This window comes from Helianthus annuus, chromosome 11 (assembly GCF_002127325.2).
Source record: "Helianthus annuus cultivar XRQ/B chromosome 11, HanXRQr2.0-SUNRISE, whole genome shotgun sequence".
Classification (NCBI taxonomy): Eukaryota; Viridiplantae; Streptophyta; class Magnoliopsida; order Asterales; family Asteraceae; genus Helianthus; species Helianthus annuus.
The window spans coordinates 4,116,700-4,188,788 of NC_035443.2; the positions used below are offsets into that span (position 1 = coordinate 4,116,700).

At 36.4% G+C, this 72,089-nt stretch overlaps 8 protein-coding genes and 1 long non-coding RNA gene across 10 annotated transcripts; 7 read left to right on the top strand and 2 right to left on the bottom strand.

Annotated features, from left to right (window-relative positions):
• Positions 1–307: 307 nt before the first annotated feature.
• Positions 308–4,878, top strand: LOC110887572 (vegetative cell wall protein gp1-like). The gene is made up of 2 exons (XM_022135151.1): positions 308–635; positions 4,067–4,878. The coding sequence occupies exons 1-2, from the start codon at positions 308–310 to the stop codon at positions 4,876–4,878; spliced, it is 1,140 nt and encodes a 379-aa protein (XP_021990843.1).
• A 672-nt stretch (positions 4,879–5,550) lies between these two features.
• LOC110887571 lies at positions 5,551–6,716 on the top strand. The gene is made up of 3 exons (XM_022135150.1): positions 5,551–5,961; positions 6,045–6,375; positions 6,487–6,716. The coding sequence occupies exons 1-3, from the start codon at positions 5,551–5,553 to the stop codon at positions 6,714–6,716; spliced, it is 972 nt and encodes a 323-aa protein (XP_021990842.1).
• A 12,523-nt stretch (positions 6,717–19,239) lies between these two features.
• Positions 19,240–20,472, top strand: LOC110889235. Its single transcript, XM_022136739.2, has 2 exons — positions 19,240–19,973; positions 20,299–20,472. The coding sequence occupies exons 1-2, from the start codon at positions 19,336–19,338 to the stop codon at positions 20,369–20,371; spliced, it is 711 nt and encodes a 236-aa protein (XP_021992431.1). The 5' UTR covers positions 19,240–19,335; the 3' UTR covers positions 20,372–20,472.
• Positions 20,473–27,376: 6,904 nt separating this feature from the next.
• On the bottom strand, positions 27,377–28,614 carry LOC110889234 (cytosolic sulfotransferase 17-like). The gene has a single exon (XM_022136738.2). It carries the CDS (start codon positions 28,566–28,568, stop codon positions 27,582–27,584), a length of 987 nt encoding a protein of 328 aa, XP_021992430.1. The 5' UTR covers positions 28,569–28,614; the 3' UTR covers positions 27,377–27,581.
• Positions 28,615–30,571: 1,957 nt separating this feature from the next.
• LOC110889236 lies at positions 30,572–32,517 on the bottom strand. Of its 2 annotated transcripts, none has more exons than XR_002563476.1 (2): positions 31,730–32,517; positions 30,572–30,860 (listed from the first exon to the last, which is right to left on the bottom strand). It is a non-coding gene; the product is annotated as an uncharacterized LOC110889236 (long non-coding RNA). The 2 variants fall into 2 exon arrangements; XR_002563475.1 differs by having other exon boundaries at positions 30,572–30,898.
• A 1,686-nt stretch (positions 32,518–34,203) lies between these two features.
• On the top strand, positions 34,204–34,783 carry LOC118479280. The gene is made up of 2 exons (XM_035979770.1): positions 34,204–34,535; positions 34,711–34,783. Exons 1-2 carry the CDS (start codon positions 34,204–34,206, stop codon positions 34,781–34,783), a joined length of 405 nt encoding a protein of 134 aa, XP_035835663.1.
• Positions 34,784–53,332: 18,549 nt separating this feature from the next.
• LOC110887570 (probably inactive leucine-rich repeat receptor-like protein kinase At5g48380) lies at positions 53,333–54,298 on the top strand. Its single transcript, XM_022135149.2, has one exon. It carries the CDS (start codon positions 53,339–53,341, stop codon positions 53,993–53,995), a length of 657 nt encoding a protein of 218 aa, XP_021990841.1. The 5' UTR covers positions 53,333–53,338; the 3' UTR covers positions 53,996–54,298.
• A 505-nt stretch (positions 54,299–54,803) lies between these two features.
• On the top strand, positions 54,804–55,714 carry LOC110887569 (probably inactive leucine-rich repeat receptor-like protein kinase At5g48380). Its single transcript, XM_022135148.2, has one exon. It carries the CDS (start codon positions 54,804–54,806, stop codon positions 55,530–55,532), a length of 729 nt encoding a protein of 242 aa, XP_021990840.1. The 3' UTR covers positions 55,533–55,714.
• Positions 55,715–61,990: 6,276 nt separating this feature from the next.
• Positions 61,991–68,092, top strand: LOC110887568 (inactive LRR receptor-like serine/threonine-protein kinase BIR2; the record flags this gene model as incomplete). Its single annotated transcript, XM_022135147.2, has 3 exons — positions 61,991–62,863; positions 66,660–67,091; positions 67,460–68,092. Coding segments are annotated over 3 exons (1,761 nt in total), but the record flags the coding sequence as incomplete, so codon positions are not given.
• Positions 68,093–72,089: the final 3,997 nt, after the last annotated feature.

Here is a 72,089-nt window from a genome sequence, read left to right on the forward strand (position 1 = left end):
GACTAGGTTATTTGGTATCCTTGTATCATCGTTTCGAATTATCGTTTAATACTATCACATAGTATCCTTGCATTATCGTTTCGAATTTATCGTTTTGTATTAGTGGACTCTTTGTAAAAACACTTGTTGTTAAAGACATCGTTTTGAAATTGTAGACCAGACTCAAAAAGAATCTTAGTTCACTACAATTGATGCTCTGATACCAGGTTCAGCGGGTCACGCCTCAGACGCCGACTACATACCACTTGACGATCCTGTTCCACCCGTCATACTCATTTCTGATGATGAGGTTTCCGACGACGAATGGATGGACGTTGATTTCCAGCCATTCGCCCTCCCAGATCCCGATCCAGTCGATATCCCACCTGTGGATGACGTTCTTGCTATCCCTCACTTCCACGACATGATCATATACGGCCAACCCGTGGGTGAGCACGTTGTAGCGTTTATTCCTATACCGCTCGCTGTTGTAGGTCCGGAGGACGGTGATGTCGTTCCTCCTGTTGTTGATCACATCCTTGATGATGATGATGAGGACATCGTCATTCCAGTCGTTCAGGTCGAGCACATAGATGATGATCTCGGCATTGGTGTTGATTTCGCTATTGCTATACTGGAGGTTGCTCATCCCGAGTGTCACACCCCGATTTCCACGTGTCTCACCGGTGGGCCCGGTGGGGGATTACCGTGACGATGTTGGCAACAATATAGTCAAACCACACAATTATATAATGCACAGCGGAAGCATAAGATAATTATATATAATTTCAACCTCTGCTTGTGATATCAGAATGTATTACAGAAGTTGAATATCCACAGTGGATCGTAAATACAGATAAAGTATTGTTCCATTAGATACTGCAATCAAGCTTGCGAGGCTTATCCCGACGCTAGGGAGCTAATACCAGCCAATTACGTTTAGGTACCTGCACTTAATCTTTTTGGGGAAAATACGTCAGTTTACACTGGTAAATACATTCAACTGACACATTTGAAAATGTTTATTAAAATTGATTTGAATGCACAAGGCACAAACTCTTTTATAACTTGGGAAAATTCATAATGATCTTGTGAACGTTTTACATGTTCTTTTATGCGTTCAGTAGCCCGGGTCGTGCCGGGTTAAAGATTTATAGACACACCACGTTTGCGTAAAACCGTAGTACAGAAACCAACGGTTACGTCTTTTAGTTTTAATGTCGACACTTTATACCGGGTGTACGCCTACACCGGGATGTCGATGGTCGTGGCCATTTCGTAAAATGATGCCGAGGATATCCGGGACAACGGTCATTAAACCCCCCAAAGGCTTATAAGCAACAAAACTGTTTAAATGAGCCAATCATATTTAGTCAATTAACCACCTAAGCGATGGAAGTATATAATGCTCAATCAAGCGGTATTAGTATACCGTAACCCAAGCCCATATAGGGGAAATAAGTCAAAAGTATTTACCTTTGCAAGTATTAATCCTTAATTTAGATCAAGTCACCGATAGCTTTTACTGGGGCTCCTAATCTGGAACGAAGGTTTTAATTAACCTCTTAGAATCCTAACGGTCCTTATATTAGCCGTAGCTTAAACCGGTTGATTCCGATATATAGATATGGTTAATTCGCACGAAAAGGCGAAAACCGAGAATGGAGTATGATTTGGACCCAACAAGTTCAGAGACTCGTTTTATATGGGTTTATAGTTCATACTCTGGATTTTGGGGTTCAAATAATATAATTTGACCCATATCGGCTATTGCACGAAAACTAGTTCCATGAGCCGTACCGTGTGCGCAATTAGGCGAAACGGTTTACCATAAGAGTCGTACGCTTATTTCCTAAGTCAATATGTCTTAAAAGTATTTTGGTATCAGTAGGATACCTTCCGTAATGCCCGTAACGAGTTTAAGTTTATATTATGCCCCGTAGGGGCTTTTCGGTCATTTTAAAGACTTTAAAAGGGATTTTCGAGTTCTACAGGAAATCTGAGTTTCCCGAACAGCTTATAAAGCTTGAAATACTTTATTTATTATTTAAAACCAGTAGTAACTGGAATCGGGTCAAAAGACCTTGTAGAACTCCCGTTTTGGCCAAAAAGGGTATATTCGGTATTTACCGAACCGTAGCCATAACCGCAGGTTATGAGCAAGGTAAAAATTATTAAAAATCTTTAAAATTCCCAAAATATTATTTTACCACAGTGGGTAAAAGTTTTGGTGACGAAAACTTGGGTTAGATGGGCGTTATGCTAATTGCGCCGTTAATTACAAAACTTTCTTAAAAGTGCGCCTTTTAGCATAACTCTCATTCTAGACCTTGGATTGACGTGAAAATTTAAGGACATGCTTATAATTTAATAAGCAAGGTTTTGGTCCGTTCACGTGTCCGAAATACTCGTTTTAATTTTAAAAGGCCGTTACGGTCAACTTTTAGGCGAATGACGGAAATACGTAAAAGACTCGGATAACTCATGAACTGATCACAGAGGTTTATACCAATATGTGACCTGGTCCTAAGAGAGTTCTAAGGTATATTTATACCTCACTAAAACGGGTCAGAACTGAAGTCAAAGCAAAAGTCAAACTTTTGCGACTTTCGGCTCCGAACCGGTTCTATATAGCAAATGATCGATTCAAACGAGCGCAAACATGTTTATATACTTATTATCATGTTTTATGATTATCAAAACAGGTTCCATAACATATATCTTACAGATTATGCATAAATCGCCAAAATAGCTTTCTGTTGACTTTTTAACCGCACGTTTGACTCGATATTTGACATAGTTAGAGTGGTGATCAGGGGGAACCCTTTTAGAGGTTTAATACCCACATAAATACCAACTCAAAACTACTTTTGATTCGTCATAAGACTGAACCATTTGCAAGATATTGCAATGACAACCGTTAGTTACGACGGTTGCGTTTTTGAGCTATAACTATGGAAATGTGAAACCAAAATGGTTATGAATGACTTACAGAAGCTAACTCTTGATGAGAGAACAGAAAAGAATGCTAGGGAGCTCTTGAATGATCAGATATAAGTGTTTTTGAGTTGTGTGAATTGTTATGCTTAAGGCATGCTATTTATAGCCAATGCCAAGCCTTATTGATCATTGCAAGCACTACTATCAGACCAGGGGTGATGGTAGGTGTCCCCTAAGTGTTATGGGTTGAGCATAGGGTGCCCATGCCCCATAATTATGTGCATGATCGTTCACAAGCTCCAAAAGTCAAGAAAACACAATTTTTCTGCATCTGGGCACTTTACGCGGCCCGCATGGGAGTTCCATGCCATTTTAACGCGGGTCGCCTAAAGTTCAAAAATCAGACGCGAAATAGAGGAGGCTCGCGGCCCGCCTCAACTTATGTTGAAACCTTACGCGGGTCGCCTAAGGTTATATTTTCTGAATTTTTAAATCTTTTTGTAATTATTACAGAATCTGGCCATTAATAACGAAATCTTTCGTAATGATTCGCCTGACCTTTCGGTTTTGAAGGGGTAACTTTGCGGTTTGGCCCTCGGTTATTTACCGATAGGGGCCTCGTGTTAATTACCCGCATTATTAAGTCCCCGGTTTATTTATTAATTATATTGGAAAGCCTTAACTTTCGCTGTTGACGCTTTTAACCCTTCTTCTACGAATTCGATCGTAACTTTCTCGTTTCATATCGAAACTTCGCGAAATTCATATATATTATTTTAGTGAGGGTATAATACCGTTACAAAGTCTTTGGAACGTTAAAGGGTCACTCAGAGGTATTATTAAACATGTTGACACAGTTAACCCCTGTAGTTTGTAATCTCTCACTTTCTTCCGCGTTTTATTTTTGTACGATCTATAATTTATTCGTTTGAAGGTTTAAGCATTATTTAGGGATACTATACAGTATATTTACCCTTGTTGACATTTATAACCCTCGAATTTATATATACTTTCAAGGTTTGTCAAAATTAGTCCTTTATTTATTATAGATGCCACGTGTAATCAAATGACACGTGTTAACACATCATTGGACACAAAATTTCGAGGTGTTACACCGAGGCCACTACTATTGAGATCTCATCCTCAGCTCCTGCTTCACCTCTGACACCATCTCCGGTTCACTCGCCTAATACAGTGTTACCTCCACCTTCGGAGGCGTTGCCTTTCCATGTCGATCCCATTCTACCTACTACACTTCCAGATTTCCATCCGATCATTGCTCCTGTTGTTGGACCATCTCATTACTCACTGGGTGGTACATCTATGCCTGATGAGCATCTACCGCCACATCCATTTGTCGGATCTTTTGCTACCTCTGTTACATCGACTGTCAGTTCTCACTATGACCCGTATGCTGCTGGGCAATCTCACACTGCTCCTAGTTACCCTGTGGCGGGGTATTCTTCGCAGACCTCATTTCCTATGGTTGGAGATCCATATCATGTCACTACATCTATGCATAGTACCATTACTTATCCATCTCCGTACTTTTCAGATTTTCATACACAGCCACCACCGGGCATGCGCCCGTTTGATCCGTACCATCCGAGTCATTTGCCTCCATCCACTACTGAGTTTAGACTCACATCAGTCGAGATCCAGCTCGGCATTGTTTTCAGTCGTCTCCGTGAGCTTAATGCTCAGCTGCCTGTTTCCCGAGCACCTACGAGTGCCGCTCCATCATCATCCACATTGCCACCATTACCTACATCATCCCCTCCTCCTCCTCCACCACCATTACCGATGTCACCACCACCATTAGCGATGTCACCACCACCACCATCTCCACTAGTACCGTCATTTCCACCACACCATGCCACACCTCTGTCTATTGAGAGGCGCGTTAGCGCCATAAAAGAGGAGATGGCTTTCTTTCGAGGGGTCATTGGTGCGTCTTGACCTCCACCCCCACCTCCACTCTAGACATGGTATGTAGTCGCATTATGAGGTAGGTACCCGTTGCAGGTTAGAAGACTTTTGGAAGATGTTTTTGAAGATATATATATATATATATATATATATATATATAAATCAACTTGAAGACGACGAAGAACTATGTGAAGAAGAATCTATTTTGTTTTTGTATTGTCTATGACATGGATTTTGGAGTAATGTAACTCCTAAATATTTTGTATCAAGTTGACAAGTAAATATATATGGATGTGGCATCTCTTCTTTTTATGCTTTGTTATTGTTGGATTTGTTTATATGGTGACGATTTCGGTATGGATGTTTTGCGCGAGATGTGATCGATTTATCCTATTTTTATGTATGTATGTATGTATTGTGATGTATTTCATTCGATTTGAGCCCATGAACGACAATATTTATTTTAAATATTTGTCTAATTTCTTCTACATGATTTTTCATATGAAGATTATGGCGCCAAGGAGGAACATAAGTAACCTTCAAAATCCTTTACCCGCGACCCAAGCTGAGCTTGATGCTTTATTAAACCAACGCATTGTTGATGCGATTGCACAACACGAGGCAACATGTGCAAATCAAAATGATGGTCTAAGACGGTGAAAAGACGGACGTTGGACTGAAAAGACGGACTCTGTGATCCGTATGAGTAACTGTTCACCCAATCAGACAGTTATTTATGTTTCGGGATTGTTCGTTAACGAAGCTCTTTCATGGTGGAATCTTCAAGTACAGACATCAGGAGATGCAGTTGCTTATGCTATTTCATGGGAAAGATTGAAAGAGATGATGCAAGCAAAGTGTTCAAGGGCAGAACTACTGAGATTAGAGACAAAATTTTGGAATTTGACAATGGTTGGTGTTGACATCTATGGCTATACTCAACGCTTCCATGATCTCTCACGGGTTGTCCCATACATGGTGACCCCCGAGTTCAAAAGAGTTGAACGATATATCTGGGGTTTAGCCCTTGCGATCAGGAGTATGGTCACGTCATCGCATCCGGCTACCATGATGCTTGCTGTGACGCTTGCTGTGAGTCTTACCGAAGAGGCGGTAAGGATGAATAAGAGAAAACAAAGGAGACACATGTGGAGTCTTCTTCGAAAGACATCAAGCGAAAATTTTCACATTTCAAGAAAGGATCAGGGTTAAACAACAAGAAGAAAGAAAACCCCGCAGTGAAAAAGGGGAAAGCATTTGTAGCTACTACTGAAACTGGACCGAAGGGATATGCTGGAAACACACCAAAATGCAACAAGTGTGGATACCATCACTATGGTGGATGCCGAACCAAGTTGGGACACCGCTCTGAAGATTGCTGGGGAAACAATAAAAGAAATAAGAATGGAGATAAGAAAGAGGGCGGTAGCGGAAATGGAAACGAAAAGGGAAAGAACAAAGGTTGTTATGGATGTGGAGATTTGGGGCATTTCAAGAAAGATTGCCCAAAAGAAGTTCAAGGCCATGGTCGAGCCTTCGTGATAGGAGTCCGAGAAGCGCGCTAAGATCCTAATGTGATCACGGGTACCTTTCCTATCAACGATCACTTTGCAACTATTTTATTTGATACTGGCGCAGACTATAGTTTTATATCGTTAGAGTTTAAAGATATGCTTAGACTAAATTCAAATAAATTAGAGGCTCCTTTCGCTATCGAACTAGCGAATGGAAAAGTAATCGAATTTGGTGAGATTATTAGAGGATGCTCTTTAGAGCTTGGCGAACGAAAGTTCAACATCGACCTATTACCCGTTCAATTGGGCAGTTTCGATATCGTAGTTGGTATGGATTGGTTATCTAATAACTAAGCTGAAGTCGTGTGCCGTGACAAGTCCATTCGTATTCCACTACCTAATAATGAAATGCTTCTTGTGCACGGCGAGAAGAATGAAACGCCACTACGAGTTATCACTTGTATGAAAGCTCAGAAGTGCCTACGGAAAGGATGTATAGCATTCTTAGCGCACATAGTTGACAAGAAGGCCAAGAAGCCGAAACTTGAGGAGATCCCTGTTGTGAAGGAATTCCCTGAAGTTTTTCCCGAAGACTTGCCTTCGGGCAATCTCTTTGGAATTTGCTAATACTCCCTCTAGGCATAGGGATCTTTTAGGGAAACAACGACTTTTGCCTCTTATCTCTTTTTTTAAGTCGATGGTAGTAGTAATCAAGTTTTTTTTACGTTCTTTTTGAACACACATGGCAATAAGTTCGCGAATCCTCCATTTCTTATTCTGAGTGTTATGATTAATCTTTAATAAGATTATGAGCATGGTTGCGGAAGTCGCTAGGCGCTCCCTAGTCGGTTGACTGTGGATTGCGAGTACTTGGCATAGGCGGAGACTACTCGGATATGTTAAATTATAAAGAAGCTGGTTTTCAGGAAATTACATATATGTAAAATATCATAACTTTACTAATATTTATAACAATACACGTGAGTATCAATATAGAATAAAAAATACATGTTCTTTAACATTCATTACTTGAAAAATTATATTTATTCTTTAATATAATAGACATAAGAATTATCTTTTTTTTTTAAGTCAAACCCGGCTCGGGTTAACCAACTAGATTTGATTATGGCCAAGGTTGACGGCGTTTGATCGATTTCGAGTGATTAGGCGGAGTTGAAGAAAATCGTCTCGGCAACCTACCTTGTAGCGATTACTCAGGAAATACCCGGCCTTCTAAACCTTGTTTTACAACATTAGTTATGAGTGAACTAGAAACCCTTCACTGATTTCTATGTCTAAATTCTTGTAGTTTAGCCATGTCAATCATCATCATAATGGGATTACACACACACCCAAAAATGCAGAATAAGTGTGTTGAACAATTTTATGTAGAGTTAATTACACAAATGGGTCTTGTGGTTTATACCTAATTTCGCCTTTGGGTACTAACTTTTTATTTTAACATATTTAGGTTCTATGGTTTCAATTTTGTAACACCTTTGGGTACTAACACCAAAATTAGTTAATTAATGACTAAAATACCCTTGTATTTTTTTAAATTTATCAATGTAACACATTTGGGTACTAACACCTAATTTTATTTAAGTTTAAATCAATTTTATAAAATCTACTTATTTTTTTATTTTCATATTTTTGTTATATCTCTTAATTAACATAAAGTCTATTTATTTTTTTTATTTTCATATTTTTATTAAATTTCTTATTTAACGTAAAATCTACTTGTTACACCAGTATTTTTTTAAATAATTTTTTTAAATAAAATCTACTTATATAGTTTTATGTAAATTAAATTTCTTACTAGTTTTAAATAATGTAAACCTTACTCGTTTTGAATTTTGGATATATATGATTGATAATAATAATAATAATAATAATAATAATAATAATAATAATAATAATAATAAATATCTTTCATGTAAAAAAATTTAAGCCTTTTTTTAACTCGTTTTTTTGTTCATTTACATTTTACTATTTTAGAAAGATATTTAATTTACATAAAATCTACTAGTTGCACCAGTAAAATCTACTAGCTATATAGTTTTATGTAAATTAAATATCTATTTTACAAAAAAAAAACGAGTTAAAAAAAGGCTTAAATTTTTTTAGTTTTATCTAAAATACCTAGCTATATAGTTTTATCTAAAATACCTAGCTATATAGGTTTATGTAAATTAAATATCTTTCTAAAATAGTAAAATGTAAATGAACAAAAAAACGAGTTAAAAAAAGGCTTAAATTTTTTACATGAAAGATATTTATTATTATCAATCATTTCAATCCAAAATTGAAAACGAAAATTTAATTTACATAAAACTATATAGCTAGTAGATTTTATTTAAAAAATCTATTTAAAAAAATACTGGTGTAACAAGTAGATTTTATGTTAAATAAGAAATTTAATAAAAATATGAAAATAAAAAAAATAAATAGAGTTTATGTTAATTAAGAGATATAATAAAATAATAAAATAATGAAAATAAAAAAAAATAAATAGATTTTGTAAAATTGATTTAAACTTAAATAAAATTAGGTGTTAGTACCCAAATGTGTTACATTGATAAACTTAAAAAAATGCAAGGGTATTTTAGTCATTAGTTAACTAATTTTGGTGTTAGTACCCAAAGGTGTTACAAAATTGAAACCATAGAACCTAAACCTGTTAAAAAAAGAAGTTAGTACCTAAAGGCGAAATTATGTATAAACCACAGGACCCATTTGTGTAATTAACTCTTTTATGTAATATACTTTGTATTTAGATTAATTTCATATATACCCTTACAAACTTTAAAATTTTCATTTATATCCAACCAAAATTAAAAATAGAGTATATTACAAGTTTTGTCCTTTATGTTTACACTAAATTGCAGGCGTTGTCATTTGTCTTTAAACTTGACGATTTTTGTACTTAATGTTTCTAAATGCTACACGGTTTATCCTTTAGCCCTAACCTAGTTATAATTTTCTGTTAAACCTGATTATGTAATTATGTAAATAATTTAAACACCCACCATTTTATTAAAAAATTACTTTAACAAAAAAAGAATTAACAAAATAAAAAGGGTATATATATTTATATATGAATAAAAAAATCTGTATCACCACCAAGTCATTAAACAAAACAACCACCTGCTGATAGCAAGGAACGAACAAAACAGCAGCATCATACAGAGCCAAAAAGAACATACACTTATACAAAGCAAACTAAAAGAACAGACAATTATACAAAGCAAACTAATTTTCCAAAGTCTAGATTCTCGAAAGCGTCCAGTTCTCTAAGCTAAGCCCACCCATACGCCATCTCTTATTCATCCACCAGTAGGTTCCAACCTTGACATCCTCCACAATCATGTTGACAAACTTCTTGTCCTATTAAACACCTTATCATTCCGATTCAATCACAGCCTCCATAAGGTCTTCATAAAAATGGCGTTGGTTACTTTAAGGTGTTGTTTGTTTTTTCAGAGGTAAAACATCTGCAGTCTGCGGACCACATCTGCAGACATCTGCAGCTGAAAAGGTGGACCAAACCTCTGCAGTCTACAAGAAGAAGACTGTTTGTTTTTTAACTTATGCAAGCTGCTGAAATAAACTGAAATATAAATAAACTGATTTTATTTAACTTAAAAGAGTTTTTTAACATTCAAATATAAATAATAGTTATACAATACTGAAATAATATTCATAAAAAATACAAAAAATACAGTAACATTTTTTAAATCATTTATTCCATGATTTGCATTAACTGCTCAACAATCTCATCCCGTAACTGAGTCATATATTCCCGATCTGATGCAGTACCATGTGCTTCAACTTCGTCTTCATTAGCATCAATGTGCACTTGACTATTATGCAACGACACATTGGGTTGATCGTATTCCGTAAACAACTCATCGTTCAAACCATCTTTCCTTATAAAATTATGTAGCGCGAAACATGCAATTGTAATGTTCCTTTGTGTAACCAATGGGAATGGTGTCATCCTCTTATAAATAGAGAATCTTGCTTTCAAGACACTAAAAGCACGCTCAATTACGTTCCGAAGTCTTGCATGAGCATGGTTAAATTTCTCTTTATTAGTCAATGCACGTCTTCGGCGAAAATCCCCTAGCCAATACCTCACATTATGATATGGAGCCATAAATCCCCATATGTGTGCATACGCGACATCACAAAGATAATACTTGTCTGTAAAGATATACAATTAATTAGAAAAGTAAACCACGTTATAAATATTAAACAAAACATAAACATACCTTGTAGTGGAAACGGGAATGGTGCATCTGGATCTGATAATGCCTCTGATAATATTCTTGCATCATGTGCTACACCTTCCCAACCGGCCACGGCGAACGTAAAAATCATGTTGGGCGTTGTATATATTGCCGGTTTTGTTTAAAAATTATATAAATGAACTTACCTTCTTAAATTCTTCCCATCCCTCGTTCATTAAGGTAAAAGTATTTGTTTGAGCGCTGTATATGTTGCCGGTTTTGTTTTCCAAATACACCTAACCTACGTATTTGGCTTTAAGATTATCATATGCATTCTTCATTGTTTTTGAGTCAAATCCAATCCAAATTTTTCCTTAAGAACTTTTCCTAAATTATTCCACGAGTCTTTATGCAAACTCAATCCTTTTCTACCCACCGTGTTTATCTCTTCAATGCACGTCTCTAATAAGCATTTTAGATGCTCATTTGACCATTGTTGTTTCTTTCCCATTTCTACTAATCAACAAACAAGCTATTAACATACTAGGCGTGAATCATGTCAATTGTATATATCAAACATCAAGTTTTAACCACATACAAGTTTCAAACAAACATCAAATTTTAACCACATACGACTTTCAAACAAACAGCAGCTAAAGCTCGTTTAAGCTAGGCTTAACTAGAGTTTTTCAGCTGGTTGGTTACGAACCTAAAGCTCGTTTAATCGATTATCATCTATTATTGTTCATACGTGACTTAGGGGCTGTTTGGTAGTCTCTTAATGACCATTCAGATGCTACCTCTTAATGGCTTAAAACCTCTGAATGAATAAGAGGTAACCACAAGTCTGAATGGTTAAGAGGTAACCTCTGAATGGTAAATCATCACATGTCACATTCTTCTACCTTCTCATTGGTAAAATTTTTAATGGTTCTATTAAGAGATAGCTTCTTAATGACCATTCAGAGGCTACCAAACAGCCCCTTATTATAACAAACAACACCTACAACTTGTTTAATTGATTACAGGTAACACGAAAACCTGTACCAGGTTAAACAAAATTAGTGTAATTCATATATCCTACAGCTTGTTAATCGATTATAACAAACAGCACCTACAGCTTGTGAATCAGTGTAAATTCATTAACAGGTCAAACACAATCAGTGTAATTCATATATCCTATGATCAAAACAATCAAATTTGATTATCTTAGCTTAAAACGCCAAACAAATAATACCTGTAAATAGTTGAAAGTTGTAATCTTGTAACTCAATATAGTAATTCGTAACAGAAAAACCCTAAGAGGTTGAAGAAAGGGGATCGCAGGGTTGAACGAAAGAAAAAAATGGAGCAGGTTAAAATTTTAAAGTTACATGTGGAGAATCGCTGGAGGAGGTGTCGGCCTTGTGGAGATCTCGATGTTGTGGAGATCTCGATGCTGGAGGAGGTGTCGGCACTGCTGAGTGTTGCTGGAGGAGGTGTCGGTAGTGTGGAGATCTCGACGGAGGTGGGGAAGAAACGGTGGAGTGTCGCTGCTGTGGAGAGCTCGACGGAGGTGACGGCTGTGGAGATACAATGGAGCGTCGCTGTGTGGAGAAGAGGATACTAGGGTTTTGAAAGAGCAGAAGAGTTTAGAAGAGGTGGGAAGATGTGAGGCCAGGTCTGTTTGAGGAAGAGGTTTGGAAGAAGTTTTTTAATGAAATCACTTCAAAAAAAACAAACAAGTTGCAGACTCAAACGTCTGTGCGTGGTCTGCGTGGGGCAGACATAAGAGGTTCTGAAGTGCTTTTTACAAAAAATAAACAACCCCTAAGTCTCTTATGGCACAGGTTCTAGTTTGCAACATCTTCTAATGACATTGTAAATATGCCTCTGGTTTAGAACGCTCCTTGCATAGGGATTAGGCAGAAGCTCGACCAAGATTGCCCACAACGACACACCACAATGTTGAATTTGAATGAGATAGCCCAATTTTGAGATTTGATTTGGATTGGGGGAATCGATTTGGGGATAAATTGATGAACTAGGGTTTGGTTGGGTATAAATTTGGGAAAAATGTGAAGGGTGGAAGAAATGACAGATTTACATGTGACATGTACATGGTCACATTTAACTAAAAAATAATCTGGGTTAGGGCTAAAGGGCATAACTTGTAGTATTTTAAAACATTAAGTGCAAAACTCATCAATTTTAAAGGCAAAGGACACCACCTGAAATTTGCTATATATATAAAGTACAAAACTTGTAATTCACTCTTAAAAATATCATATATGCCTTGTAAAGTAATTAAAATATCTAATATTCACAATTTATTACAAATAATCTAATGAATGATTATTTTACACTTATTTCTTTAAGTCTAAGTTTTTATATATGTTTTTCTTTTAACTTCATATTTTTGTATAACACAATTTTAGCTTGAATTTAATTTTTACTTATTTTATTTTTAATTATTTTTATTTTTACATATAAAAAATAGTATACTCCATATATAATATTTAAGCTAAATAATTTATGCTAGAAATGAGTAAATATAAGAGTTAATTGCCTGGATGGTCCCTGTGGTTTACCATTTTTTCACCTTTAGTCCCCATCTTTTTAAAATAACATGTTTGGTCCCTATGATTTGCTCGGTTGTTATTCGGATAGTCCACAGAGTGGATGTCTGTTAGTTTCCTCAGTTAAGTTGGTATGAAATTACTAAATTACCCTTAAAATTAATAAACAATAATTAAAATATTAAAAAATATATAAAATAATTATGTGTGGTCCCCACTCCACCCTCACCCAATCAGCCCCTTCTCACCATCTACGTGGGACCCACACACTACCACCATCATCTTCAACCTCAATCACCCGTTTTTTTGGTTTCTAGATGTCAAACAATAAAACAAGAAGATTGCAATTTTAAACCAAGATTCTTGGACTAGCCATCCAGATAATGATAATTTTCAGTTAACATATATAAATATCAAAACCACCGGAAAACGATTAAATCAACGTTGATGTAAACCACCAGAGATTTAGATTTAGTTGAATCTAATGTTTGTGCGTGTATCAGTGTGTGATTTCATATTCTCATCAATTTATGACTAGAACTAGATGCTAGGGTTTGTAATCGATGCGTTAATTATTAACTGTTATGAACATAACGACTACAAAAACTTGTTGATGATCTGCAACTGTTTTTCAATCCCTGTTATTCGAAGCCGCTGGCCGGACAGTGAATCCGGTGACCGGAGTCGTCGGACTTCTCTGGACAGGGAACTAGCACGTGTGTCAAGCAGCTGTATACACACAGTTCTTCGCGGCGGAACATTACGGTCGATCTGAATACATTTTTTAATTAAAGAAAACTAGTTTTTTTACTATCGACGCGTTGCGGCGAACGTCTTTTGTTGTTTAATCTATGTTTACATGTGTTTCAAAATCATTACAAGCGCATTGCGCACGGAACCGCTGACAAGAATAAAAGAAAATATAGGAAAAAACACTAAAAGATAACCAAATGAAAATCAACCAAAAAAGTTGTATGGTAACGATGTTGTTCGTATGAAACCTGTGGTCAGAGATGAGCAAATAGTACTGGCTACCGGTACCGAATTTCCCGAATCGAAAAATCTTAAGTACCAATTTGGTACGCCTTTTGGCGTTCCTGGTACCGGTTTGCTACCGGTTTTTACTTTCATATACCGATACCGTAACTTTTATTTTCAGTACCAGTACCGATTCGGTATTGGTTCCCACCGAGCTCATCCCTACCACTGAAATTAAAAAAAGAAATCATTAAAAGTTGAAGAAATTCAACAAAAAAAGTTACATGATACCGTTGTTGTTCGTACAGTACCCGTGATCAGGGATGAGCAAATGCTACCGGGTAGTAGTACCGAATTTCTCGAAATAAAAGATTTTCAAAATCAATTTGATACCGACTTTTGGCGTTTTCTGTACCAGGCTGGTGCCGATTTTTACCTTCATGTATCGATAACCGTACCGGTATTTTCGATACCAGTATCGGTTGACACAAGCTTATCCAACTTAAAAAGTAAAGAAAATAATAAAAGTATTAAGAAACTATATATATTATTATAATATTAAAAACACTTTTTGTTGGCTTCTATTTTTAATATATAAAATATAAATTATTATAATATTAAAAACACTATTATTGGCTTCTATTTTTAATATATATATATATATATATATATATATATATATATATATATATATATATATATATATATAGGGGAGGGTTTAAATGAGAACGCTAAATATTTGTGAGAACCGTGAGAACAAATGAAAAAACCATGAGAACTTGGTCAAAAACAATTCAAATTCAAATTTTTTTTCTACACTTATCATTATTATTCGAATACAATGTTAGAAATTCAATTTACACGTTTAAATTTACGTGAATTCATAAATAAAGAAAATTTACACATGTGTAAGTTTGCCATTTACACATGTGTAAATCTGCTATATTTTACACATGTGTAAAAAATCTAAAAAGAATGATTTTGAAGTGAGAAATGAATTATTTGATGTTATAAATTCTTGTTTTGATGTTGTATCTTAATTACAATGAGGTTTGTATAAAAAAATTGGTCTTGATTGGTTTTTTCATTCGTTCTCACGGTTCTCGCAATATTTAGCGTTCTCAAGATAACCCTCCCCTATATATATATATATATATATATATAATATAATGGGCCATGTGTTCTTTAATTTTTTTTTTGTTTTTTTATCATTAAGGGTAATTTAGTAATTTCATACCAACTTAATTGAGCAAGCTAACAGAGATCCACTCTGGGGACTATCCGAGTAATAACCGAGCAAATCATAGGGACCAAGCAAAAGATGAAAAAAATGGTAAACCACGGAGACCATCCGGGCAATTAACTCTAAATATAATAATTGAAATTAAAGGTTATATATGAGATTTCACATACTTAGAAAAAATAAAGGTAAAATTGTCATTTATTAAATGATTGGGTTATATGATATTTTAACTACTTTGCAAGGGTGTATACGATATTTATAATTTTGCATGGGTGTATATATGATATTTTATAAGTTTGTAGGGGTATATATGAAGTTGTCCCTTGTATTTTCATGCTTTAACATCTTGCTTAAGCTTTTGATAATAAAAGTGTGTTAAACAAAAAATTAGATTTAGGAGTAGGTTTCGAAGGGATGTTTGTGTGTTGGTTTTGTTATTAAGATCATTAAACCATATGCCATTTAAGTAAAAACAGTCAAATTAAAGACTTTCAAACCAATTAAAGACTTTAGAAATGAAAATCAGTGAAGGATTATAGGCCAGTTCTAAACTCACTTTTTTTTTTATCACAAGCTTAATAATTTTAGTGTTAATAACACTTCATTTTGACCCGTAACCGATTAGGTTGCATCGACTTGTATCCAACACTTGGAGCATTTCCAACGCTACATTGGGTTTGTTTTTAGACTCGTTAGCTCAGCATACCACATCAGCATACCACATCATTTCAGACCTCAACTTAAAAAAAAAATTATGTTTTTTCTTCCAACGTTAAACCAACTCATATCACCACACTCCACTTTTATATAAAAAATATAGGGATATTGGATTTAATAACCCTGACTTTCACCAATTGGCCGATAGCATTTCCAACTTTTGATTTGAACCACACCACACCACTCCCAACTTTCAACTTATTGTTTGATAGCACTCCCAAACTAACTGAAATCTAACCCAGTTAGCTTCTTTTACTGATGTGCCACTTGTGTGTTGACGTGACATTTGATGTGGAATATTTTGATGACGTCGCATCTGACTTGGGTTTTTTTGATGACGTGACAGTTGATGTCAGCAAACTGAGTTAGTGTGGGAGTATTATCGATCAATTGGTAAAATTAGGGTTATTTAAATCCCATATCCTATTATAAAAGAAAGTTTGTGTGTGGTGGCCCCCACACACTTGGTCCGGACGAGTCTAGTGTGCAGACCATATCTTGCATGACCACCTCCTTGAACACACGTTGGTCTGAAAATGAGGTTTGGAATTTTAGACCATGTCGGAAATTGACCGTTTGAGACTTGGAGTTGCTCTTATGTTACTCTGATTATTTTGTGGTCCTAATGAAGATTCATGGGTCCAACAAACCAAATCGAACGAGTTGAATTCTTAAGCGTGAAGCCGCGAGGTGTGTGGCTGGAAAATTAAACTAAGTCGACGAAGCAAAGTTCAAGTTTTCTATTCAAAAAGGAAAATCACGTCTTTCTAGAACGGCATTAGAGAAAAAAACAAGAAATTTAGATTATACTGAGTCTAAATGGTTAAGACATCTTATCTGAATCGGTCAGACATTTGTCTCTAAATGGTTAAGCATTATACTAGCTCATAATAGTTCAGACCTTTTGCTGGTTTAGCACTTAATGATTCAGACCTCTTAATAGTTTAACACTTACTCATTTAGAAGTTAGCAAATAGCCAAGCCATTCAAAGTGTACATCAATGACGATGCTTAAATCATATTCATCTCTAAGACGTTAAAAATCTAGGGGTGAGCAAGTTTAGGTTCGGACCGAAAATAACCGAGAACCGAACCGAAAATATACCCAACCCGACCCGAACCGAAGTACCTAGGTATTTAGATCGGTTCCAATTTTTCATATAAAATAGGGTCGGGTCGGGTCGGGTCGGTTCTCGGTTCTTTTCATGGTGAAACTCGACTTGGACCTATGGACCGGAACCGACCCTATATTTAGGGTAGTGAATAGGTTCTGTATTTTATGTTTTATCGGTTCTCGGGTCGGGTCGGGTAATGGTCGGGTAGGGTCGGGTTTTTCCTTTTGCTCACCTCTATAAAAATCTATGAAATAAATTATCCACCACATAAATTGCGGTCAAATTTTTCTCAAGTGAGAGAATGACAATGAATAAATAAGACTTCTATATTGAAGAAGAATTACAACTTAAAACAGTGTATGAATTATATCCAGGAGACCAAGACATTCAATATCTATGAAACAAATTATCAACCACATATATTGCGGTCAAATATTTCACAAGTGAGAGAATGATAACGAACAATTAAGAATTTTATAATGATAACGAACAAATTGTCAGTTTCAAGATTTTAGCCTTTACATTACAGATTTAGCACAACCTTAATGATAATACCAGCTCTGTGACAAGGGTATGACTTATGTGTCACTTTGTCTGTTTTTGGGTTATGTCATTATAATAGGCAAATTGGATTTTAATTTTTAATAATTCGAGCCGGCTCTTTTTGGCCGATAATAATCTCAACTTAGTTAATTACTCATAATAATTCGAACTCTTTTCATTTTGTTTGTAAAATAGTTCTCCGTTAAAAAAACATAACGGAATTAAGTTTTTTTTTTTTTCCAAATTACAAACTGATGTTTTCGGGCTTTTGATCAGAACGAAGATACGAGTCGATCGATGTAAAACTTACATCGAAACAGTGCTCTAAACGACTTGATTTTTGTTAATTAGAAGTTTAAACACCCGAATTGAAGCACCGTTTTCATCGTTTAGAGCACTGTTTCGAGGTAAGTTTTACATCAATAGACTCGTTTTGATCAATAGCCGGAAAACATCGGTTTGTAATTTGAAAAAAAAAGCTTAACTCCGTTATGTTTTTTTTAACGGCGGACTATTTTACAAACAAAATGGAAGAGTTCGGATTATTGTGTGTAATTAACTGAGTTGGGATCGATTATTATCGGCCAAAAAGAGCTAGTTCGAATTATTAATATCCAATTTACCTATATAATATAATAATCCCTAATAAATATAAGTAAATATCTAAAAAAACCCATTAATATATTTTTTATTCATCTTTGCCAAATGGAAGAAAAATGAGTCACGTCTTCTTATTTTCAACCCCCTTATTAGACGGCAGACCTCACTTTCAACGATAAAGACGCCAGGAAGACTATATTAGAGTGTCCATTGGGTTAAGCTTGTACTCATAACATAAGCTATTATATATATTTTTTTTTTTGTATTTTCTTAGTTACTTTTGTTTTTCAATAATAAATATGATTAATAATTTGTTTAAGAGAGTAAAATATTTTAGAACTACAAGGTTTCTTGAGGGATGTTGAGTTCATAAAAAATGCTTGATATTAACTACCACCAACACGTTTTGAACATTTGATTATGATAAGAGTTATACAATTAAACGTGTTTGAGTGACAGTATGTAACGTCATAACGAAAACCAAATTTGTAAACTCCTACTACACAAAACATAAGCAAATTCGTAGGACACAAACAAAACATTGGCTGTTAAGGGGACTCGGGGTGGAGGGGATTTACCCCGTGATGGAAGTATACAACGTGTGGAACAATGGCAAACACCACCGCCACTTGATTTTTTCACGGATCAGTTTGATAACACGTGGAATATATCACGCGTGAAGAGTGGAAGAATGTGAGGGAATGTTAGGGTTTATTGTTGGGTGTTGTGAGTGATGACATTTCCACTAAAATCCATCACCAGCGATGGAATAAAGCTTGATGACGTGGCAGAACTTGATTAGAAGTTGTGAGTGAGTGATGACTGATCACCACCCCTACCCCTAATTGTTATTATTATATGTGTTGCAACATCTAGAAATAGTATTTAATGAGAAAAAAATATCAACCCTTTCTTCTACTTTTGAAAGTTGACATATTCTCCTCCTATAAGTACACATCTCCTAAACACATTTCAATGTAATTAACCATGCTTGCCTTGGCTGATCTGCAAGGTAACTATAACATGTCATCTCAAATAAGCTTCCATTCCATCAAAAAGCCATCAGATTTCACATTTTGTGACATCCCAAAAAGAAAATATCATAAAGAACAAGATGAAAATGAAAACCATGAAAACCCTTTAGGGTTTTCACCACTACTTTGGTCCAAAAACCCTCCTTCAAACTGCACAGGTTCATCATCTGCCACAAATACCATGGCTAAAGGAAGGAAAGAGCTAATGGAAATGATCAACGACTTGCCCGAATCATGTTTGGAGTTGTCACTAAAAGATATGGTTGCAGAAGACGCCGATGATTCAGGGTATGCGATAGAAGATAAGGTTGATGTGAAGCCCAAGGTGAAGGGAAAGAAGAAAGGTGCAAAAAGAAGACCGATTTCGAGGAGTGTGAGTCTTGACACCGGAGTTTTTCTTCTCAAGATGTTTGTCCCAAGCTCTTTTGGCTCGAAAAAACAAAGGGTTTCTCGAAGTAACTCAATAGATGGTTTGAATAAACACGACGTTGATGTGAAACAATGGAAGACTCGGTTTATCCAAAACAAAAATAACATCAGTAGCAGATCATATAACAATGATAGATGTTGTAATACTGCCACTAAAAACAGGTTACATTCTTTCTTCAAAAAAGGGAGATGCGCATCTCCCCTTTCTGACTAATAGTTTAAATGAAAACGAATTCCGTCGGAAATGCTTGGGAAATTTCTAGCACTTTTCCTACGCATAACAATTTGTGGCTTTTTCGTCGCTTTTTTGTCACAAAACTAAGACCCATTCTTGTTCGTCGGAATTTTGTGGGAAAAGTGTCGGTATTTTCGTTTGTAGGAAATGTGTAGGAAATTTTGGTTTGAATAGTAGCAGTTTTCTAGTAGTGTGCATAGAGATTAGATGATAACTCTTAGACATCTGATTGTTGGCTTGCTGTGCATGCAGGTATGAAGAAGGGAGTTTGAAGCCTGGATGTTGGTTTAAATTAACAAACCAAAAATGGTGCATCTTCTTCTGATTGGGAAGGAATAACCACAAATCATATGGTTCATGTTTTATTAGACTTTTTCTTGATTTTTAGAAAGGTAAGATAGATAATGCATTAGCATTTTGTTTTAATTAGCGAATCAAGTAAATGTTACCATATGGACTTCTAATCAGAAAAGTAAATGAAAAACTGGTTAACAATTTTGATCTTTGGTCACTTAATGGGGAGTGAGATCGCCTTCTTAGATGAATTTGCACTATAGAAAAATGAAAACCTTGTATCGTAGTACGATACTAAAATGTATTATTGATCAATTATTTATAGTAGTATCATAAGAATAATTACAAACAAAATCTAATCAAATCATATCTTCAGATTTGTTGGAATTAATTGTTGGATCAAAGTTTGAAGTTTAAGGTTGTTTATGTAAGTAGGTTAAAGTATGTTCAGTGTATTACTTGGTTACTATTTAAGTAGAACGGCCAGTTTGTAAAAGAGTCAAACTTAAAAACTGATCCAGTGATGTTGTATTAGGGTTGTTAGTGAACCGGTGCCTTCATCAGACACATCGGTTCATGGGTTCGTATGTGTATTTATATATGTTACGATGTAAACATTCAAGGGGTATCATCCCTAATCGAAATTCCCTAATTCTTTCTTGTTTGTTTGTTTGTTTCTTGAATGATGAATTGATTCAATGATCCTTGTGACTAATATAATTTATGGTAAAAGTTATACAAATGTATTTATATATCTATACACATGTAACTTGTAAGTAACATATGGGTATTATGCTAACACTTGCCCTAGACTTGCTAATTATGCCACTCAAGGCATGACTCATGATGCAAATTTGGCTCAAGCCTTTCATGCCCAATGTCACGTTAACGCTTTTGCGGAAGCCACCTGATCATATGACATCTTTTTCAAAAAAAAGATGTTGATAACATCTCCTTACATGGGTAAAGCCAAGGTGACATTTAGAAACGATAATGCTCTTCCTATAACTCATACGGGTTACCGTCTCGTCTCTAAACGTATACATTTGCGAGATGTTTTAGTTATTCCCAGCCTTGCAAAGAACCTATTGTCCAAGTAACCTCATTCCTCCATCTGAGATCACCGGAACACCGTCAACTTTCCACCTCACCACCTACCTTGCTTGCCATGTCTGTCAATCTAGCTAGCACCAATCAATACCCAAGTCAACCCTCTCAAATGGCGCTATCACCATATTCATTTCACAAACAATCGTACACATTATATGTTAACAATAAATAATTAATATCTTATATTATTGTATTTATTCATATTGATATATTAGGTAGGTAGACCGTAGATATCTCATTCATTAATAGGTCAATTGTTTCTCTTCAATTGTTGTAACAGTACCTTAAGTTTCTCCTAAATTATTGTGCTTGTATCCTGTATATATTCCTCAAAGGGTTAATGAGAAATTATGTTCTTTTGACTATTCAATCATAAACTGTGGTATCCAGAGAGCCTGAAACACCTCACGGTTCTTTTTTTTTTCGATCCTTCTCACCTCTGCAAACCTACACCAGCCAATTGTTCTTGACCATGGCACCCAAACAAATTATTCCTCTCACTGCTGCAACCCATTTCCCCATCAAACTCACATCCACCAACTTCCCCTTTTGGCGCAAACAAATCCTTTCCACTCTCATCGGTCTTGAACTCGAACACCACATTACCGGCACTGAGGAACCTCCGGCCAAAACAGTCTCCACAGGCGATGTTTCCAAACCAAATCCAGACTACATGCTCTGGTTTCGCCAAGACCAAATGGTGATTAGTGCACTGCTTGGCAGTTGTTCAGATGCCATTCAACCCCTCGTCTCCGTAGCCGACACCGCTCGACAGGCGTGGGACACTCTCAATGCCAGCTATGCCAGCGGCTCACGCTCACGGATAATTTCCCTCAAATCCAAACTCTCAAAAAATCCCAAAGGTAACAGATCTGTTACTGATTTTTTACACGACATGAAGTCGATTTCGGACGAGTTGGCACTCGCCCAAAGCCCCATTGATGAAGAAGACTTGGTGATTCACACCATGAATCAACTCGGAGACGAGTTTACAGGCCTAGTTCAGTCCCTGAAATCACGAGACACCACCATCTCATTTGCACAACTATTTGACAAATTACTTGACCACTCATTACCACAGTCAACTACACCCACCGCCAACCTGCCTGCACGTACCCAAAACAGCAATCTGAAACCCGATATCACAAACCCAACCAGTCACGACCATCATGGAATACCCGTGATAAACCCACTACACCAAATCAAACCCGTTCCACCAAAACAAACGCCTACTGCCACTTCTGCAACATCCCGGGTCATGAGACAAGGGACTGTCGCAAACTTGGGCGTTTCCTGCGTGACTACAACTACCCAACTCACGATCTTACAGGCTCCGCGCCTTCAGTTAACTTTACTTCAGCCTATCCAACTTCAGGATCCACACCAGTATGGATGTGGGACACAGGAGCATCCGGTCATACCGCCCCAAATCAGCACTCGCTACCCGCCCTTTCCGAATACGGAGGCCCGGATGAAATTGTCTTAGGTGATGGTAAATCTCTTCCCATTACACATATTGGTCGAACTCAAATACATACCAACTTCCGACCACTCTTATTAGATAATGTTCTTGTTGTCCCACATTTACGTAATTATCTAATTTCCGTTGCCAAGATTTGTCGTACTAACCGTGTGTCTGTTGAATTTTTTCCTTCTTATTTTATGGTTAAGGACCTACGCACGGGGGCACATCTCATGCGAGGAGTGAACATAAATGATGTTTACTACGGACCATTTCCTTCATCTCCTCAAGTTAATGCAACTGGAACAAGATCACTACTCGCGTGGCACCATACACTTGGGCATCCGTCGTACCAAGTGTTTAAGTCTTTAATTATTAAATTAGGACTACAATGTAATAAAGTGTCACCCGAGTCGTTTTATTGTAAATCTTGTTCCTTATATAAAAGTCACAAAATTCCTTTTGGTCAAAATTCATTTGTTGTGCACAAACCTTTGGAACTTATCTATTCGGATGTTTGGGGACCGGTACAAACCTCCATTGACGGGTTCAAATACTATGTCATATTTGTTGATTTTTTCCCCAAGTATGTTTGGTTATATCCCATGAATCGCAAATCCGATGTGTCCACCCTTTTCCCTCAGTTCAAATCACTTGTTGAGCGATTTTTCAAAACCCCTCTCGTGTCCCTATTCACCGACAATGGTGGTGAATACATCGCTCTCAAGCCCTACCTCACCTCTAATGGCATCTCTCATTACACCACCCCACCCCATACACCCGAACAAAATGGCGTGGCCGAAAGACGTCACCGCCATGTTGTTGAAACGGGCCTTGCTCTTCTTCATTATGCTAACCTTCCTCAGAAATTTTGGTCACATGCTTTCCAAACCGCTACCTACCTCATCAATCGCCTACCCACTCCAATCCTCAACAATCAAACACCATGTGACATGTTGTTTGGTAAATCACCTGACCACACGAAACTCAAACCATTCGGGTGTCTTTGCTACCCGTGGTTGCGTCCATATACCACCTCCAAACTACAACATCGCTCTCATTCATGCATTTTTCTAGGGTACTCAACTTCAAGATCGGCATTTAAATGCTTCGACCCAACGACTTGCAAGTTATATCATTCGAGGCATGTTGAATTCATCCCCCACATTTTTCCTGCCCATCCCACTGAGCACCCACACTCAAATCCTGTTCAAAAATATTCTTTTCCCATTCCTCCCTACACCCACTCATCGGAATCACCCACAGATTCCACACCAAATAACCCACTTCCTTCCACTCCTCACCCACCTTCTGTCTCTTCCGCTACTACTTCCTACACATCGTCTCAACCCAACAGCCCAACACCTTCTATATCCACCAGCCATCCTACCAGCCCACCCACGACCTCACCCACCTTACCTCACCACTCGCATTCTAACAACACACCATCACCCACATCATCATCCTCACCTCCTCCCACTACTGACCAACCGCACCCTCCATTTCCACCTCCACCTCCCTCACCATCCTCTGAACCATCCTCCTCAACTTCTCCACAAACTACCGAAACAATCCACACCTCACCTCCTCCTGTCAAACGGCAGCCCAAACCCAACAGCAAATACTTCAACTCCAACTTCATAAACTCCACCACCTTACATCCATTACCTCAAACTCTTGAACCCTCAACTCACATTCAAGCTATGAAAGATCCCCAATGGCAAAATGCCATGGATCTTGAGTTCAATGCTCTCATTCAAAATCACACATGGGAGCTTGTATCGCGAACCAACCAGCATGTCATTGGCTGCAAATGGATCTTTCGCATCAAGCGAAAGGCCGATGGTACCATCGACAAATACAAAGCTCGTCTCGTGGCAAAGGGCTTCCATCAACAATTTGGCAAGGACTACTTTGACACATTTAGTCCCGTAACGAAACCGGTCACCATACGAACCGTGTTATCTATTGCTCTTTCTAAACGCTGGCCTCTACGACAACTAGATGTCAACAACGCTTTTCTTCATGGTACCTTATCCGAGGAAGTCTTTATGGTCCAACCCCCGGGCTTTGGTCATTCGGAGTTCCCAAACCACATTTGTAAACTCCGAAAATCTCTTTATGGCCTTAAACAAGCCCCACGGGCATGGTACAACGAACTCACCTCATTCTTGCTCCACTTCGGCTTTCGAAAATCCTTGTCCGATCCATCTCTCTTTGTCTATCAACACCATGGTGTCACATGTTATCTACTCGTCTATGTAGATGATATCATCATTACCGGTAGTGACAATAATCTGCTGAAAACCTTCATTGCCTCTCTTGGCCAAAAATTCTCCATCAAGGACCTTGGTCCTCTTCACCACTTCTTAGGCATTGAGGCCATTCCCACACCTCAAGGTCTCTTTCTCTCACAACATCGCCACATTCAAGACATTCTCACCACCCACAAAATGGATGGCGCAAAAGATGTCCTTACTCCCATGAGCATATCCAAACCTCTAACTCTCATTGACTCCACTCCTCCCGTTGATCCCACCCAATACCGTAAGCTTGTTGGCTCTCTTCAATACCTAGCCTTTACTCGCCCGGACATCTCCTTTGTGGTCAACAAACTTTCACAATTTATGCACTCACCTAGACAATCTCATTGGCAAGCTCTTAAACGGGTTCTCCGATATTTGAAAGGGACGGTACACTATGGGTTATATTTGCATCGTGACTCTCCTCTCACACTCTGTGCCTTCTCTGACTCGGATTGGGGAGGAATCAATGATGGGGGGCGGTCTACCACGGCGTACATTCTATACCTCGGCTCCAACATAATCTCTTGGCGCTCCTCTCGCCAAAAGACGGTCTCGCGTTCCTCCACCGAGGCTGAATATAAAGCGGCTGCTAACGCGGCTGCGGAAGTTGCTTGGGTACAAAACCTTCTTCAAGAGCTCGGCATCCAGCAGTTAAGTACTCCACAACTATTCTGTGACAACACAGGTGCCACATACTTGTGCGCCAATCCGGTATATCATTCTAGGATGAAACATGTTGCCTTGGACTACCATTTTGTTAGAGAACAGGTCAATGCGGGCAAGCTACAAGTCCTACACATTAGCTCCAAAGATCAACTTGCGGATGCTCTCACCAAGCCACTACCACGGTCACCTTTCACATACATTCGATCCAAGATTGGAGTCTCCAACGGATCCTCCATCTTGCGGGGACATGTTAACAATAAATAATTAATATCTTATATTATTGTATTTATTCATATTGATATATTAGGTAGGTAGACCGTAGATATCTCATTCATTAATAGGTCAATTGTTTCTCTTCAATTGTTGTAACAGTACCTTAAGTTTCTCCTAAATTATTGTGCTTGTATCCTGTATATATTCCTCAAAGGGTTAATGAGAAATTATGTTCTTTTGACTATTCAATCATAAACTGATATTATAAACCATTAAATATTTGACAAGTCCACCAAAGAAGAAAACATAACTAGCAGTGGTAGTCTCTTACTATGTCTACTAAAGAAGGCACAATTTGTATGAAGCGTCAACAACACAGTAACCATTACCATCGGGCCTTGGATTGACGTGGTTATCGAATAACCAGTTAAAGTCACATGTTTTGTTTTAAGTTTTTAACCTAATAACCAATTAAAGATCCACTGAAGAGCCTTGCGATTTAACACAAGACACTTGAATAATGCCTGTTTTGTTACACCGAAAATAGTTCTCTCCAAAAGTTGCGATTGAAGATGTTATGAATCGTTTGAAAACATAATACCCCATAGGAAGCAACTATAAGATATAATTTGTATATTTCAGATGACTTATAATTTTTATTATGTTTTCTTTCCAATCATATCATACTTTTTTATGATATTGATTTTCAATATGTGATTCCGCATGACCTGACCCGAAAACTTTGACGTCAGGTTGTTATAAATCCGAGCATTGAAAAAAAAATTACAAACATATAAATTACCTAAACCATGAATGTGAGAGTTATCAAAGCATGGAATACATTTTTAATGTATCGTTATTCATTACATAAATATGACTTATCTAACCAGTACATTGACCCAGACTTAAACTAGAAACAGAAACGAAAAACAAACATGAGTAATATTATGAGGCTCAAACTATCTACACACCAAGTGTGTAGATAGCCAACCCAAAAAGGTGTTTTTGTCCTATGTGCATACCATACAGTGTCGAGCTGTGGCTAAAGTGCGGCGTTTTGGTCCGATCAACCAGCCAAAGACTGGCGGGTGTCTGACGGGTCTGTTGACCGAACCAAAACGCTGCGCTTTGGCCGCGTTTTGGTCCTGTCAACCAGACCGGGTGTCAGTCTTTTGTCTGGTTGACAGGACCAAAACGCGGCCAAAGCTCAGCGTTTTGGTCCGGTCAACCAGACCGGGTGTCAGTCTTTTGTCTGGTTGACAGGACCAAAACGCGGCCAAAGCTCGGCGTTTTGGTCCGGTCAACAGACCCGTCAGACACCCGTCAGTCTTTGTCTGGTTGACCAGACCAAAACGCCACGCTTTGGCCACAGCTAGACACTGCAGGGTGTGCATATAAGACAAAAAACACCTTTTTAGTGTGCCAATAAACAAATGAGTGTGCAAATAGGTACACAACTTAACTAGTTTTTCATGATCCTGACCTCAAACAGTTGTAAAGGTCAAACCTGAACCCTTAAACTTCTCATCAGTGATTCCATCAATACGTTCTTTCATCTCATCGCTCAAATAGTTTTTCCAATCTCCAATCACTCCTTTTCTGAAGAAATCTCGCTTCTCCACATCCAACACCTTGCCAAACTTTTCGACACCCGTCTTGTTCACCTCTAGATTACTCAAATTCTCAAAGCTACACAACTTAACTATCTCCCTCACCACCCCTTTCTCCTCTTCCTCCACCGTTACCGCCTTCCCTAGGAAAGCGGCCAACTTCCTCACCACCATCTCCGGCTCTTTCTTCATCTCCTCGTATTTCAAGAACAAAATCTTGTCCGGATTTTCCAAGCTAGCTCTCCAATACGACAAAACATGTTCCCAGAATGGCCCATACTCTGACGCCCCAACGCAGAATAGCTCAAACGCTTCATCAAACGAAAGGGGAGGTAGATCTTTGGATCTAAGTTTGCTCATGAAAAGCCACTTGGAAACCAATACGTCTTTCGGGTCCCTACAAACGTAGACTAGCTTTGCACAACTCATACAAGCTGGTAACAAAGGGAGAGGATAATGCGTAGAGAAGAGTCGAGGAGCTGAGAGGTTGGTGAAGTCAGTGATATGGTAGGATTCAGCGTCGATAACCGGAATGATGCTATGTGGACTGTGATTGTGCAAATGGTGGTTTGAGAATGTGTAGCGGTCGCGGTTAAGGGTAGAGAACACTAGAGCTTTAAGCCAGGTGGTGCCAGACTTCATGAAGGAGGCCAAGAAGATGTCAGTGGGTTGTGACTTGAAATAGGCATGTATAAGTAGGTTGGATTTTAGGATCTTGGTGCTTAACCAGTAGCCATTGTAGTTATGAAGGTGTAGTGTCCTCCATCCATTGCATTTGGGTAGTGTTTCTATCAAGTGTTTGTGGTTCTCACAGATCTTTTTGTACTCTGCATCATCTTCTAATCCTATTGCAATAGACATGTTGATGAAAGATATTGAAAACAATCGGAAGGAACATCCTTTTTAATGAGTAATGCAACCTATGACAGGTTGAATATATTCAAATTACACGTTTATTGTTCTGCATTTAAATACGAAAAATATTCATTTTCTTTATAAATAAATTGATACGGTTCATAATTAATAAGATTTATAGAGTGTTCTAATTTGTACTTTACGAAACTTCATCATATAATAAATAAAGATCCAACCACTTCACAATATAAAATGATATTAATTTTTGTATAATAAAATATGGTTTTTGTTTCATTGCATGTGTCGGTTTAGACTAAGGAAGATGGTTATATATTGTTTTTATTTTTCTTTCTCAATCTCTATCTCCTCTTGTATAATCTATTGGACATTTTTTTAACTGTTACTTTATATATATATATATATATATATATATATATATATATATATATATATAGGGTAGGGATATGGTAAAAAGTGTCCAAAGTGTAAGAAGTGTAAGAAGTGTTTTAAACCATTGGATCTTTGATCTAATGGTTGAGATCAAAAGGGTATTAAAATGTAAATTGTGTTTTAATTAGAAGGGGCTTTTGTAAAATTGAAGGGCAATAGTGTCTTTTCCATTCTTTCAAATATGGTAACCGTTTCAAACACAACCATCAAACTCCTAAAAATCAGCGAATTATATATAACCGCCATCAATCTCCAAAAAAAAACCAGCGAATTTCTTCATACTTTAAAACATTCCCAGATTTTTAAAACGTAATCGCAGATTCAAGTCATGGTGTTTTATCTGGAGACATTGTTGATGGCGTGGTGTTTTATCTGGAGACATTGTTCGTGGCGTAGTGTTTTATAAATACAAAACATTCCCAGATTTTAAAACACCAAGACTAGGATTCAAGTCATGGTGTTTTATCTGGAGACCTTGTTCATAGTGTGGTGTTTTAAAACATCTATGATTCAAGTCATGGTGTTTTATCATGAGACATTATTCATGGCGTGGTGTTTTATCTGGAGACATTGTTCATATCGTGGTGTTTTATCTGGAGACATTGTTCATGGTGTGGTGTTTTATCTGCAGACATTATTCATGCCGTGGTGTTTTATCTGGAGACATTGTTCATGGCGTGGTGTTTTGTCTCCAGATGTTTAAAACACTATGCCATGAACAATGTCACCAGATAAAACACCACGCCATGATTCAAGTCATGGTGTTTTATCTGGAATCCCCAGCAACCTTCTATATAAAACACCATGACCAACATCATAGTCAATTTATCCAGTTGTTTTAAAACACCACGCCATGAATCTGATTATAGATCTATTTATGATAAAGTATGAAGAAATTCGTTGATTTTTTGGAGATTGATGACGGTTACCATATAATTCGCTGGTTACCATATAATTCGCTGATATTTGAATTAAATGACAAAATGTACAATTACAAAACTACCCTTTTGAATTAATTAAGAGGATGGACACTTGTCATTCCAGGAATATTTCTTACACTTCTTACAAATTAAGCACTTTGTACAGGATCCTAAACCTATATATATATATATATATATATATATATATATATATATATATATATATATATATAGGGCAAGGATAAATCGAAAACCCACTCCAGTTGACTAAACCCTGAAAACCCATTAATCACCATTGATCAAAGTTGATGGATGGCTAGGATTAACTTTTGCCCCATCAATTGCTTTTGTGTACTTTGTCTCAATTTTTTAATGTATTTAATGTAATGAAGGGTAATATTGGAACAAAGAAAGTGCAGTAAAGTACTGTCACCCATTAATTTATGTTTTCTCTCTCTCTCTTGATTAAAGTACTTTTCTTTCATTATTTTATGTTTTCTCTCTCTGATGATTAAAGTTCTATCACCCATTAACAAGGATATTCAAGCAACCATCAACAAAAGCACTGATCAAACACACATAGAGCAAAAATGTACAAAAATCTCAGTGAAAAAAAATGTAACACGGATACAGCAAAAATGTACAAAAATCTGAGGCAAAAATAAAATGTAACATGGTAAAAACAAAACCAAAAAATCCATAACATATAAAATTCTCAGATTCAACACAGCAAAAAGTGTACATAAATCTCAGGCATTTTTGCTTTGATTGATTGTTACATTTCTAACACAAAAAAATGTAACATGCATTTTTTCTTTGATTGTTACATTTCGTAACTATGTTCAACATCAAACATCCTTTGAATCATCTTCAACATCATCTTCAACATCTGAAACATCATCTTCAAAGTGTAGATTTCCAAACAAAGCTGAAAAAAACATACTTATTCACCTTCTTGAACAAGATCTAAAACAAATTTTACACAAAAAATGATGTAATCAATAATAAAAACAACAGTCTAAAAAAGTGTACAACACACTTTATTTTCAGTAACGTGCATTATTTATGTAACACGAAAAAATGTAACATGCATTTTTTAATTATCAATTTATGCCAGAAACACAACACACTTTATTTTCAGTAACGTGCATTATTTATGTAACACGATAAAATGTAACTATTTATGTTTTTTTAGAATTTTTAAATATGTAACTAACAAAACATATTAGAATTGTTACATTACTAAACCCATCTATGTTGGGTTACATAAAGATGTTACACAAAAAACAAGAAAAGTAACTTCAATTTAATTCAATAAACAAGAACTTAAATCAAATTGTTTCGATTTGTTCAGAAATCTGAAACAAATTTTACACAAAAAAATGATAAAATCAATAATAAAAAGCAATATGTATAGAAAACAAGAACTTAAAAACCTTCATCTTCTTGAACAAAAAAATAAAAAAAGTTATAGATCCACAAAAAAACAACAAAAATGCAGAGTAAAAAAATTGCAGATTTGCAAAAAAAGCTTAAAAACATACATATTCACCTTCTTGAACAAAAAATTCGAACAAAACCCTTCAGCATCCTCAAAAAACGTAAAAAAGGATGTGTAATTTTACTGGATCTTTGCCTGGTTCGAACAAAAACATCATCTTCAACATCGGATTTGCAGATCCATAAAACAAGAACTTAAAAACTTTTATCTTCTTGAACAAAAAAAATTGCAGATCCATAAAAACAACAAAAATGCAGACTAAAAATGCAGCCTAAAAAATGAATCAAATCGAGCACCTGAAATTGGCTTTGGCTTTGATTATTCATGTTTTCAGCTAGACCCTCCACCACCGTAGCTCCCAACAACCACCACTACCACCGGACCACCACTTGCCACCATCCTTCATCAACCTTCAACGATCACCACCCACCTGCTACCATCCTTCATCAACAACCGCCAACATCAACCCACCTGCCACCTTCCTTCAACAACAACGACTGCCATCAATATCCGTCATCAACCCCACTTGCCACCATCCTTCATCAACCTTCAACCGTCAATTTGAGCTATCCTCTTTTGAACATGAAAACCCCAAAATTTTATTTCGAACAAACCCTAACCTTCCACCAAATCTGCAACCACGATTGCAGATCTGGTTCCCGAAGAGAGAGAGATGGGAGATGGTGGAAAGATAGAGGAAGAGTGATGTTTAATTCTGATTATTTCTGATCTGGATCCGGATCCGGCTGTGGGGTTTGAAAAGAAACATGATGGATCCAGATCTAGATCTTGACGGGTTTAAAAGAAACATGATGGATCCAGGTCTAGATGACGGTACAGATCTAGATCTAGATGGCGTCTACATCGATCTAATGCTCATCAGTTTCTCCGATTTCATTTTTGTTCTTGTTTTCTCTATAATGGAACAAGAGAGAGAGGGAAAGAGGAAAAAGTGTGCTAGAGAAGAGAGATGATGGAGGAAATGATCTGGTGAGTTTTGAAAAGGTTTGGTGAGATTTAATGGTAGAGAGAGAAAATGGTATTAAATGAGAAAGATGACAAGAAGAAGAAAAGTCTGTGTAAAGACTTACCCATTTCCATTCAATCAAAAAGGTAAAAAGAAAAAGACCGTTATGCCCTTTCCTACTCTCAATCTAAATACATACGTGGATCAATCCTAGCCACTTGTGTGAGTTTTCAGGGTTTAGTCAACTGGAGTGAGTTTTCTCCTTATAATTAGCCTATATATATATATATATATATATATATATATATATGAATATAATCAGTGGCGAAGCTTGACCAAAAATTCATGAGGTGACAGAAAGTCATGGGACCCAATTAATATATTGTATAAATATTTAGGCAAAATAATCAGAGGGACAATCCTATATAATTTTAAAATTTTCGGACGAAAAATAGGAAATTTTATACTTCTAACTAAAACATTCGTGTGGGGGGGGGGAGGTGCACCCCCCATTTACACTAAGCTCCGCCATTGAATATCATCATTTTCAATTTTTTTAATCATCTAACTTTTTTTACGTACAATAGTGTTTCCGACAAGAAGTTTGGCCGAAATTTGTCACCGGAATAGTACAAATCCTTCTGAAATTCGATTAGTTGACCTGCAAAGTTGTGGTGGAGCAGAAATTGTACCTTTTGTCTCATGGTTGGATTTCTGTCCTTTTAAGCTAACCTTCGCATAACAAGATCTGAACAAAAGTGCACCTTCGTTCCCTACGAAAGTGACCTTCGTCAGTTTGTCTCAACAAACGTGATTTTATCCACAAAAGTCCTCCTTCGTGAAATCACCTTCGTGCAGTGGCGGATCTTGCCCGTTGAACCTGCCAGGGCCGAAAGACACGGACACTAAAATTAGCACTACGGCCGAAAAACTTGCCAGGGCCGAACATAGTATATATACAAAATTTCGATCGAAATGCGAAAAATTAGCACTACGGCCGAAAAACTTGCCAGGGCCATGGCCCTGACACGGCTCCACTAAGATCCGCCCATGCCTTCGTGACAACCACCTTTGCCCTTAAAAGTAACCTACGTGGTTACCACATTTGCCCTTAAAAATAACCATCGTGGCTACCACCTTCGCCCTAAAAAGTGTAGGTCCATTCGGAGGATCAAGAAACCTACTTTCTTGTTGTTAGAACACAAATACAAGTGCGGAATCCTTGTAAATATGCAACCAAAGCAAAGTATAAAGCACACACGTAACCAAAGATTCACTAATCTTGATTAAATGGAAGAGAACATACACAAACACATACACACAGTGTTTTACAGACTCACCAAGCTCTCTTAGTCTGTTCTGCAAACATAAGTTGTCTTATATAGAGTCTTAGCCCCATAACATCACGAAGGATGTTACTGGGCCCACGAAGAACATAGTTCTTCGTTTATCATATCCATGAAGAACCATACAGGTCACGAAGAAGGTTCTTCGTGTTGACCAATTCCCACGAAGAATAGGTTCTTCGTTGAGGCCTGCAAACAGCAAAGTAAAGACATTTCAATGTAATTAACAATGCTTGCCTCGGTTGATCTGCAAGGTAACTATAACATGTCATCTCAAATAAGCTTCCATTCCATCAAAAAGCCATCAGATTTCACATTTTGTGACATCCCAAAAAGAAAATATCATAAAGAACAAGATGAAAATAAAAACCATGAAAACCCTTTAGACTTTTCACCACCACTTTGGTCCAAAACCCCTCCTTCAAACTGCACAGGTTCATCGTCTGCCACAAATACCATGGCTAAAGGAAGGAAAGAGCTAATGGAAATGATCAACGACTTGCCCGAATCATGTTACGAGTTGTCACTAAAAGATATGGTTGCAGAAGACACCGAAGATTCAGGGTATGCGATAGAAGATAAGGTTGATGTCAAGTCCAAGGTGAAGGGAAAGAAGAAAGGTGCAAAAAGAAGACCGATTTCGAGGAGTGTGAGTCTTGACACCGGAGTTTTTCTTCTCAAGATGTTTGTCCCAAGCTCTTTTGGCTCGAAAAAACAAAGGGTTTCTCGAAGTACTTCAATCGATGGTTTGAATAAACACGACATTGATGTGAAACAATGGAAGACTTGGTTTATCCAAAACAAAAGTAACATCAGTAGGAGATCATATAACAATGATAGATGTTGTAATACTACCACTAAAAAAAGGTTACACTCTTTCTTCAAATAAAAGGAAGATGCAAAGATGATTAGATGATACATGAACTCTTAGACATCTGATATTGTTGGCTTGCTGTGCATGCAGGTATGAAGAAGGGACTTTGAAGCCTGGATGTTGGTTTAAATTAACAAACCAAAAATGGTGCATCTTCTTCTGATTGGGAAGGAATAACCACAAATCATATGGTTCATGTTTTATTAGACTTTTTCTTGATTTTTAGAATGGTAAGGTAGATAATGCATTATCATTTTGTTTTAATTAGCAAATCAAGTAAATGTTACCATATGGACTTCTAATCAGAAAAGTAAATGAAAAACTGGTTAACAATTTTGATCTTTGGTCACTTAATGGGGAGTGAGATCGCCTTCTTAGATGAATTTGCACTACAGAAAAATGAAAACCTTGTATGGTACGATACTACAATGTAAAAGAGTCAAAAAATATCCAGTGTCGTATTAGGGTTGTTAGTGAACCGGTGCCTTCATCAGACACATCGGTTCATGGGTTCGTATGTGTATTTATATATGTTATGATGTAAACATTCAAGGGGTATCATCCCTAATCGAAAGTCCCTAATTCTTTCTTGTTCCTTTGTTTGTTTCTTGAATGATGACTTGATTCAATGATCCTTGTGACTAATACAATTTATGGTAAAAGTTATACAATAAACGATAACTAATGTATTAATATATCTATACACATATAACATATGGGGATTATGCTAACACTTGTCCTAGACTTGCTAATTATGCCACTCAAGGCATGTCTCATGATGCAAATTTAATGCCCAATGTCACGTCAACACTTTTGCTGAAGCCACTAATCATATGACATTTTTTTTTCAAAAAAATGTTGATAACATCTCCTTTCGTGGGTAACGCCAAGGGGGTATTTAGAAACGATAATGCTCTTCCTATAACTCATACGGGTTATGTAACCGTCTCGTCTCTAAACATATACGTTTGCGAGACGTTTTAGTTATTCCCCACCTTGCAAAGAACCTTTTCCTTTTTTTAATTGATTGGGACATATCAGTGGTAGGACTTTGGAACCCATGCCTTGTGACTTGCAGGCTTGGTTCGATCACAACTTGATTGGTCACTTTGACCAATGCTTTAACTTAATGCCAACTTTTGTACCATCCTAATCAGTTCTTTTTGTTCTCTGTCAGTGCTTTTGATTCAACACTTTGATCAGACCTCCCGTGCTTGTACTGATTAGGGGTAGAATGGTGAGTATTCTATTTTTGCCAGGTATTTCATATTTGTAAAGGGTGCATCAGTCACTTGTACTGGTCTGGTGAAATTTTCATGATTCAAAGCTAAAGCAACAGGGGGTTCAACAATCAAATAGTCTAAAAAGGTTTGTGTAAATTTCTTGGGTCCTAAATACTTGTAGAAAATTCGCGAAAAATACGTTTCCACACAAAGGTCAAAACTGTCAATTTATGATGACAGTTTATCGTTTAATTCATAGAAAAATCTATGTCGACCCGAGAAATTCCAGTTGGAGGGTCTCATAATCTCCTACGGTTATCTATTGTAAAATTTTCAAGTCTTAACTCTAAATACTAACCAAGTTATGACCCTTGTCATTAACCACATTTTCTACAACCAAAATCTCAGCTTTGACCTTTGATTTCGTTCTAACCTTTTGACTGACCAAAACTCATCTGAAACCACTTGGATTTGAAAGGAAATTCCTTGAACTTGATCTTACACTGAAAAACCATGAAGTTTCATTATGTTTTGGCCGAGATATGGCCTTTACAAAACGATACAAAATTTCGGACAGAAGCTGATCACTTCTAGCTCTTAACAAAAACGTGCACAGGGTTCTTATTAATAATCTAACATGCATAAACCCTTATGAGTCAGATTTTATACATAATTTATCAAAAGGGTGTGCTTATTGGCACACTAATGTGCCTATTGGCACACCAAACCCTAGCAAAACAAGGGTTTATATACGCAGCGTATAGGTCAATACGCAGCGTATAGGGTTAACCCTCTACGCTGCGTATTGACCAATACGCTGCGCATATAAACCATGGATCTCAGTGCCTAATAACCAATCATTGCACAGAAAACAAGGTTTATATACGCTGCGTATAGATCTCTAAGCAGCGTATATAAACCATCTGAAAATTTGGGGTCATTTTGGTAGATTTGAAGCATTAGTTTTTCACAAGGTTTATATACGTTGCGTAGAGACCTATACGCAGCGTATATAAAGGTCTGAAAATGTCCTTTATACCCTTGTGTTGAGGCTATACGAAGCCAAATACAAGGGTAGTTGTGTCATTTTTGTCTCATACGCTGCGTAGAGATCTATACGCAGCGTATATAAAGCTCCATTTTTGTATTTTTTGTGTATTTCTTTGTTTATTTATAAAAAAAAGAAAATTATTTATAAAAAACAATATTATTGGTAATACAAATATAAATTATAAGAATTAAAAATAATACAAATATTATGAATTATAAAAATAAAAAAATAATACAAATATTATGAACTATAAAAATTAAAAATAATACAAATATTATGAATTATAAAAATAAAAAATAATACAAATATTATGAATTACAAGACCTACAGAGAACCTATACGAGACTTACACTATATACTATACGATACGATACGATATAACACCCGTATAGGCCTATAGGCGTGGTTTAGGTCCCGTATTGACCTCGTATAAGCCTATAAGTGTGATATCGTATCGTATCGTATAGGTGTGGTTTAGGTCTCGTATAAGCCTATAAGTGTGATATCGTATCGTATAGGTGTAGTATACGATATCACACTTATAGGCTTATACGTGGTCAATACGTGACATATACTACGCTATACGATACGATATAACACTTATAGGCTTATACGAGGCCGATTCGTGACCTATACTACACCTATACGATTCGATATAACCTTTATAAAAAAACCTTCATATACGCTGCGTAAAGGTCTATACGCAGCGTATATAAAATGTCAAAAAGACCATTAGCCCTTCTTTTGGGGCTATACGAAGCCAAATGCAAGGGTAAAAATGTCTTTTGACCCTTTATGTATGTTGTGTATGGGTCTGTACGCAGTGTATAGTGGAAAAGACCATTTTACCCCTACATTTGGGGCTATACGCAGCCATATGCAAGGGTAAAATTGTCTTTTTGACACTTTATATACGCTGCGTATAGGTCTATACGCAGCGTATATAAAAGGTAATTTTTATTTTTAACCACAAACTTGTGGTAAAAATATAATTTTTGACCCTTTATATACGCTGCGTATAGGCCTATACGCAGCGTATATAAAGGGTGAATTTAAAAAAAACATTTTTAAGTATCGTATCGTATAGTATAAGTCTCGTATAAACCTCGTATAAGTCTCATATATGTCTTGTATCTGCTTATAGGCCTATACGTGACCTATACTATAGTGTCGTATCGTATTGTATCGTATCGTATCGTATATTGTATATTATCGTATCGTATCTATAGTGTATAGTATAAGTCTCGTATAGGTTCCATGTAGGTCTTGTATATGCCTATACGCCTACACGAGACCTAAACCACACCTATAGGCCTATATGGGACATATATACACCTATAGACTTATACGGGTGTTATATCGTATCGTATAGTAGCGTATCGTGTTGTATCGTGTCGTATAGTGTATAGTATAAGTCTCGTATAGGATCCATGTAGGCCTTGTATATGCCTATAGGCCTACACGGGACCTAAACCACACCTATAGGCCTATACGGGACATATATACACCTATAGACCTATACGGGTGTTATATCGTATCGTATAGTAGCGTGTCGTGTTGCATCGTATTGTATAGTGTAGTAGCGTATAGGTTCCATGTAGGTCTTGTATACGCCTATAGGCCTACACGGGACCTAAACCACACCTATAGGCCAATACGGAACATATATACACCTATAGACCTATACGAGTGTTATATCGTATCGTATAGTAGCGTATCGTGTTGCATCGTATCGTATAGTGTATAATATAAGTCTCGTATAGGTGATGTATATGCCTATAGGCCTATACGGGACATATACTACGCTATACAATACGATATCACACTTATAGGCTTATACGAGGTCAATACGTGACATATACTACGCTATACGATACGATATCACACTTATAGGCTTATATGAGGCTGATTCGTGACCTATACTACACCTATACGATTCGATATGACTTTTATAAAAAAAAACCTTCATATACGCTGCGTATAGGTCTATACGTAGCGCATATAAAGGGTCAAAAAGACCATTTAGCCCTTCATTTGGGGCTATACGAAGCCAAATGCAAGGGTAAAAATGTCTTTTGACCCTTTATATATGCTGCGTATGGGTCTATACGCAACGTATAGTGGGAAAGACCATTTTACCCCTGCATTTGGGGCTATACGCAGCCATATGCAAGGGAAAAATTGTCTTTTTGACACTTTATATACGCTGCGTATAGGTCTATACGCAGCGTATATAAAGGGTAATTTTTATTTTTAACCACAAACTTGTGGTAAAAATATACTTTTTGACCCTTTATATACGCTGCATATAGGCCTATACGCAGCGTATATAAAGGGTGAATTTAAAAAAAAAAACATTTTTAAGTATCGTATCGCATAGTATAAGTCTCGTATAAACCTCGTATAAGTCTCATATATGTCTTGTATCTGCCTATAGGCCTATACGTGACCTATACTATAATGTCGTATCGTATTGTTTCGGATCCTCGTATCGTATAGTGTATATTATCGTATCGTATCTATATTGTATAGTATAAGTCTCGTATAGGTTCCATGTAGGTCTTGTATATGCCTATACGCCTACACGAGACCTAAACCACACCTATAGGCCTACACGGGACATATATACACCTATAGACCTATACGGGTGTTATATCGTATCGTATAGTAGCGTATCGTGTTGCATCGTATCGTATAGTGTATAGTATAAGTTTCGTATAGGTTCCATGTATGTCTTGTACATGCCTATAGGTCTACACGGGACCTAAACCACACCTATAGACCTATACAGGTGTTATATCGTATCGTATAGTAGCGTATCGTGTTGCATCGTATTGTATAGTGTAGTAGCGTATAGGTTCCATGTAGGTCTTGTATAGGTTCTATGTAGGTCTTGTATACGCCTATAGGCCTACACGGGACCTAAACCACACCTATAGGCCTATACGGGACATATATACACCTATAGACCTATACGGGTGTTATATCGTAGCGTATAGTAGCGTATCGTGTTGCATCGTATCGTATAGTGTATAGTATAAGTCTCATATAGGTGATGTATATGCCTATAGGCCTATATGGGACATGTACTACGCTATACGATACGATATCACACTTATAGGCTTATACGAGGTCAATACGTGACATATACTACGCTATACGATACGATATCACACTTATAGGCTTATACTAGGCCGATTCGTGACCTATACTACACCTATACGATTCAATATAACCTTTATAAAAAAACCCTTCATATACGCTGCGTATAGGTCTATACGCAGCGTATATAAAGGGTCAAAAAGACCATTTAGCCCTTCATTTGGGGCTATACGAAGCCAAATGCAAGGGTAAAAATGTCTTTTGACTCTTTATATACGCTGCGTATGGGTCTATACGCAGCGTATAGTGGGAAAGACCATTTTACCCCTGCATTTGGGGCTATACGCAGCCATATGCAAGGGTAAAATTGTCTTTTTGACACTTTATATACGCTGCGTATAGGTCTATACGCAGCGTATATAAAGGGTAATTTTTATTTTTAACCACAAACTTGTGGTAAAAATATACTTTTTGACCCTTTATATACGCTACGTATAGGCCTATACGCAGCGTATATAAAGGGTGAATTTAAAAAAAACATATCGTACCGTATAGTATAAGTCTCGTATAAACCTCGTATAAGTCTCATATATGTCTTGTATCTGCCTATAGGCCTATACGTGACCTATACTATAGTGTCGTATCGTATTGTATCGTATCGTATCGTATAGGGTATATTATCGTATCGTATCGTATAGTGTATAGTATAAGTCTCGTATATGTTCCATGTAGGTCTTGTATATGCATATACGCCTAAACGGGACCTAAACCACACCTATAGACCTATACGGGACATATATACACCTATAGACCTATACGGGTGTTATATCGTATCGTATAGTAGTGTATCGTGTTGCATCGTATCGTATAGTATAGTGTATAGTATAAGTCTCGTATAGGTTCCATGTAGGTCTTGTATATGCCTATAGGCCTACACGGGACCTAAACCACACATATAGGCCTATACAGGACATATATACACATATAGACCTATACGGGTGTTATATCGTATCGTATAGTAGCGTATCGTGTTGCATCGTATTGGATAGTGTAGGAGCGTATAGGCCTACACGGGACCTCAACCACACCTATAGGCCTATACGGGACATATATACACCTATAGACCTATACAGGTGTTATATCGTATCGTATAGTAGGGTATCGTGTTGCATCGTATCGTATAGTGTATAGTATAAGTCTCGTATAGGTGATGTATATGCCTATAGGCCTACACGGGACCTCAACCACACCTATAGGCCTATACGGGACATATATACACCTATAGACCTATACGGGTGTTATATCGTATCGTTTAGTAGCATATCGTGTTGCATCGTATCGTATAGTGTAGTAGCGTATCGTGTTGCATCGTATCTTATAATATATTTGTATTATTTACCAATAATATTGTTTTTTTATAAATAATTTTCTTTTTTAATTTTTATAATTCATAATAGTTGTATTATTTTTAATTTTTATAATTTATATTTGTATTATTTACCAATAATATTATTTTTTATAAATAATTTTCTTTTTTAATTTTAATAATTAATAGCATTTGTATTATTTTTAATTTTTATAATTTATATTTGTATTATTTAACAATAATATTGTTTTTTATAAATAATTTTCTTTTTTAATTTTTAAAATTCGTAATAGTTGTATTATTTTTAATTTTTATAATTTATATTTGTATTATTTACCATAAATATTGTTTTTTTATAAAAAAAAATTTCTTTTTTTATAAATAAACAAAGGAATACATAAAAAAATACTAAAATTGAGCTTTATATACGCTGCGTATAGGTCCCTACGCAGCGTATATAAACCCTTGTTTTCTGTGCAATGATTGCTGCTAAGGCTCTGAAATTCATGGTTTATATACGCTGAGTATAGGTCTATACGCAGCGTATTTAACCCTATACGCTGCGTATAGACCTATACGCAACGTAGGTAAACCCTAAGTGTGCAGATAGGCAAACAGGGTGCAGAGATAGTTAGAGCCTATCAAAAACATGTTTCTCATGCAAACCCTAATCTACGTTCATGCATATATTTGTTTTGGTTTCACATAAAATCATCATAAACATCAATACAACTCCACTAATACTAGCCGATTTATACCCATGTATACACATACTCATACTTTTCATGAACAACAATTACATGCAGCCCTACACATCAAACATCAGAATTCACAAGGTTTAGGGTTACCAACTAGAGGTTGCGAGAGGAAGATATAGCGATCGGAAGCCAAGAGAGAGAGATAGTCTTTTATGTATGTGTCGTCTAGAGGGAGAGCCGAGAGTTAGAGAGGAGTCGAAATGAGGGTGATAGGCTGATTAGGGTTGGGATAAATTAAAAAGGTTTTTGAGTTAGCTTGATAAATAGCACCTCTAGTCCCTCAAGTTTCAAACTCTTGAAACTTGCATAAAAGTTATAAATTTCTAATTTGTTTGCTAACACATCAAGTCCCTCATGTTTTGGTTGATTGTAATTTTTGCACAAAGTTAAACAAATTAACTTTGGTGTATGTACAAGATTAGTCCCACTAGTTTGTATTAGTTTCGTGCACGTATAAAATAAATGCATGTACGAACGTTCTACAAATCGTAAACTAATCATTGAGAAAGTTAACGATGTTAACCTGAAAATGCGGGTTGTCACATATAGGGTATGTATTTTGATCTCAATACCCGGAAACAAAATTATACCTAATTTTTATACGTGTAACAGTTTCTGATCTAGACCTAGACCCAGACCCGAGTTTTTTTAATACCCCTTTCAGATTACATGGTTTTGTAATACCTGATACAGGTTATAATTATTACTAGTGTAATGCACAAGTAATAGCAAGTATACTCACACAATTTCTGATAATCTTATTGAATGAAGAAGAGGCTTTATATATAGCCTTACAAGTACACAAAATCAGGAAATCACAACTGACTCAACATCTTAACGTTCACCTAGAAACCAGGACAACCTTGACCATCTAACGTAAACTGACGAATTCAAAATACTTAAAAACACGTGCACAGACTTTATCAGACTATGCAGACCGGACTTGGACTTACAGCCCACACACAACACTTGGACTCATAGCTCATTATTAGCACTGACCCAAACCAAACCATAACAAAACCTTCAGTTTAAACCTTCAAGATCACGTACTCCCAACAGTCTTCTCATTCTTTCGAACACTTCCAGCTTCACCGGTTTAGATATCACATCTGCAACTTGATCGTTCGTAGAACAAAACACCAGCTGCACTTTGCCTTCATTTACTAAATCTTTGAGATAATGGAAGCGCACCTCAATGTGTTTAGTACGTCTATGCATGACAGGATTCTTCGAGAGCTTTATGGTGGAACTGTTGTCACAAAGTATGTCTACCACTCCAATCGATTCACCAACTATTTCTTCCATAAGACCCTTAAGCCAGACACAATAACATGCACATGTTGTTGCAGCTACGTATTCAGCTTCCGTTGACGAAAGAGTAACTATATCCTGTTTTCTTGAACTCCAACCAATAGCACCATTGCTGAGAATGCATGCATACCTAGACGTGCATCTTCTGTCTTCTCTATCTCTAGCATAGTCACTATCACTGAACACTTGCAATCCCTTGGAAATACTTCTTTCATATAATACTCCAAAACTGTAGGTTTCCTTCACATATCTTAGTATTCTTTTTGCAAGTTGCATGTGTTCTACTCTAGGATCAGACATGAACCTAGAAATAAAGCACACTCCATACATCAAATCTGGCCTTGTCACTGTCAAATACATAAGACTTCCTACAAGTCTTTTATATTCTGTACCATCTACTTTAGCACCTACTCCTGCTTTTGTCACCATCACTCCAGGAACCATTGGATTCTTTACCCCATTACTTTCCCACATATTAAATCTTTCCAAAATCTCCTTTGCATACTTTTTCTGACACATGCCTATACCACTCTTGTATTAAGTAATCTCCACTCCCAAGAAATATTTCATACGACCTAAATCTGTCATTTCAAACTCCTGCATCATGGACCTTTTGAAGCTTTCACACATCACTTTATCATTCCCCATGTAAATTAGGTCATCCACATAAAGACTTACAATAACCACCTTGTTCCATACCTTCTTTATGAATAAAGTGTGATCAAAGCTGCTCTTCTTGAAACCTTCCCTTAAGAAATAACTCTCTATTCTTTTGAACCATGCCCTGGGGGCTTGTTTCAAGCCGTAAAGGGCCCTTTTCAGTTTATACACCTTTTCTTCCTCTCCTTTCTTCACAAATCCAGGCGTTTGATTAATGAACACATCTTCTTTGAGTTCCCCATGGAGAAAAGCACTTTTAACATCTAGTTAGTAAACTGTCCAACTCTTTTGTGCTGCAAGAGCTAATAAAAGTCGTATAGTGTCCCAACAAGCCACTGGAGCATATACCTCGTCATAATCTATCCCTTTTCTTTGTGCATAGCCCTTCACCACCAATCTAGCCTTGTATTTGTCAACCTGCCCTCTTTCATTCAGCTTAGTTTTATACACCCATTTGACTCCAATGGGCATTATTCCTTTAGGCGCTTCAACTAAATCCCATGTTGGATTCTTCTCAATGACTTCTATTTCATTTTCCATTGCATTCTGCCATTTAACTTCCTTAACTGCTTCCTCAAAACTGGTAGGATCACCAGTAGAACTAAACATCACAAATTCAGTCTCTTCATCCGACAAACCTTCCCCAGTTTGATAGTCACTAATCCATCTTGGAGTCGACCTAGTCCTTCTTGAAGTTGTGGCAGCCTCTTGTTGTGGAGAAGGTTCATGCATGGTGTTTCCAGCAGCTGCTACACCTGAATCATTAACACTGCTTGTATTAGCCGTGTTAATTGGTGAGCTTTGTTGACCAGACCCTTCAGCAGCCGGTTCTGAATTATTGTTTTCTGGTTGTTCCTCATCAATTTTCACCTCATCTTCTTCTATCTCTTCCATATCAGGAATTAGAAGTTCTTTTGTACCAAATTCTTCTTTCTTCCATTCCCACTTTTCACCCTCTATAAAGTCAACATCTTTGCTGATAACAACCCTTTTCTGGACTGGATCATACATTCTGAATGCCTTGGATTCGGTGCTGATTCCCAGGAATATACACTTGTGACTACGAGGATCTAACTTAGATCTGAACTGTGTTGGGATCAGTACATATCCAATGCATCCAAATATCTTAAAATAGTCTACATTTGGCTTATGTTCTGACCAAGCTTCCTCAGGAACTTTATCTTCCAGTGTTGTTGTGACACAACGATTTAAAATATGACATGCCCAATTGGTCGCTTCTTTCCAGAACCATTTAGGCATATCCTTCTCAATCAAGAGACATCTAACCATGTTCATTAATGTCTTATTGCGTCTTTCTGCCACTCCATTTTGTTGTGGAGTATAGGAAGTGGTTAGATGTCTTTTGATTCCATTTGCTTTACGAAATTCATTGAAAGCCTTTGAAGTGAATTCCCCACCTCTATCACTTCTCAACCCTTTTATGGAAACACCAGTTTCATTTTCCACCATGTATTTAAAACGCTTAAAAACTTCAAAAGCTTCACTCTTTTTAGCCAGGAAGTAAACCCATCCTTTCCTAGAAAAATCATCTATTATAACCATGACATACCTTTTCCCACTTGGAGATGTTGGTTTAATTGGCCCACAAAGGTCAGTGTGTACCAGCTCCAGTCTACTTGTTGCTCTCCACTTGCTTTGTTTAGGAATGGCTTCACGTTGTTGCTTTCCCATCTTGCATACCTCACACTCTTTGCTTTGCTCAGCCACCACAGGCATTCCCTTTACCATTTGTCTAAACTGCATAGTTCTAATGGACTTATGACTCATATGCCCAAATCTTTTGTGCCAGATCTGACCATTACTTTCTTCTTCAATCTTCAAACATTTACTAATTTCCGGCTTCATAGTTGCATTCGCCAGAAACATTCTATTTCTAGTCATTCTTGATGTGGCTATCAAACCTCGTTTAGGGTTAAAGATCTTGCATACACCTTCTTTGATAACTATGGTCAGATTCTTCTCCTGAAGTTGACCTAGACTTATCAAACTTGAGGTGAGTTCAGGCACATAGTACACCCTTGTGATGATTTGTGTAATGCCTTCCGCTACTAAACGTACATCCCCAATGCCTTTCACACTCAGCCTCAAATCATTTCCCAGCTTAACAGTATGTTGGAAGCTTTCATCCAGATTGATGAACCACTCCCTAGTTCCTGTCATGTGATTCGAACATGCAGAATCCAAGAACCATATTCCCTTCTTTGATTCCTTTGAAACTTCGGCATGAGTCATGAGAAGCAAGTCTTCTCCTTCATCAAATTCTGCATAGTTCACCGACTTGTCCCCAGATGTGCATTCATACGAGAAATGCCCCATCTGGTGACATTTATAACATTCAATAGTTGATTTATCAAAATCACCTCTGGATCTTCCACGGCTTCGTCCACGTCCTATATTGAATGATGACCTGCCTCGTCCTCTTCCACGTCCACTAGTTGTTTCATGCTCCGTTTTCAGAACTTGATCATCATTCACTCTTCGTACCAGCTTTTGTTCATGAACTAACAGTGAACTTTGTAGTTCATCAACAGAAAGCTTATCAATATCCTTTGATTCTTCGATGGTACACACCACAAAATTGAAGTTTTCAGTGAGTGAACGAAGGACTTTCTACCACTTTCACTTCTGTCATGTCTTCACCATAATTCTGCATGTTGTTTGAAATAACCATCACCCTACTGAAATAGTCAGTAACTGATTCACCTTCTTTCATCTCTAAAGTTTCAAACTCTTTCCTTAGCCTTTGCAACTGAGCTCTCTTAACTCTTGTATTACCCTTGTACTTTGTCTTCATAGCATCCCAAATCTGCTTCGCCGACTCCTTTTGGGTAATAGTCTTCAAGATCTGCTTATCTATTGACTGAAATAGATAGTTCTTTTGTTGGTATCAGGATCATCGGACACCCAGGACCATTCGGAACGGACCGGGTTGTCATCGTACTCACAATCACAATCAACCAAATAACAACGTTTGCAGAATTGCATTGTAACAGTAAACGAAAACAGGAACAATGAAACAAACTTACTGCAATTGCCGAATTAAATATAATGCACAGAATCAGTGACTAACTTCGAATAACTTCATAAACTTCAAGTGAATTCGGTACATTGAAAAAACAAAGTTACAGCCCTATATATAACACTGTGAACCGGTGCCTGTTGAAACGACGTATCCCTTAGTGAAACGATGTGTCTGTGGTAACTACCTTGCCAATCGGTACGTCTTGTTTCCCCTGATAACTGCTGCTTCGGTATTCACATTAATTCGTCTAAAACGGGCCCAAACTAAGCTGATCCAATACCGAGACCTTCTGGACTTATACGACCCAAACAGAAAAAACATAAACGTGGCCTCAGGCCCAAGTTTGACGCAAACAATAAAACATAATAAGTGTTTGACCCATTAACTAATAAACAATCATAAACGTAAACGTAACGCGGCCCGAACAAGAAAGTCGTGATTAACTTTTGGTCTTCAATCTCCCCCTTAAGCACGAACTTTCTTGACCCGCAACATTCTTCAAGCATCTTCATCATCGGTGACCACGAACGTGATCACCAAATCCGCATCATCCTCGATCTTGACCTCCTTGTCTTGAGCATCCTTCCTTCCATCTTTCTCTTTAGCCTTTGCGTTCGTATCACCCTTTTTCTTCATGTAGTCGAAGTACCATTCAAATAGCTCGATGTAGTGAACATACGAAACCTTCATCTCGAACCCGTCATCCTTCTCGTACCCATACTCTAATGCAACTTCAGCCCACGAGTCATCTTCAATAACCTTTTTAATTCCACCCTTGAGACTCACAACCCGGTACAAAAGAAGTAAATTCACATCCCTTCCGTCTAGCAATTTGGGTGGCGTGTCTCTAGGTTTAACAATACCAAGAAAACTTGGCAAAAACCATATCAAGACATCATCAAAATGCGCATCATAAAACTTATCATATCCCGCCAATTCTTCGTGCATCAAGATAAAATCCAACGGTTCTAAGCAACTATCCATTATTAAACCGTTTTCGATCACGTCATCTTCATCTTGGGAAAGGACCACCGCCCTTTCACGTAACTCTTGCTTCGATTGGCGAGGGTTATCTTTCATGCCCTCGTAGTAGATCATAAAGCAAACTTTTTGCTTTCTTGAAAACACAACTTCATCCTTCTTGGTTCCCGATGTACCTTCACCGTTTGCTTTCTTCTTTTCTTCACGCTCCTTCTTAAATTCTTCTTCATAGAAATCTTCTATGTATTCCTTAAGTTTCTCCTTCTCCATCCGGTGACCGTTATCGACATCAAAATGATCATAGAATCGATTCAAGTACTCCTCTTCTAGATCAACATTTGATTTTTCTTCAAACACATCGAAACTCCTAACTTGTGCACCGAACATTTTCTTCAACATACACTTGTCACCCGTGGTGACCGTCTCGATCCCTTGGAACAACAATTGTTCCAAACTTAGAACATTATTCTCCATTCTCGGTACATAACTTACACACGAAATCGTTTTCTCTCTTCCATCGACCGGTATTCTCACTTCACCAACGCCATGAACAAACGAAAAATTCTTCTTTTTCTCGTTCGTGATTACCCCGAAATGCCTCTTGAACCGTTTGAACAAACTACGGTTCCCGATCATGTGTGTCTTGAAACTTGGATCAACGACCCACATTTCGCTAAACAAACCACCGCTCATACCATCGACTAAGTAATCATCTTCTTCCGGTAACGGGCCTAAATTGATATATTTACTAGGGCAAATGGAGGCTATGTGCCCAAATTGTTTACAAATAAAACATATCACCCCGGCCTTCCTCGGCCGTCCAACCGGTGCCTTCCATTTCCGGTTAACTTTCTTTCCAACGCCTTTAGGAACCTTCTTCTTCGCATAATCCTTCCCGGATGACTTCACCGAACGTTTGGTTGGCTTCCCCTGCGCAACTCTTTTCCCAAGGTTGCAGCCCCGGCCGCACTTTCCAACGTTCCCAGCATTACTACTACTTCCGATCTCTACCGCTTTTCCTTTACCGCGAAGACAAACATCCCCATGATCACAACCCTTTCCGTTTCCCTGTGAACCTTTGGCTCTGATACCAATGTTGGTATCAGGATCATCGGACACCCAGGACCATTCGGAACGGACCGGGTTGTCATCGTACTCACAATCACAATCAACCAAATAACAACGTTTGTAGAATTGCATTGTAACAGTAAACGAAAACAGGAACAATGAAACAAACTTACTGCAATTGCCGAATTAAATATAATGCACAGAATCAGTGACTAACTTCGAATAACTTCATAAACTTCAAGTGAATTCGGTACATTGAAAAAAACAAAGTTACAGCCCTATATATAACACTGTGAACCGGTGCCTGTTGAAACGACGTATCCCTTAGTGAAACGATGTGTCTGTGGTAACTACCTTGCCAATCGGTACGTCTTGTTTCCCCTGATAACTGCTGCTTCGGTATTCACATTAATTCGTCTAAAACGGGCCCAAACTAAGCTGATCCAATACCGAGACCTTCTGGACTTATACGACCCAAACAGAAAAAACATAAACGTGGCCTCAGGCCCAAGTTTGACGCAAACAATAAAACATAATAAGTGTTTGACCCATTAACTAATAAACAATCATAAACGTAAACGTAACGCGGCCCGAACAAGAAAGTCGTGATTAACTTTTGGTCTTCATCTTTGCCTTCAGATCTTTGATCCTCATCGTCTCTAAGGTTGTTCTCTGCATGGGTGTGAGCTGCTCCCCTGATGTGGGTTCACGGAACCCATTTTCGATCACCACCCAGTAATCCTTGGACCTTAGGAGTGTTTCCATCACCATGCACCAGTGATCATAGTCACCGTCAAACTTTGGAACGCTCGGAACCTGGAAGTTTGAACCGTCTTCTGCCATGGCTTAGTCTCTCTCTTTCACTCGTAAGAAACTCACTCAGATTTGCGCTCTGATACCACTTGTAATGCACAAGTAATATCAAGTATACTCACACAATTTCTGATAATCTTATTGAATGAAGAAGAGGCTTTATATATAGCCTTACAAGTACACAAAATCAGGAAATCACAACTGACTCAACATCTTAACGTTCACCTAGAAACCAGGACAACCTTGACCATCTAACGTAAACTAACGAATTCAAAATACTTAAAAACACGTGCACAGACTTTATCAGACTATGCAAACCAGACTTGGACTTACAGTCCACACACAACACTTGGACTCATAGCCCATTATTAGCACTGGCCCAAACCAAACCATAACAACTAGTATATATATTGATGAATTAAGCTTGCATAGTGTGAAAAAAATTAATGTACTAGACATAAATTTATACTTATAAGACAACTTTCTGTAATCAAACCATTTGTAAATAAATTTATTTTGTAATACACAAATCTTTACAGAACCAAACCAAACTGAATAGTACCACCGTAACAACTCAGTTCCGGTACAGTACCTGTATTCATTTATATGGTGTTCTCCGAAGCAGTACCAAGCCGTAGCATAACTTTGTAACTCAAAACTTTATGTTTGTAATTTTTTTGCATGTATCCAATTCCCGCCAACATTTTGATCGATGTTTAGAATCATCACTGCTTAAATCGATTTTCATACCCTTTGAAAAGCCAGCACCATTTTAGATCCTCTTTTCTGGTTCATAATTGTAGGTGTTGCAACAACCGATGGTTCAGAGTTGCAGGTGTTGAAAACCAACCCAATTATTGAAAACCCACTTGGGTATCGGTGAAAGGCAACCGAGTGACAGAAAAGGTGCTATTTCCAATGGCTATCCATGACTCGGTGCTTGAATGCTCATATTTCTAACTGGTCCCCGGTGGCGTCGAGGTGATTTTCGACCTCGGTTAGGTATCCGACTGCTTGGGAAACAAAATGGGGAAAAAATTGGTTAGGGGTATAAAGACATAAATACCCCTTAATTTAACAGTCAATTGGATGAGTTAATGAAGCATAAGGTGACCAAACAACATAAAGTGATCAAAGATGGACAAAAATGACAATTTACTTTTAAACTTATTTCAAAGAACATCAATTGCACATTTTTGTCGGCTTATCTTGACATAATACAATTAGGGGTCTGTATAAAACCGAATAAACTAATAAACTGACCCATTACTAAATTAACCGACTAGACGAATCGAAAAACCGAACCAGTGGGTTGATTAATTGTTTTTTTAAAATCGAAAATAGCAAATCAGTTATGTTATACCTGCCATAACCGAACCAAACCGACATGCAGTAATACTTTTGTTGGATTTTTGGACTTTTCACCATTTTTTCAATATTTTATGTATTTGGTTGAACGTTTGTTAATTTACGGGTTATATCATAGTGTTTTGGTTGTATGTTTCATATCATCATGTATAGATATCCGATAATAATCGATAATAATATTATAGATATATGTATTTTTTTGTACTATGTATAATATACTAAGGGGGGAGGGGGTGGTCATCACTCATCACTCACAACATCCAATCAAGTTTTGCCATGTCATCAACCATTATTCCATCACTCACAACATTTTTAATGGAAATGGTCATCACTCACCACACCCAACAATTTTCTCCCACAACCCAACAATTTCCCTCAAACAATCAAAATCATCACGCCGTGAAAAATACCACGCGTTGAAAAGTTTACGCGTGAAAAATGGAGGTAGCGGCCGTGTGTTCTTATCTTCCACGCGTGATATATTTCCATCATGGTGAAACTTTCTTCCACCCCGCCTGCCCTAATATATAAAAATATGTAATAAGAATTTATTCAATGGTTAAAAGTTCTGGAGCTATTTTTAGTTAGGCATAAATTCACGGTTAACCGCCTATAACCGACCCATTATAACCTTCAAAAACGCCATAACCAATCAATTATGGTTATGATTATGATTATCCATTAACCAACATCACTTTCATGATTATAATTTTGGCCAAAACCCACCAAAATCAACCCAAACACACCAGCTAAATCCAATTTTTGCTTCACTTAACAAAATTTCTCAATCCACACCGGCAATGTCATGCATAAAAGTCAAATCTAGCCGTTCAAAACAAAAGATTATAGTAAATGAGAATCAAATATAATTAATATTCATCAATTAGAAAAGATATACACAAGAAGAAATTAACTATTATGAAATTTAGTTTAAATATTTGCAAAAAAAGAAAATAAATAAAAAAACACATTTTCTTTGTGTTTAAGTTAAAAGTTTGATTGAAATTAAAGGTTTTGGATAGAAATAATTTTTTTCAGTAAAATTGTCAATATTGATCAATACAAAGGGTTAAAAAAATCATCTCATTGAACATAATATTTTGAGATACGTATGCTGTTTATTCCATCACCATCACCATCACTGATTATCTATATGAATACAAAGAGATGAGGAACAATGTTTTTATTTCTTTTTTTTTTTAATATTGTTTTCTTTTCTAAGTTTTTTTTTATCTTTTTATTATTAAAAAAATGATCTAAACATATTTTTTTCCATATAACTTATAAGATACGATTAAACTATCAATTATTAAACAAGAAACCATCAAAATGAATGTATACAGGTACCGATGTTGTTCGGTGCAGTAAGGTGGCGATACAGTATCAGGTTATCGAAAGCAAAAACTATAAAAATAATTACCTGCACCGACACAAATGTTGTTCAATCTGTTTTGATTGGGTTTGGTACGATAGCGGCACAATATCCGTTTAAAAAAATAATTTATCATAATGTTGAAATAAAAGAAAACATGAATTGAAATGCAAATGAGCCGAACGGATATCAATTGAACAACACAGATACCGTATCGATATGTGTTTTTTTGTTTTCGATCGATGTAGTGTTTTCTCTCTCAATTACTATAGCGAGTACAGGTACCATAACAAACCAAATTGATACCGATTTAATCCCCGCCGCGAAACGCAGGAAAATATCACTAGTTTTTATTAAAAAGAAGCTTTGAATGTAGAATTTAAATATACGTTTATATCACATAGAGCCTCAAGAAATCAAAAGTGGAGGGCTTGATCAGGTCACCATTTTCAGTTATCCAAACCTTTATGCCTTTGAATACCCTATTTTCCTTAGTGAGTCCCACAACAGACTTGAGATGTTAGTTCAACCCAACACCTTTCATATACTTTAATATAATACTTATTTTCACTGTGTTATTGTCTTTCAAGATTAGATTCACTATGGAGAATAGTAGTTTGCTGATCTTGCATATCTTATTCATACTAGCTTGCTTTGCTATATGCAATTATGCGGTTAAGTCAGACATTGATTGCCTCAGATCCATCAAGGAGTCCCTTGAAGACCCCGAGAATCTCTTATCTTCATGGGATTTTAGCAATAATACTGAAGGTCACATATGTGGCTTTACTGGAGTCGAATGCTGGCACCCTGATGAAAGCACGGTTCTGAACATTCGCTTATCAGACATGGGACTCAGAGGACCATTTCCGTTAGGCGTAAAAAACTGCACCAGCTTAACCGGGATAGATCTTTCTAACAACCACCTCACTGGACACATTCCTTCTGATGTTGCACATGTTTTATCATTCGTCACAACGGTGGATCTCTCTAGCAACAGTCTGTCAGGTCCAATTCCACCTGGCTTTGGCAATTTAAGTTTCATGAATGTTCTGAGGCTTGATAACAACCAACTTACAGGCCAAATCCCTCCAGGATTGTCTGAACTTAAACGCCTCAAGAAATTTAGTGTTGCTAACAATAGATTGTCAGGAAAAGTACCCATAGAGCTCCAATTGTATAACTTCCCTGCCGACAGCTATGCAAACAACCTAGAGCTTTGCCAGGGCCGTTCCTACGTTTTTGGAGACCCTAAGTGAACTCTGAAGGAGGGGCCCTAATTTCGCCGATAAACTCTCCTCCAATCCCGACGCAATGGGTAGTGATAGTCGCTAGCCTAGAAATTGAAAGCAAGTTGCAATAGAAAGTGGGAACGATGATTGCGGCAGTATTTAGGGGCTTTAGGCCACTAAATATTGATGATTAGGTCGATGGTAGTTGTGTTGTAATAGTTGGAAATCAAGGCGAAATGGGTTTTGAAACTTGACCTTTGTTTGCTAAACAATATTTATTTTGGACTCCTTTAATGAAAAATCAGTTTAGTTTTGAAATAAACGTATTTATTTGGGCCTAATACATACATATAGTATATATAATTTTTTTTTAAACTTGGAGGCCTTTATTTTTTGGTGGCCCTAGGCCCGTGCCTAGGTTGCCAAGTCTGTAGAGCCGGCCCTGAGCTTTGCGGTGCTCCCTTGAGTCCTTGCAAGCATGAGAACCGTCATGGTTTCTTTTTCACAGGGTTTGCTGTCGGACTTCCTGTTTCTACTGTCCTAACCATTTTGTTTATATTCTGTTGCTTGCCTAAACTGAGTATGAGCAACATGAGATTTTATCTTTCCATGATCAAGAAAACAAAACGTCATCTAATTCCACGAAACACCCGAATCCTACTTACCAAGATAAACAACACTGAAGATAGTAAGGTTGGATCCTCTTTGTCCCTCTCTATATCTCTGTGTCACACAAACACACACACACACTGTATCTATATATATTGTAAACACACACAGACACACCATGTACAAAGATAGATGAATATATCTAATCATGTGTTCAACACAGATAATGACCATGGAAAAGTATGTCCGCCCGTTGAGTTTGGAGGAAATCAAATTGGCAACCAATGATTTTGACATGAAAAATGAAATTGGCTTTGGATACATGGGAGTGATGTACAAGGCTGTGTTTCCAAACGGTCTGTTGGTTGCAGTCAAGAGGCTACATAAGTTCGAGAGCTTCGAAAAAGAGTTCTTACTAGAAATAGACATTCTAGGAAGATTGCGGCACAGGAATTTAGTACAACTGCTATCTTTTTGCTTTGAAATGGGGAAGAAATTTTTGGTGTACAAATATATGTCAAATGGAACCCTCCATCAATGGCTTCACTCTAGGCCACAAGGGGAAGGTATGAAAATGGGATGGAGTTTAAGGTTGAGGATCGCGGTAGGGGTAGCACGAGGACTTGCATGGCTGCATCATAACGACATTCTCCGGGTAGCCCATCTAAAGATCACTTCACAATGTAGCTTACTAGACGATAAGTTTGAGCCCAAGATATCAAATTTTGGGAATTCAAATATACTGATGAATACATGTGGCGCGCTTTCAAGTGGTTGCACTTTTGTGGTTCCACATTCTAGTCCTAGTCCTTACAAGGACGACGTTTATAGCTTTGGGATTTTGTTGCTCGAGTTAGTTTCTGGTAGAGAAAGGCCATCTGTAGAGACGGAGTCCCTGGGAGATGATGTATGTGATGGGGAAATCAATATGATTGATGAATTTTTAATAGGGTGAGGGTTCGATGAAGAAATATATGAAACACTTAGAATAGCGGAATACTGCGTTCAAACACATCAAGATGGGGAAAGAAGTATGCTTGAAGTGTATAAATCAATTCGTGCTATTGGAATGTCAAGAGACGAAATTTCTGAGGATTCGTGTATCGATTTAGAATGTAACGAGGGAGATGTTTAGCATCGCACATACGGTTGTATCCTTGTTGTGAGAAATAAAATAAATATATTCGTTGTCGTCAACGTGAGTATTGTCAAGATATTGTATGGTTGACATGATGATATGATATTTAGTTTGTTCTAGATAATAATTGATAAACGGTATGTCACTTTGTGTTTCTTATTTGTGTTATATCATATAATATCATGCCTAAAACATAACCAAAAATTACAGTACGTATTATTTTTGCTATCCATTTTGCTAAAAGGAAGAAAACTGAGGTACGCCTCCTTGTTCTTTTGCCCCCCCCTTAGACCGGAGACCTCACTTTTTTAGATAAAGACGTTGGGTAACAATAACAAAAGACAATATATTGGAGTGTCCTTTGGGTTAAAACTTATGTGTGTATAATATACAAGGCGGATCTAAGTGGGTTCAGGAGTGTTTAGGATACCCGTCAACTTTCTTGACGAAGTGCAATTTTTTTATTTTTTCTTCGATTTATGTATACAGATACCCCTGAGCAAATACTTGGATACCATCAGTGGCGAAGCTTGAGATTTTCGACTGGGGGTCGAAAACGTATATACCAAAAATTTCTATAAAACTGAGGGGTCAAAAACGTATATACTCAAAAATTTCTATACAAAAACAACATACTCTCCACTAACGAGCAAAAAGTTCGAAGGATTGGCCGCCCCCTCCCGCCCCCACAAAGCTACGCCCTTGGATACCACTGAATGTAATATTAGAGAGAAACGGAAAAGAAAATGAATTATTTTGAAGAAAGAAGAGTTAAAATACAATAGTGGGAGCTTTTCGGCCGGCAGCGAAGTTGTAGAAACTATGAAAAAAAAAAAGAAGATTGTTTTTTTTAAACCGAAACACATATGTTATCATTTAGATTTTTTTTTTCTTTCTTGAAATATAGAAACTAGGCTGAAACCCATATAGGCTTACCATGCTATTATTCATTCTTTTCTATTGTGTTAATTATTTACAGTTTAACTTATCTATATTGCTATATGTATAGGGTGTTCAAATTAGATTAAAAAAACGTTTGTAAGAAGTAAAAATAAGAAATTTCAACTAATAAAAATGTTTTATTTTGTTGAATTTAATATTTGTATTTAATGTTATTGTACTGGTATATTGGTAATTTACGTATATCATTAATTTGTATTATGTCTATTTAATAGCTAACTACATTAAATTTGTAAATTATATTTAAAATATATATATTTTTTAAAAATAATAATTTAGAGTGCAGTATAAATTACCGAGGTGTGTAGGATAGATTACGAGATGTATAGAATAAAGTGCAGGATAAATTTCGACATATTTAATATAAAATTTGATAATTTGTAGGATATATGTATGATAAAATTGTAAATCAAATCTAAATTTCATTTTTCATCAGCCAAATGATTGAACCCAAAAGATTCCAAATGCTGATTTTAAGATTGGTAATTTGTGTTTTGTTTGTGTGATACTTGAATGTTATGTGTAGTCATAAAGCCCCTTGTGGGCGTTATGTGATAAGTGGTGAAAAGTGCAATAGTGGGGCTTTATGGTGCTTTATATTACAAGAGGGTGTAGTGGTAAGGGGGTTATATAACCCCTTCAATTATACATACATATGTATTATATATATGTGTGTGAGTTGGGAAGAATGGGTCATGTCGTTATGTATTTCACAAGGAGAGTACAAAATCAACCTATAGCGCCGGTCGTAGCGGTGTGGCCAGTGGCGAAGCTTAACCCGAATTACGGGGGGCTCGAAAACGTATATACCCAAAATTTTCTATAGAAAACGTATATACCCAAAATTTCTATACAAAAACTAAATATATAACACTACTGAGCGAAAAGTTTGGAGGGTCGGCCACCGTCCGGCCCCTTCTATACTTCGCCCCTGGGTGTGGCCGGACGCTATGGGGCGCAATCACCAAAGCCGGCGGTATATACCGCCCCATTACGGACGGACTAACACCACAACATCACCAAATGAACGCCCTATCACCTGTATCGGTTACGAAATAGATGAACACAACATCATTGGCAGTGGCGGACCTAGAAGAAAAATTGATGGGTATCCTCAGTTTTAGTTTTTTACCTGTGGTCGTTCTTGAGAATTAAGAAGCCTGTCCGGGTAGTAACAAATTAAATATACTAAATGGTTAGATATTAATTAAAGTAAATTGTTTTTTTTTTCTTGGTAAATATTTGCTTACAACATTTTGTGGTTTTATTATTACTCGCCTTTAAGAAAAAATAGAGTAAATGGTTAAATACAATAGTTTGACTATTGACTTGAATATAACTTAACATTCCAATTTGCTTTGCTTTTTATGTTTCCAATGCTCCTCACACTTATTATTTATTATACTTCATCTTCTCCATATTAAACGTTTTTTTTGCAGGTCGACTAGAAACGTTTCCGTCGATGGGAAATTTTAATTTCATTTCATCTTCACCTATCTTCACCTTAGGTAGTTGTTTAGGGGTGTCCTCGTAGTTGTTTAGAGATGTCCTTAGTATAAAAATCGAAAAAAAAAATAAAAAATTTATACTACAAGAAAAAAGTTCAGCCGTAGCCCTACGCCTGGAACTACACTAGGTCAGCCCCTGATCATTGGTGTGCATTTATTTATTTAAATTTTCAAATAAACCCATAAGGTCTAAGAAAGTACAATTTACACCCTATGGTTTGTTTATATATTAAACTATAAGTTTTATAAAACTATATAACTTAATAAACTAATGCTAATATTATCATCATTTTCATAATATAAATTAGCAACATGTTGTTGCATCGTGTTGTTGTACCCAAAGCATTGGGTGTTTTCCAAAAAAAAAAAATTGTGATTTTTTTACTTTCAACCCAAAGGTTTTTATTTTTTATATTTTAACCCTTTTAATTTGTTTACTTTTAACCCAAAACTTTTTATCTTTTGTAATTTAAACAAAAACTTTGTTATTTACAACTTTGGTCCCCTCATACGTTTTATCTTTCGCAAGTTTTTGGTTTTACGTTTCGTTCTAAAATTTGCGAGTTAATATGTCGCAACATGCGTGTGTGGTTCAACGGTTTTGGTCTATTTTTTCACATTTGACAGGTATGTCGAAACGTGTCTATTTCCCCCCTTTGGCAAGTTTGCCGCAACGGGCGGATTGTACATCGACTTAGTTATTCTTTTCTACATTATTTTACGAGTTAATACGTCGCAACGTGCGTGTGTGGTTTAACGTTTTTGGTCTATTTTTTTCACATTTGACAGGTATGTCGCAACGTGTCTATTCCCCCCCCCCCTTTGGCAAGTTCGCCGCAACGGGCGGATCCTACATAGACTTAGTTATTCTTTTCTACATTATTTTACGAGTGAACACGGCGCAACGTGCGTGTGTGGTTCAACGTTTTTACGTTTATTTTTTTCCATTTAATAAGTTTGTCGCAACGCGTGGGTCCTAAATCGACATAGTTATTTTTTATATGTTATATATTTCAGTCTTATTTCTTTGCATCAACACGCCACAACTTCAGTATTGGTGGTCGCTACCAGCAGTGTGGCATTGATGTTATTTGGCATAGTTTAGGCCCCCGCCGCAACGCGGGGGTTCTTAATTCTAGTTAGAATTATTTACAAAGCTATTTGTTGAATAAGCATCTCACTATTACTAAATAATATTTATCAAATAGAACGAACGATAATCATTCAATCGATTTTGATAAATTATTATATACTCATTTAAGACCTGATATATTAATTCAATATTTACAATCAACATACTAAAAACTTTTATTATCAACATCCTGCTGTAACGTGCAGGATAGCGTTAACTCATTAAATACATGATACATAGTTCTCTAAGACTGAAGAGTGTGGAGGGCTTCATCTTACCACCTCAGCCATGTATAGCGCCACAAGGGCTCCATCACCACACCAAGGTTGTTAAGAAGGGGGCTCCATTGTTGTGGCTTCATCATGGTAGCGCCACTTTTGTTTTGATTGAGATGAAGGATTGGTTAAATGGAGGGCGCTATAGCTTGAAAGGGCTTTATCCCGCACCCTTCAAGTTAAGGGGGATGCCTGTGTGACGTGGCGTTGACGTGGCGTTCATAAAGCCCCTCCCACACCCTCCAGCCTAAGAGGACTGGGGGTGGTTCCGTGATGGACCACCATCACTCGTTATATGATATAGCACACCGCCGCCACCTATGTTTTCCACGCGTGAAACTTAAAATGCGTGGAAAACTTCACGCATTGTAAATGTTGCAAAATTCGAACGTTGGGCTTTTGGACCATTTTTTAACAGTTAGTTTTAATAAAAAAATTAAAAAAAAACCTTTAAACCTTTTATATATATACTTCTCAATTTTAAACCATTTCACCCACACCAAAACACAAACACATTTAACACAATCTACATCTTTCTCAAATGGAGTTTCCTACGGATTCGACATTTCCGATGGACAGCGATGGCGATACGCAGTCGTCTTCTGACAATGAGACGCTAAAATATTTTGTGTCGGTGTATAACAAACTTGAATCTAGTTCGTCCCGCCCAAAGAAGAAGATGGTAGATCGTGATCGTATACATGCCAACGAAGTGTTAACGAATGACTATTTTGTGGAGAATCCGCTCTACAATGCCGAAATGTTTTGAGATCGGTTTCGTTTACCAAAAGAATTATTTTTAAAAATTGTTGGAGACATCGAAGCAAGTGAGGAATGGTTTCAAGAAGGTTACGATGCGAGGGGCAAACCAAGTTTCACGGCGATACAAAAATGCACGTCCTCCATTCGCCAACTAGCGACAGGTAACCCTCCCGATCAATTTGATGAATACCTAGTTATGGCGTCCAGAACTTCTCGTGAATGTCTACAATTTTTTTGCAACGCGGTCATTAAGTTGTATGGTAAAGAGTTTTTACGTAAACCGACGAGACACGACATCTCACGTATTTACGCCACACATGAGGCTAGATGGCATTTTCCAGGGATGCTCGGTAGCATCGATTGTACACATATCGAGTGGAAAAATTTTCCAAGAGATTTGCGATGGGTGTATGTTAGGGGTGACATCAAAAGACCAATCATCATACTAGAAGCGGTGGCGTCGAATGATTTATGGATTTGGCATTCATATTTTGGTGTTCCAGGTTCAAACAACGATATCAATGTGTTGCACACGTCGCGTTGTTTCAAACCGTAACGGATGGTACCGCACCCTTCTGTCCATTCTATGTTAACGGACGATATTACAGACGAGGCTTTTTTCTTGTGAATGGTATCTACCCATCATGGTCTGTTTTTGTGAAAGCTCATTCATTTCCTGTCGAGGCTAAAGAAATCGTGTTCAAAAAATTGCAAGAATCGGCAAGAAAAGATGTTGAGAGGGATTTTGTTGTTTAAGGGGTAGATGAGGCATACTACGTCGACCGGTTCGTACGATGAACAAGAAATCAATACATAGCATAGTATATGCATGTATCATATTGCACAAAATCAAAGAAGACGGGCGTGCAATATCTCCGGATTAATCAATACATAGCATAGTATATGCATGTATCATATTGCACAATATGATAATCAAAGAAGACGGGCGTGCAATATCTCCGGATTGGGTGTCGGATCCTCCTACACAAGTTCAAGTTCCAGAAAATATCCAACAAGACTTGCGTGATGAAGAAACTCACTTTCGGTTGAAATACGATTTAATCGAACTAGTAGGTTCTTTAGGTTTGGAGTTTCATGAGTCGGACGAGGAGTATAGTTTTTTTAGTATTTTTTTAAATTGTAGCCTAAAATATTTCTAGTATGTTAAATTGAACTAGTATGTTTTAATTTTAATGAAATTTATAATTTTAGTTTTTTATTGTTAATTTCTAATATAAAAATAAAAAATAAAAAAAAAAGTTGTGAGTAATGGAATTCCATCACTAGTGATGACCACCGCCACTAAAAAAAGCTTGTGAGTGATAGAATAGTGGTTGTTGACATGACGGAAGTTGATTAGATGTTTATGAGTGATGGAATTTTTGCAAGTGATACCACCTCCACTCCACTCCCCTAACAAAACAGCTAAAAAGTTATCTGCTTAAACATTATCATTTAACATAAAATTGGGGTCTTGGGGACCATTGGGGCCATCTAGCTCTATTTTCTAACCCTTCGTGAACGTTAATGCCTTTGAATGCCATATTTTTCTTTGGACTGAGTCCCACGGGAGACTTGAGAGGTGTTAGGTCAACGCATCAGGTTTTATATAATCTAATATAATATTAATAATGTCATCATGCAACATTAGATTCACGATGGAGAGACATAGTCTTTCAGATACTAATCATTCTAGCTTGCTTTGCTATAAGCAATGCAGTTCAGTCGGACATTGATTGCCTAATATCCATCAAAGAATCCCTCCAAGACCCCGAGAATCTCTTACATTCCTGGGATTTTAACAACAATACTGAAGGCTTCGTGTGTCGCTTTTTTGGAGTCGAATGCTGGCACCCTGATGAAAGCAAGGTTATGAATCTTCGCTTATCAGACATGGGACTCAGAGGACCATTTCCATTAGGCGTAAAAAACTGCACCAGCTTGACCGAATTGGATCTTTCTAGCAACCACCTCACAGGACAACTTCCTTCTAATGTTTCAGATTTCATGCAATTCCTCACAAAACTGGATCTCTCAAGCAACAATCTCTCGGGTCCAATTCCATCTAGCTTTTGCAATTTAAGCTTCATTAATGTTCTGAGGCTTGATAACAACCAACTTACAGGCCAAATCCCTTTGGAGTTGGCCGGCCTTGATCGCATCAAGGAATTTGATGTTGCTAACAATAGATTGTCGGGACAGGTACCCATATTCCGCAGTAGTTCCATATCTGCAGACAGCTATGCAGGCAACCTTGGGCTTTGTGGACCTCCCTTGGATCCTTGTGTCTGGAGAGCTGAGAAGGATCTCTTTCTCGCAGGGTTTGCTGTAGGATTTCCTTTTTTTACTATAGTTACGTTGCTTATGGTCTACTGTTCGACTAGGTTGTCTATGAGCAACATGAGGTCTTTTCTTCTCATGGTCAAGAAAATAAAGGGACGGAAGCAAGACTTGATTTCGCAAAGCCCGGATATCTTGTTAACTGAGCAGAACAATACCGAAGAAAGCAAGGTTAGAACACCCCCCCCCCCCTCTTTACATCCACGCAGTTAGGGGACACGGGGTGGTTCACTAGTGATAGAAACTATCACTCCCATTGTCCAATCATATCATGCCATGTCATCAACCAAATTTCTATCACTAGTGATAGAAATGTAGGCGGGGTGGTATCACTAGTGATAGAAAAGCTATTTAAAAATAGGTCTTAAAAGTTGAGGGACCTGAATTGAACTTTTCATCAAACTTTGTATTCAATTGTTTACAAAAGGACAAAAGAATCTTAATGGGTGGGACAAAAGAACCTGAAGTTCAACGCGTGATGATTATTACGAGTTATAAAAATAACGAGTGAAACTTAATAGGCGGGGTGGTGTTCAACGCGTTATTTTTGTTCATCACGGTGCTATAACGCACCACCCCGTGTCCCCTTATAGGTTATTTCATTTTTCAACGTATTCTTGTTTAAGAAACGAAGGAACATACACTCACATACATGCTTTTGGTATGTAATAATTTATTACAAACATTTTAACTATGTAAAAGAAATTATAGAGACATCCTTAGTTTTTGAGCTATAAGGGTTCTGCACCAATCACATAAGATCATCATCAATGCAAGGTGCCTAGTCAGCTTCCATATTAGATTTTTACAAATACACTAAAAATAGACATTTTCTCTCCAATCCTATAAACATCTTTACCCACACTTATATTTCCACATTATCACCACTTTTACATTTATTTTTAATAATTAAGTTATTTCTATCAATATATTTTTTTTATTTTCGCATTATCTAAATCAAAAGTTATAAAAACAAAACATTAAACTTCTAAACACGAACATTAATATATTACGTATCTTAAACTTTTGTATTATAACTTTTTTTATTAAAGTAGCATTAATAAACTTATATTTTAAAATAAAAATATTACATTTTTTTTGTTATTTTGTCCAATTACTATATTTGAAATAAGAATAATAATAATCAATTCACTAAAGCTTATAGTTTACAACTTATTTATGCATATCAAAATAAATTAAAACATTAAAAGAATAAAATAAATACAAAACAAACATAGGGGTCCACCATCCGATCAAATGCATCATTCTTCCCCAAGAATATTGCACTAAATATAAACTCCTCCAATGCATTCCCCCTCAAATGGTAAATCTACATCAGCCAAATGTAAGCTAAATGTTTTGCATTGGTCATGGTCCAAGAAATATCAAACCATTTGTGTGATTATAATTTACTCATCATATAATCATTAAAAACCAACCTGTCACAAGTTGACATCTCATTTCACTCAGGGTGCACGGGGCACATGCGGTGACTTCAGTTGCCGTGCGGGTACACCGCCACCATCCAAACTTTACCGCGCGGGGAGTGGGAAGCTCGGTGTGTGCTCACCGATTGAGAGAGAGGAGAGAGAGAGGGGGTGATTGGTTGTTAATGTGGGTCCATCATTTTTCCACCAATCATATTTTTTTCTTCTTTTTTTATAAAAAATAATTGTGTGAGTGGAGTGATGCCAACGTTTTAAATGCAAAATGAGAACTTAAAAGAGAAGTTAACATGACGCGTGTTAATTAGGTGTGTATAAGAGAGGCCACTCCCCCCTTAAAGGAGTGCCCCCACACCCTCAAATCTAACAATATCATCATTAAATCACTTCAAACACCCATCACTTGAACCATTCTCATCATTTGATTTTATTTTGAAAAAGTGAAGTTAAAAACAACATTTTCTAAATACAGAAATCTAGATATGAAAGTCAAATAAAGTAAAAACACGTTTTCATTATTTTTTTTGAAACTACATTAAAAATTAAGAAAAAAACAACTCCCATTAAAAATAAGATAAAAAAACAACCTAAAAGTTAGCAATTGGGTTGGAAACGGTTGAGTTAGTAACGCTTCATCTTGTAAACTCTAATCGGTTCGCCTAGATTAGCACAAACCTTCAGCCCATACGTTCTTTCTTTGAGGCAGGCACTTTTTTGCTTAAAACCTCCATTTGTTTTTTTATTTCATAATGTGTGGTGTTGTATTGTTTTTTTAATGGTGTACTTTGTGCTAAAAAAAGTATTAAGGTTTGGTATGTAAAAAAAATATAAAAAATTCTGCAAATATTCAAAAAAAATCTGCAAAAATTCTACAAAAAAAAATCTGTGAAAAATCCACAAAAAATCTGCAAAAATATATTAAAAATTTCTACAATAATTCTGCAAAGTTATAATCTATATAAAAAAAACTTAGGATCTATAGGGTAATAGAAAAAAACATATAATCTATAGGGTAATAGTTGGTGGATTTGATGGAGTTTTTTCCCAAACTAGTGTAGATACAGAAAGTATTTACCTGTTTGGGTACTTTGAAAAATATTTACCTATTTGGGTACTTTTCTATATCTCTTTAATTTTTTTACCTAATTTATACATTTCTTTTTATTTTTCTACCCAAAGTAAAATTAGATTACTCACAGAACTAGAATCAGCCAAAAATATGAGTAATTATTTTTTGTAAAAAAATAAAAAAATCTGCAAATATTCAAAAAAAATCTGCAAAAATTCTACAAAAAAATCTGCGAAAAATCACAACTACTAAGCATATTTTTATCATAACAATCTAAGATTTTATCAAATCAACTACTGAGCATCTAATCAACAGATATACAAAAAATCTGCAAAAATATATTAAAAAAATCTACAATAATTCTACAAAGTTAAAAAAATCTACAAAAAACACTATAAAAAAACATATAATCTACACTAGTTTAGGAAAAAACTCCATTTCTTTTCCCGTTTTATTTTCTTTTTATAATCTGAAATTGTCTAGGCCCCGTTTAAACTAAGCTCATAAAAAAATAAAACAAATAAATTCACAAATTTACTCCCCTAAGTTATATCGATTAAGTGATAGTAATCTGGTGGAAAGTTTGATATTTCAAACAAATTTATTTAAACACAAGCAATTTATAAAATAAAGTTGCAAATTTTGAATTTCTTGAAATTTGAGTTTTGGGAAAAGATCCTAGGTATTTTAATTATTTCATATTTACTAATAGTGATTATTTCTCCAATATTCTGTACGTATAAGTAGTTTGGTTTTTTTATAGATATTAACCACAAACAAACTACACAATGTGGACCATAAAATCCACCAACTATTACCCTATAGATTATATAGTTTTTTTTTATAATATTTTTTGCAGAATATTGGAGAAATATGCTAAGTTTTTTTTTCCTATTACCCTATAGATCCTAAGTTTTTTATAAAGACTATAACTTTGCATAATTATTGTAGAATTTTTTAATATATTTTTGCAGATTTTTTTTGGATTTTTCGCAGATTTTTTTTGTAGAATTTTTGCAGATTTTTTTTTTGAATATTTGTAGAATTTTTTATTTTTTTACAAAAAATAATTACTCATATTTTTGGTGATTCTAATTTTGTGAGTAATCTAATTTTACTTTGGGTAGAAAAATAAAAAGAATGTATAAATTAGGTAAAAAAATTAAAGGGATATAGAAAAGTACCCAAATAGGTAAATATTTTTCAAAGTACCCAAATAGGTAAATACTTTTTGTATCTACACTAGTTTGGGAAAAAACTCATTTTTGTTTTGTGTGTTCTCTCAATATATGGTTTTCTATGTAAATCCTCCCTATATGCACTCACACATATACATACACACATGTGTATATACAAATAGATATGCATAAAAATACTCATGACCGACATGTACACACCAATAAAGAATAAAGACAAATACTCATATGTAACAATGTGCTTAACAATAACACAGGTAACATCCATGGAAAAGTATATCCGAAGACTAAGTTTGGTGGAACTCAAGTTGGCAACCAATAATTTTGACACTAAAAGTGAAATTGGCTATGGAAACATGGGAATCATGTACAAGGCTGTGTTTCCAAACAGTATGATGCTTGCAGTCAAGAGACTTCATAAGTTTGAGAGCTTTGAGAAAGAGTTCTTATTAGAAATACAAATTTTAGGAAGATTGCGGAACACAAACTTAGTACCATTGTTATGCTTTTGCTTTGAAATGGATAAGAAATTTCTTGTTTACAAATACATGTCTAATGGAACCCTCCATCAATGGCTACACTCTAGGCCGCAAGTGGAAGGTAGGAAGATGGGATGGACTTTAAGGTTGAGGATCGCAGTAGGGATAGCACGAGGACTTGCGTGGTTACATCATAACAACGCCCTACAGGTAGCTCATCTCAAAATCGACTCAAAATGTATTTTACTAGATGATATGTTTGAGCCCAAGATATCAAATTTCGGTAATTCAATTATATTGATGACTACAAGTGGTACCCTATCAAGCGGTTGCACTTTTGTGGTTCAACATTCTGTTCCTAGTCCTTAGGCCATCCGTAGTCATAAAGCCCCTTGTGGGGCGTTATGCGACACGTGTCGTGCCACGTCACACAAGGGCTTTATGGGGCGTTATAACACTAGAGCCCGTAGTCATAAAGCCCCTACCCATCATTACATATTTAATAATTTTCAACTTTATTAATTAATATAAAAAAAAATTGCTTGTTTCTGATTGGTGGAATTTTGGAAAGGAACAAGAGTAGCGGCGCCATCACCATCGCGCCTCCTCCATTTTTTCCAGCCATGGCGCCCTCCGTGGCGGTGTGCCGGCGCTATGCAGGCGCGAAGAGGCATACCGCCCCTCACATGCCGCCCCATAACACATACTCTTACAAGGAGGATGTCTATAGCTTTGGGATTTTGTTGCTCGAGTTAGTATCAGGTAAAGAAAGGCCATCTATAGAAACGGAGTCTCTAGGAGATGATGTATGTAGTGAGGAATTCAATATGATTGATGAATGTTTAGTAGGACAAGGATTCGATGAGGAAATATATGAAACACTTGGAATAGCAAAGAAGTGCATTCAAACACACAAAAATGGGGCAACAAGTATGCTTGAAGTGTATCAATCAATTCGTGCCGTTGGAATATCAAGAAACGAAATTTCTGTTGATTTGTATATGGACTTGGAAGGTAACACAGAAGATATATAGCGTCGCACATATAGTTCATGTCCTTGTTTCTCATATATAAAATAAATACACTTGTTTTCGTTACATGAGCATCGTCAATTGTATGAAAGACATGACAATATGATATCTAGTTTGTGGTAGATATTGATATTGTATAACTTCATATTTAGATTAAGTTAGGAGTGTTTATAAATGGCATTGGCAACACATGGAATACATAAAATTTGGAACTAAAAGCAGTGCTTAAAATCTACAAAATTATGAAAACCCTGTAAGATATTATGCATTATCCATTATTTATTTATTAGAGTACATAAATGAGCAGTTGAGTTAGTTACATTTTTTTAAGTTTATTTGCCCATCCCTTCCTGCTTAGAGTTATGCAGTTGAGTTAGTTACATTTTTTGAGTTTATTTGCTCATCCCTTACTGCTTAGAGTTATATAAGGATCTTAGATATATACATTTATAGGAAAAAAGTTTAAATCAATACTTGATTTATAATTATCTCCAACACACATGTTAGGAAATGTTACGTTTACTAAAACATTTACATATATTTTTTGTTTTTAATATAACAAATTTCCAAAAATCCCATTAGGAAACACACATTGTTGTGAAACTAGCCTAATAGCAAAGAAGAAGAAGAAAATAATAGGGAGAAATATTTCATTGATTTAAGGTGTCTATTACAAGAGATACAAAAGACTATATATAATTGAGGAAAACTTGTGGAACAAGCCTAATCTATTTTAGGAGTTGATAACCACATTAATAATAAATATATTCATAACACTCCCCCTTGGTTATCAACATAATACGCTTGATGCTGCCTCGTTAAAAACCTTGCTAGGAAAACCCGGTGGGACAAAACCATAGCTAAGGAAAAAGAGTACAACGTGTAATGCGCATTATCTCCCCCTGATACTTCGAGACCAGGTATGTTGCCTCATTAAAAACCTTACTAAGAAAACCCATTGGGATAAAACTTAGTTAAGGAAAAAAGAGTGCAACTTGAATAAATCCCCCCCCCCTCATTATAATATGTATCCTTTAAGTAAAGTGTGTCCAACATCCTCGAAAGTTGCTCAAAACTTTTGTAGAATGATTTGTCGTTTGATGCCTTGAAGTGAGATCCTTTATATTGAGTAATGTTGTAAAATCTTCTTGTGAGACTTCTAGTGCTTTCTCTTGTGAACAAATACCATAAGATCCAAGACTATTTGTGTTACATTCTTTATATTTACAAGACTAACAGAACTAGCTTTCATAGGTTAGTAAAATATAGACACATATCATTCTTACCTTTAGGGTATCGACATATCTGCTTTACCATTCAAATGTCTGCTCATTGGACATGTGCTATATCATGTTGATAAATTCAAATAAAAAATATATATTATCATGCATAGCTAGAAAGTTAAGTTAATGCACAATTGCCCTTTAGCCATGGTACTTTTGAAATGACAATCTCTACTTTGGTAGGAGATGATAATAATCATTTCTTATAAAAAGTGTCTGAACAACCTTTAACATACTATAAGGTTGAGCTCTCTACATACTAAAATGTCCCACTAACATCTTCTAGATGTAGTTTGATAGATGAATAAAGGTATGATTACAAATATACTCGAACTGCAAGTCGAGTAATAATTATACTGTGCTAGGGTTATTAAAAAAATTCCCCTTCAAAAAGCTCGCCTCTCTTGATGATGCTCAGACATCATCACTGTAAATTGCGATTATAGTGAACTTTTAAGAAAGAACATTTGATAAAGATGGATAATATTATCAAACTTATATTGCTCTTTATCAGAATATATCTTGAGTTATACAACACTCAACTTGACTATTTTAGTTCATACTATCTTTAACTTTATAAAGATACATTCTTGAGGACTTGAAATCAATACTTCAGGCATTTACAATCATATACATACTTCTTTCAACTTTGAAAAACAATGTATGTGCATTCACTATTTAGGAGTTCTATTACATAAACTTCCTCATTGATTTCTATATCATATGCAAGGATGTCTTTAATATTTATTCCATATTGTACCACGCTTATACCTTGTACATTAAGATGCCATAATAACCAGGCACAAGTTTTCTATGTATAATTATTGGTGCACAAGAATTACATCCTTAAGATGTTTCAACTAACCTTATAAGCACTTAAATGCTTTACGATACTCATCAGGAGTTTCAATTATATTCAACGTATTCAAATATGAATTTGTATACAACGACCATATCGTTCTCGAGAACTCATTTTACATGATTTTTGATAATTCAAATCCTTGAGAGACATTCATGTAAACTTTTAGTATTAAGTGATACATAAAATTCATAAGACACATATCAATTCTCTCTTTATATTACCAGACTAATAAAATATTGGAAAGTCATTACATCCACCACTAGAGAATGTGTATCATTATAATCAATCATGGGTTTTTGCGAAAATCCTTGTGCACCATATTTGCCTTATCTCATTTACTTTGATTTTCACATGATTCACATAAAAGCCCCATTAATATCCAACATACTTTACAAATTCAGTTGTATGGATTGTTGGTCCGAAAACTTTCCATTTCATTAGAGAATTTAAATCTGCCATACTTTGCGTCTTTCCATTTTTGGCCAATCATTTATGTATTTTCATTCATAGGCAGATCTTAAATCTTGATCCTCGTCATTTCATCATTTCAAGCGCTATATTATATACAAAAGTATAACGACGTCGATTTGTTTCGATTCTATACATATCTTAGACATGATACAACTTATCGAGATCTCTTTATTTTCAGGTACCTGTGGTTCTTCTTGAACCATCATGTCTACTGTCTTTCCAAAAGATTTTATTACTATAACCTCGACTTGACCATCTTAATTACTTGCTCCAATTTTCGAGGAATTGTATTACTAGAATCGACTAGTCTACCACGCTTCAGGCGTGCAATAGACTCATTAGAAAATATGTGGTTGTCCTCTTGGGACACAAATATGATTGGAGCATAAGCAGTTGATTATGTGACTTACTTAGTCACTATATTTAGGTCAGTGAATTTGTCTGGTAATTTGTTCTTTAGTATTGGTAAATGAATTATCCTTTGAACTTTTGGTTCACCATTTATAGTCTGAGGATCAAGATGACATGATAATTCATTCCACTTTTCACTTTTCAACTGCGTGTTATCCCCCCCTAATGTTGGGAACATTCATTCACAAAAGTGAAAACCAATGAGCCGTAAGCAAATCTTTCACCAATGGCTTTAACTATTTAATCATAGACAATTATTTTTACCCAACATATCTTCTCAACCCTTTTAGAAGTCCCGTCGTTGTGCGGTGTGGTGGATGAGTTTCAATATATGTCACACAACTAAAATCTTTGATGAGACATCTTTGGTTCCTGACCAAAAACTAACTGTACGGGGAGAACTATAACTTATTGGCTTGATGTGAATTAATGGTACTATATGTAAGATTACATGTATCTAAATGAACTTTTGCTCCTCTCATGATCATCGGTTTTGTAATCAATAGTAGTCGTCTAGTGATCATCTCAAAAGTAACACTTATTCCAATGATCGTTAATAACTTGAGATCAAATTCATTATTACCAAATAGATATACTAATCTTGATTAATATGCTTGCTATCACATTAGATAAGCCATAATCGCACAAACTTCATGTTGTGGATTTGATAACCATTTAGACGATGCATCGATTTAAAACACTAAATGGTATCATGTTGGGATATGCATATCCTTTAATCATTTCCAGAATATCTAGGGATTCTCACCCTACTTTGGTTGGTAAATAATGAATTTCCCTTGAAAACAAATATTACATGCGATGGAATTACCAACTTGAAGAATCTTCTAGTTCTTGAATACATTTCACATCATCATTGACACGGTGTGGTCTAACCGGTCATGCCAATTAATTAATTAATTATGATCCATAAACTTCTGGTTTATGATCAATAACATGAAATGTGAGATAACAATGTGTTATCATTTCGAAGTATCATGTTATATTACTTTGTATCCTTTCTTCACATTATGTTCTCATATAATCACTCTCATAATTTATCACATCTAGTGTTCGATCTCATTATGACATTTTTACAATTCTGATAGTTGATCTCATTATTAACCTAGCTATCATAACATCTGATGGTCAA

Excerpts from the sequence above, each read along its gene's own strand:
- LOC110887572 (XM_022135151.1), top strand. The coding sequence starts at position 308 with ATGGACGTTGATTTCCAGCCATTCGCCCTCCCAGATCCCGATCCAGTC. Across the intron at positions 636-4,066 it reads GGAGGTTGCTCATCCCGAGT|CTCCTGCTTCACCTCTGACA; the intron begins GTCACACCCCGA and ends TCTCATCCTCAG.
- LOC110887571 (XM_022135150.1), top strand. The coding sequence starts at position 5,551 with ATGAGTAACTGTTCACCCAATCAGACAGTTATTTATGTTTCGGGATTG. Across the intron at positions 5,962-6,044 it reads TGAGTCTTACCGAAGAGGCG|AAAGGATCAGGGTTAAACAA; the intron begins GTAAGGATGAAT and ends TCACATTTCAAG. Across the intron at positions 6,376-6,486 it reads AAAAGAAGTTCAAGGCCATG|ACTATAGTTTTATATCGTTA; the intron begins GTCGAGCCTTCG and ends ATACTGGCGCAG.
- LOC110889235 (XM_022136739.2), top strand. The coding sequence starts at position 19,336 with ATGCTTGCCTTGGCTGATCTGCAAGGTAACTATAACATGTCATCTCAA. Across the intron at positions 19,974-20,298 it reads AATACTGCCACTAAAAACAG|GTATGAAGAAGGGAGTTTGA; the intron begins GTTACATTCTTT and ends CTGTGCATGCAG.
- LOC110889234 (XM_022136738.2), bottom strand. The coding sequence starts at position 28,568 with ATGTCTATTGCAATAGGATTAGAAGATGATGCAGAGTACAAAAAGATC.
- LOC118479280 (XM_035979770.1), top strand. The coding sequence starts at position 34,204 with ATGGCTAAAGGAAGGAAAGAGCTAATGGAAATGATCAACGACTTGCCC. Across the intron at positions 34,536-34,710 it reads GTGAAACAATGGAAGACTTG|GTATGAAGAAGGGACTTTGA; the intron begins GTTTATCCAAAA and ends CTGTGCATGCAG.
- LOC110887570 (XM_022135149.2), top strand. The coding sequence starts at position 53,339 with ATGGAGAATAGTAGTTTGCTGATCTTGCATATCTTATTCATACTAGCT.
- LOC110887569 (XM_022135148.2), top strand. The coding sequence starts at position 54,804 with ATGACCATGGAAAAGTATGTCCGCCCGTTGAGTTTGGAGGAAATCAAA.